Source organism: Gorilla gorilla, chromosome 17 (assembly GCF_029281585.2).
Source record: "Gorilla gorilla gorilla isolate KB3781 chromosome 17, NHGRI_mGorGor1-v2.1_pri, whole genome shotgun sequence".
In the NCBI taxonomy this organism is placed as follows: domain Eukaryota; kingdom Metazoa; phylum Chordata; class Mammalia; order Primates; family Hominidae; genus Gorilla; species Gorilla gorilla.
Window position 1 is genome coordinate 101,162,408 of NC_073241.2, and position 72,089 is coordinate 101,234,496.

The 72,089-nt window shown below is 35.2% G+C and overlaps 1 long non-coding RNA gene across 1 annotated transcript; it reads left to right on the forward strand.

Moving 5' to 3' along the window:
- Positions 1–10,203: 10,203 nt before the first annotated feature.
- Positions 10,204–56,333, forward strand: LOC109023986 (uncharacterized). Its single transcript, XR_008673497.2, has 3 exons — positions 10,204–10,337; positions 13,916–13,993; positions 56,296–56,333. It is a non-coding gene; the product is annotated as an uncharacterized lncRNA (long non-coding RNA).
- Positions 56,334–72,089: the final 15,756 nt, after the last annotated feature.

Genomic DNA, 72,089 nt, shown 5'->3' on the forward strand with positions numbered 1-72,089 from the left:
AATATAAGAAAACTCTTTTGTATTATTCTGCATATGCATTGATTGTCAATACAGATGTAGAGCCTCTTTTTCTCAAAGAACATGATTCCATGAATGTGAGATTATTTTAATCATGAGGACACTAACTCCAGTCTACAGGTGTCAGTACATATCCATATCTAGACATCTATACCAATATCTATATCTAATCTATAGGTATCTATTTATATCTAAGATTTCAATGACAAGATACTACTAATTCCTGGGTAGTTTTTGGTAACTTTAGCTTTCTTGAGCAAGTCTAGCATTATGCAGCTGTTGTGTGACGCTTCACCTGAACAAAATAGAGCACACTCTTTTGTGAAATGCCAGGGTTTGAATCATGATGTACTCTCCAACATTTATTTTGAAATTAATTCCCAATACAACAGTATTAAGAGGCATGGCCTTGGGAGGTGATTGAGTCATGAAGGCTCCACCCTCATGAACAGAATTAGCACCTTCATAAAAGGGCTTGAGGTTGAAGGGAGCTCTCTCTTGCCCTTCAGATCCTTGGACCATGTGAAGACACAGCACTCCTCCTCTACAGAGGATGCCGAAACAAAAAGCCAGCTTGAAAGCAGAGAGGGGACCTCGCCAGACACTACTCCAGACATAAACATTCAACATATTAGGAGATAAGGATTGAGTTACATATCATTTCTTCCCAAAGAGGTTTTGTTAACTCCAAGAGTAGGTATCGTATTCCATTATTTTCTTTCATAGGCCTTTTTAAAAATTATCATTAACAAGGCCGAGGCAGGCGGATCACGAGGTCAGGAGGTCAAGACCATCTTGGCTAACACGGTGAAACCCCGTCTCTACTAAAAATACAAAAAATTAGCCGGGCGTGGTGGCGGGCGCCTGTAGTCCCAGCTACTCGGGAGGCTGAGGCAGGAAAATGGCGTGAACCCGCGAGGCGGAGCTTGCAGTGAGCCGAGATTGCGCCACTGCACTCCAGCCTGGGCGACAGAGCGAGACTCCGTTTCAAAAAAAAAAAAAAAATCATTAACAGCAAATTACATCTCCATTTATTTTTGTGTTTCTGATTTTTGCTACTCTCCTCTATTAGGAAGTAAGCTCAATAAAAGCCTATGAATTTTTTTTTCTCTGCACAGATCTGAACAATGAAAACAAAATTGAGTTAGTATATATTGAATCTCAGATGGTGCAGCGGATTAAAGCATCAGTTTACACTCATCCCAGTACTGGAAAGCAGAATGGAATTTTAAAATGACATGACCACGGTGACGATGATGGACGGTTGAAGAACAGCCACCAGATGTTGATGCATCCCTGTGCTGTGGCAACTCCTTAGCCAAAGGAGAGATTTTAGTTTGACATTGTTATTGATAAAATAGACGATTTAAAAAATTCTTGAACGTCATAAGGAGAGTAAAGGATACTACTGAACCCTGAGATATTTAAACTTTAAGCAAGCAAAGAAATGAAAAGAGGAAAGGTAAAGAAAACGAAGAAGGTAAAGGGGAAAAGGAAAGTGAGAAAAAGACGTCAATACAACTGAACTAAATGCAAAAAAAGAAACTGAATGGCAAAAACAGAGATCTGTTCATTGTGTAGTAGATGAAATAAGACATCTTTTAAGAATGATTTACATTATGGTCTCTCAACATAGGTCGCCTCAAAAAATATACTACATAGGAGTTTAAAGGTCCCACAATTTTATGCATGAAGCAGGTCTAAAATCTCCAGCATTTTATTTATGAATGTCTTTACTTTGTTAACTCATCAAATCTCTTGTTAATATGGAATATCTCCTTTTGTAAAAAATAAATTTTATTTTGGTTAAGAGAGGATTATTTGTTCTTCCAGCTGTCATACCCAAATTGCTCACTGAAATATCCCTGCGAAAGCTCCTCAGTCCCTGTGCTACTGTGGGTAATTGGCAATAACGTCTAAAAATCCACTGGAAAAATATTTTGACTGTTCATCAAGTATTCCAATGAACTGAGATTATGTTATGTCATTGTGAATTCAATTATTAATTGATCAATCACTACACTCTAAAATAACTGATGGTTTAGGATTTTTCTGTGCCTCCAAGGAAATGAAATGCAAATCCATGTCAGTCATCTGTTAACAAAGGCTCCTTTAAGGAAGCCACTGGAATACAAATGGGAAGCCCTGCAGCAGTTTTGGTCAACTCTAACTTACTGTCTTTTATTTTATTTTTTCTTACTAACCTTTTATTTAAGGTGCCTATTTGATTTTCCTCTGACTTTTCTACCTTAAAAAGGAAATTTGCTTCAGAGGTAATATATCAAAGCACTTAACACTGATACAAATTAGAGTTCTGTCTATTTCTTTTTTTATACACGTTTCTAGTAGATATAGGTTTTGAGAAGCCTGAGGATAGAAAAAGCACTAAATTCTCAGCTATTTGAGACTTCAATGGGAGAAGAGTTTATCCCCTCAAGATCTTTTCTTTTTTAAATCACAGAGAGGCATAGTCTTTCCCTGAAAATCTTAAACAAAAAGATTTTTCTTCCCTCCTAGTAACCCTGTTACTGAAATTTTATTTTATGTCAATATTTTGGCAACACAACCCAACGTTTAAAATGCATTAATTTTTTATATAATCTATACCATGTGGAATGACACTTCCTTACACTAACATTAGAGCCTGTGTTAGCACACTTGTTCTGGAACACGCATTGTCCCTTCTTTTCATCATTGCTAAAATGAGAAGGAGGACAGCAGGAAGAACATTCCCATTCATGCATTAAAATACTGACTTCCTCTTCACCTTGTCAAGCAAGGGGCCAGATTTTGAGATTAAAAAAACAATGGAAAGCATCAAACCTGGGCAATTGATGAGCTAGCAGTCTACTGGGGAAGACTCACTAAAGGTTATTTGCATGAATTATTAAGTGCTGTGGTGCACACAATGGGAATTAGACTGTGATATTTATGTATCTTCTACTAACAAGCTTTCCCATTTCTTGAGAAAGGGCATTGTCCACTTCTTGCTTATTGTACACCATCACCCCACTCCAAGTATGACTTAATGTAGTTAATGTAGTGATTTACATAAAGGAAGGTATTATCCCAAACTTTTGTTAGGACTGGAATCACCTGAGGCAAATATAAATATGAACTCCCTCAGTTGACAGTTGTCTGGTATAGTGATTAAAATCTTTGATCTGGTATCAGAGTGCTTGGGTTCAATTCTCAGCCCTATTGCTTACTAGTTGAGTGAACTTGAGTAAATTATTTAATTTCTCTGTAACTCAGTTCTTTCATCTTAGAGTGGAAAAAATGTGTTCATAGTATTGCTAGCAAGATTAAATGAGTTTTATATGAAGAATTCTTAAAGTTATGTTAGACCCATGGCAAACATTCTCCACTGCTGCTAGGTTTTACTAGGGATGCCCTGAATCATAATGAACAAATATCATATCATCAGAGAACCATTCTAAGGTGCCGACACTCTTTATTTTTTTACTGTAAATTGTTTTTCTTCGTAGATAGTTCACCTGACATGTTATTTATTTGTTTAATTTTTTACATCTTTCTCACCCTCAGTATAAGGATTTTTAGAAAATGATGAATTTTGTCTCACTGTAATATTTCTTGAACTTAGAACAGTGCCTAAGTGAACACACATGAAAGATGTGTGATTTATTTTATTTGACTAAATTAAAAATAAATTGTTGAACAAAGAATACACTTCATACTAGCTTAAATATTAGGTTGGTGCAAAAGTAATTGCGGTTTTTGCCACTGAAAGAAATGCCAACAATTGAACTAACTTTTGCACCAACCTACAAGCAAATATTTAAAAAACAAAAATTGTTCCTTAAAAGGTAATAAGACATGACCCGCACTGCCTTACATTCCCCACTGTTTGACTGTAACTTACAGGATCTTCTTCCTGCCGCCAGGCTCCTGGCGTCCCTAACACCAACACTTCTAGAATCCAGATGGCCTAACCACAATTGTCCCTCTCCTCAATTTTCTTAGAATATTTACTTTAGAAAACTTTTATTTTCTGTACCTCTTTGAAATGGTAGTTTTTAAAAAGCCTCTTTCAGGTTTTAAAACCCAACTTTATTTTTTAAGGACCTGGGAGCCATGCCTTTGAAATGCAATCATCAAGGAAGATAGCGCCTCCCTGGTCTTGTCTCCATGGGAGGGGAGGAGCCTAACTTCCTGGGGCCCTTGCTCCAAGGTCTAAAACTACCTCCCACCCTGAAGATGACTGCTCCTTTGTGGTAGTCCAACTGGTAAGCACAGATGGGCTAAGTTCCCCACACCCAGCTCTTAAAAATCCTCTAGCTCTTTGTTTTCGTACAATTGATAGGCATGGCCCCTCTTTGCTATTGCAATAGCCTTGAATAAAGCCATCCAGCCAATGCTTTGCCAACAGAAACCTTTATGACTCAAGTTGTGTGGAGAATTCAGAAAGGACTCTTTGAGAGACAGTTCACATCAAAGTTTTGTGGTGTTTGAGAGATGGATTACTAGTAATTAGTCAGTAGCTTTATTTTTAATTTTTTTCAGTTTGAAGATAAGGTAATTATACGTTGCTGAGCAGCTCTTGTTCTGAATGTGGTGCTCCAGACTGGTAATTCTTTTGGTTTGTTTTGTTTAATCCTGACTGATTTAATGAAAAGTTATGAGGTAGGCTGCCCCAGGGTTGGTTCAGTGTCTCAGTCACGTAAACAAGGACTCAGATCTTTAAAATCTGCATTCTACTAACCTCCACATCCCAGCTTTTGGCTTCTATGCCCACACTTGTTTCTGACATTCACGGGAGGGCTGCTCAGCTCTAGACACCAGATTCAACGTCCGCAGCCAGAGGGTGAGGTGTCGGTAGGAATGAGGAAGAAGAACTTTTTCCTCACGTGACTATTTCACTCATCTCCTGCCCCTCAGGGAGGACTTTCTCAGAAGCCTCCAGGAGATAACCTTTTATATTTTATTGATCAGAGCTTGGTCACATGTTCATCAGTAGACAAGTCACTGGTAGAGGGCATGAGATTTTTGTGTATTGCTTTGAGTATGGCTGGACACATTGTTAACACAAGCAAAGGTGGCATTCTGTTATCAAGAAAATGGAAAAAACACTGGGCAGGCACATCCCACTCATTTAGAAATTCTTATTCAGCTCTGTAATGCCAAAGACAGCACCTCAGCCAGGTAATTCCTGATACAGAGAAGAAATGTTCAACCTCATTTTAGCAACATATTTTCTATTACTATACAGGTAAATCTCTTCCCAATGCCTAACTGAAAAAAAAATTGCAACAGAGCACAATTATATGGACACAATCCCCATTCTTCTAATCTCTGAGTCATCTTTGACCCTTTCTTTCCTAATACCTCATATACAATTACCAAGTCTTGTAGGTTCTACTCTAAGTATCACTGATATTTTGTAAACATTACTTATCTGTGGATCCAGGAAAAGTTAATGAACTCCAAAACTCAACTGTCTATACCTCTTTGACATTTATTTAAATCTAGTATCTACTTATCTAATTTAAGGTCATTTTTCAAACTTGAGGTCTCTCCCCATCACTCACTGAGAAACACTGTTAACATCAATGTCTACACTTTTCTTTCTACTCAGTTATTTTTTCATTCCATGAGAGTTAACATTCATGCCCATGACTATTGTAAAGGCTTGACCTCTCAATTTCTTGGCATCCTCATCTCCTATGACCTGTATTCGAACTGAAACAAATTCACATATTACCTTGCCCAGAAATTTGCAACTTGCAGGTCTTGTAACATTTAGAAACATTCTCAAATATATATTCTCTATCTATGCTTTTATATTCACAGTGTCTCACTATATGTAATCTAATGATGACTATTCTATAAACTCACTAAAACAAGCCCTTCTTGTCTAATGGATGCTTTCTTTCTATATTAGCTACTTCTTTTTATTCCATGTACCTATACAATTTCATTTCTTTAATACAACATTTAATCAGATTCTCTCAAATTCCCTGTGTTCCCCTAACATCATGCTGCTTTGATCATGTCTACACGAAGTCCAACTGCCTGCTCTTTCCGTGTCTATAAGATTTCAAAAGCGTGCTGCAGAAGACAAGTTTTATAACTGTGCTAAATATATCAACTATTAATCCAGTTTCCAGTTCACCCTCACTCTCAGCTGATTAATTCAAAAATCACATCAGATGAAATAGAGGCTGCAGCAGCTCAATTCTGGAACTTTTTTTTTTTAATCACCCAACATAAAGCTTCCCAACATGATGTCTATTCTTTCCTTTTGTCCTCTGGTTCATATGGATGAGGTGTGTCTGTGGAGAACCAGTTTTTTGAATGTGTTATTTCTTAAAAGCATGTAGAATGTGGAGTTAGCATTGCTTTTGAATCTTGACTTTGCCAAGTCTGCCTGATGTTAAGAAATAATAATTGTTCAATGCCTCTGCTTTCTCACCTCTAATTGTGGATAAGTGAGAAATACCAGTGCTCTTGCCATGTCACCCTTTCCTGAAGTGACAACCCTTTGACAACTCCTTCTGGTAAAAACAAATACATTCCAGGTGTCTTTCTCTTTCCTAATTCTGTCTATCTTTCCCAGACATAGTTTGACTATGATTGCTATAATTCCTTTTCAGTTTAAGGGAAGTTGAACTCTTTCCCATATAATCTTAATGCCAATTTCTGAACTATTGATTTGTACTTTTGGCTACAACGGCTTATGTGGTTTTGTAACAAAAAACAGTGATCCTGTTTCTTTGTTGTTTTACACTACTGCTGTTTTACAATTGAAACAGTTTTAAAACGTGCTGTCCCTTAATCACTGAAGCACATTTTTTTTTCTAAAACTTGACATAGCTTGTAAACTGCTTCCCACATGAGACAGGTTCAAATAGATATTTATTCAAATAAAATATAAATAAATCAATCTTATTTCAAAAAATTTAAGTTAAAAAAGGCAAGTGGCAAAACCACTCTCATCATGTCAAATGATATGTAGGAAATTTAGTTTCTCATAACATTGGAGCTTATCTCAGTTACTTCAGTATGATAGGAAAAATATTTTGAACAGAAAATTCCTGCTGGGTTGCTTTTGAAGAAGGATGGACTCTCCTACCATTGTTGCTGTAGTCCCATTTATGGGCTATCCCATGAATTTGTAAGATACATGTTTTATGTGATAACGATGCTATTTAAAGTAAAAGTAATTTCATTCCTCTTCTTCTTGATTCCATTTTTATGGATTCTTTTAATTTAAATCTAATCACATTAGTATTCTATTCTTCTACATCCATTTGAAACTTTCTCGAACTACAGCTAATTTACTTCTGAAAATTTACTTAATGATTAAAGTGAAAGTGATCCAGGAAGGGGAATAAGGACAACAGAAAGTAGTGAACCCTTTCTCATTCCATCACTTATCATGGCATGAGCCTCAGAGACCAGAGAGAATGAGACTGTCCTTCACATCTTTGAGAGGCTGCTTTTCTCTGAGGATGTTCAGGGCCCTTTTCCAATGAACTATTTTTTTTTTATGGGAAGACTTTACCCATTTTTTCATCCAAAATATTTCACTCACTGTCGAGGATTTACCTATGGGTTTTAGGTATATGCAATTCATCAGTTTGAATCCACACTTCATTGCATGCTTCTCACAGATTATTCCTGGGTGCCTTGATGAAGACTAGGTTATGGCAGCATTCCACCTCTCTTTGGGCAGTGTGTGAACAATATTCTCAAGTTGTGTCACATTTTCCTTCAGTGGAATATATAATTAAAACTCTCCTTTAAACCCTAGTTTAGAATAACTGGCTCTGGTTTGTGTTAATTAAGCATTTCAAAGACTCAAGGCACTGATGGTTTGAAATCTGTGTAGGTGCTGGAAGAACAATGTGGCTTAACTCCAAAATAAAAGTCAAAACTCTTGGACCATTATCAGTAGGACACAACCTGTGCCTGTAAGTTGTAGAATGCATATGCCAATATTTTTAAGAGTTTTATTACTCAACACTAAACTATTCTGTTTGTCATAGTTTTCTGACACATTTGCAAATAAAGCTAGAACAATTGGCCATTTTCCCAGGTCAGGTTTTACAACTTGGCGCAGTAGAATTAACTTCCCAGGCCATTTTCCCTTGTGATAAGCTAAATGCAAGTTGTTCAGAGGGTCTGGTAAACTCTGGTAAATATACCATTTCTCTCTTCTGATGGGTTCAGCCTCATTTATAAATACCTCTGTAATAGTTTGCTTCTGAAAAAAGATACATATTTTACATATTATGTAGTATATTATAAGGTACTTACTAAGAAGTCAGAACTAAGATTGTAAGGACTTTATAGAAATTTACTAACTTAAGCCTCATAATCAGCCTACATGTTAAAAACTATCAATTTGTTTTCTTTTCATATGCATGAAATTAAAACCCAGAAATGTTTCTTACTTTCCTTTGGGGACACAGATTATTAATAGCGTCTCCAAAACTAATAGCTGGTGGTCTTTAATCCAGTACTGTCAGTGAATTATTAGAGTCATCTTAAAAGACCTGCTACCCCACTTATAAAAGATGCTTTGTCATATGGTATTTCAAGTATAGATTTTAATTTAAATATTGTCATCTCAACCTAAGCAGTTTGTCAATTATGGTTCAACTGTCAACCATCTGTATTGACCTCAAAAATGTCACGTTTATAATTAATAGTCACCAGAGATAAGTTCAGATTTAATTGTGGGTCTCCACAATCTACATTACTGTCACCCATCCTCTGTTTCAGAGAGCTAAGTATTCATTTTAAGAAGACATTTCTCTCTTATACTTTTAAAACCTGTAATACAGATATTAAAAGCATGATTCTATCACCTTATCAGATACTATCTTATTTCATCAATCCAGGTTTAAAGCCAACTAGACTGTAGCAGTGCATGGCATGATATCACAACATGTAAAATTATAGCACCTAAGTTAATGTACGTACCATATAATAAAGGAAAATAATAATATATAGAACATGACTTGTCTATATGTCTCCTTATAGATATGTATCATTTTAATTTTATTAAATAATTTAAAATTAAGTACTTAGAGAGAATTTGTATTATTCTATTTTAATATATTGTATGTTAACTATTGGATTCAACAAATATTTACCAAGAAATTTAAGGCACTATGTTCAGAACTGAATACCCAGTGCACCCATGAAATTTATGCTACTAGGGAAAACAGATATTACTAAAAAATGTAAAAACTCATACTTAAATATAAAAAAGAGAAATACACGGAAATATCCATTTCTACTGGGGGAATAGGCAGGGTTTTTTAGAAATCTTCCCTGAGTTGAAACATCAGTGAAGAAGAGTAATTACTGGGTGTGATGGGAGTTTCATTGGAGAAAGAATTCTGAGCAGAAGAGGCATCATATATGAAGGCTCTGAACCAAGGCGACAATTAAGAAATGGAAATAAATAAATAAATATATGTATACACACATATGTATATATACACACTTCACATGTAAAATAAATTCAATAAGCATAAAGCTAAATTTTTGACACTAAAATCTTCAGCTAATAATTATGGCAAGTAAACAGAAATGTTAAGTTTTTCATATATAGTCAACATAAGAGGTGAGATAGATCTTAGTTATTAATCGGACAATGTAGGCACACATAATTTCTCATCTTGTTAAAACATAGTTTCATTGCCCTGATCAGTTTGGTGAAGATGAAACTCATTTTTCTAGCAGCAAAAATGAGATTTTTGCTGTCTTCTCCATAAGCCTTAGTATGAAGTATTTGGCAGTCAATATGAGAGTGTTAACACTAATTCCTTGAACATCTATGCCAAAAGCGATTACCAGTGTTTCATCTTCCATTCTCAGGTCTGGTCCTCATCAAGAACCCAGTGTTCCCACCCGAGATGGAGACGTGAATAATCTTCCTAAGCCTAATCCTGCCAGAAGCGTGAAGCAAGGGGGAATTTGGAAGGCTGAACAGGAAAGAGTGGAAGTTTAGTTTACTGCTCTCCAAAATAGAAGCTCTTTTCCCTGAGATAGAAGCAAGATGCAAGAGAAAGGGTCAGAGAAACTGGACTCAATTTTAATTCAGCCTGTATGCTGAAATAACCCTATCTCTACTAAATGCCAAATCTTCACATTCTCTTGGCCAACAAAGTGACTCCAGTGTTGCCATGGCAACCGTCTGTGGGTAGGCATGAAGGACAGCACCTCACCTTAGCTGCAGCAGCCCACACACACAGCTCACTTTCTGCCTGGACTCCTCTGCCTGCAGCTGGTATTGGGCCTGTTGGAATTTGCGCATCCATTTCATCGTGGGCCAATGTGAAATGGTGAGGGAATTGAACAGCGTCACGAGAATCCGTGGATGAGTACCTATTCTTTCCCATCTGGAGTATATTCTTTTATTTATTTATTTATTTATTTATTTATTTATTTATTTATTTAGAGATTGAGTCTCACTCTGTCCCCCAGGCTGGAGTGCAGTGGCACGATCTCCGCTCACTGCAACCTCTGCCTCCTGGGTTCAAGCAATCCTCGTGCCTCTGCCGCCCGAGTAGCTGTGGTTACAGGCTCGTGCCAACACACCTAGCTGATTTTTTTTTTTTTTTTTTTTTTGAGACGGAGTCTCGCTCTGTCGCCCAGGCTGGAGTGCAGTGGCGCGATCTCCGCTCACTGCAAGCTCTGCCCCCCGGGTTCATGCCATTCTCCTGCCTCAGCCTCCTGAGTAGCTGGGACTACAGGCGCCCGCCACCACGCCCAGCTAGTTTTTTGTATTTTTAGTAGAGACTGGGTTTCACCGTGTTAGCCAGGATGGTCTCGATCTCCTGACCTCGTGATCCGCCCTCCTTGGCCTCCTAAAGTGCTGGGATTACAGCCGTGAACCACCACGCCCTGCCTGGAGTATATTCTATACAGCATCTCAGAGGGCTTCCAGAGGGAGTGCAGTCCACTTGTCCACAGAGATGCTCATTTTGTCCTATTATGATAAACCCCAGGAGAAATGACTCCAAAAAAGATATCTTTCTCTTTTCCATAACATTCTTCCTAGATTCACATACCTTTTCCCGATAGCATTTCTTAAAATAAAGCCCCTGCACACATGTGAAGAAAGCACTCAGTATGTAACATGAAGATCATTCAGGATTGAATACATTATCATTAGTATTATCATTAATATGTCCTAGAAAAAATGGTAAATTCTTTGTAAGAAATCTGAACTTGATACAGTCTTACACAGAGAAATAAATAGATATTAACAAAAAAGATCTGTTTAGTAGGTGACCATTATCATGCACCATAATAATTTTTCAACTAATTCAGAAACTTCACGATCACATCACTATTATATGATATAAATGTAATTTATGTCTCCAAATCCCAATTAGTTCTTTCTGAATATATACAAACCCAATAAATCCATTGATAATTTTATAGAAAACTGGGATTCAGAACTATTACTATTAAAAGATGCAAAAATACAATGTGCTAGGTTTCTCTTACCGCAAACCTTTGCTTTTTCATCCATTCAATTTAATCCACCACGAGTCTTTACATCAGGTCAACACTTGAATCCAAGATCACAAAGTAACTAGTTCTAATCCTCAAAGTATGAGCCCTGTTTCAAGGAAGTCACACATGGAAATGGGGAAAAACAAAAAACAAAAAACCCATAAATAATAGAGCAAAAATCAGCAGAAAAGCAGACAAAAATTGTTGAATACAGATGAAAACGACCAAATACCTAGCTATAATTTACTATCATCTTCCTCATAAATACAAATTCAAAATTGATAGCATAATCTTCTCAAATTTTATTTACAATCTGGTGTATATCATCACATTAAATTATCTCTAAAGTAAAAGTATATGATTCTCAACCTAGAGTATTTTCTAGTAGCAGCACACTGCTGCTGTAATAAATACGTACCTATTTTGTGATTATTAGTTTAATGCGTGTGTCTTCAACTAGGGTGTGCTTTGTGAGGTCAAGGTTTATGTTGATTTTGTTCACCATTAAATCTTCAGAATATATATGATTTAACAGACAATGTGATGGTTAATACTGTCAACTTGATTGGATTGAAGGATACGAAGTATTGAACCTGTGTGTGTCTGTATGGGTGTTGCCAAAAGACATTAACATTTGAGTCAGTGGGCTGGGGATGGCAGATCCACCTTTAATCTGGTGGCATAAATCTAATCAGCTTCTAGCAAATGTAAAGCAGGCAGAAAAACGTTAAAAGGCGAGATTGGCCTAGCCTCCCAGCCTACATCTTTCTCCTGTGCTGGAGGCTTCCAGCTCTCAAACATTGGACTCAGTTCTTCAGTTTTGGGACTAGGACTTGCTCTTCTTGCTCCTCCGCATGAAGACAGCCTACCGTGGGACCTTGTGATCGTGTAAGTTAATACTTAATAAACTCTCTCTCTCTATATATATATCCTGTCAGTTCTGTCCCTCTAAGAGAACCCTCGTACAGTCAGTAAATGTATGTTTACAGAAGGAATGTGTGTTAGCATCGCCAGTAAATCTTACATTGTTTCAACAGTTTATGATAGAAGAATAATAATTTTTGGCTGTCTTTATAAATTGAAATCCAGAAATTAAAATTTTAGCACTAAAATTAGGCCAATCGACTTAAGACCCAACTTTATGAAATTTTGTTTCAAGAAATCATTTTTTTTTCTGCTCATGGCACGTCTTACATTAGCATTACCAGTATTTCAGAATAAATTTTAAACTATATTTTTCTCAATTAAGTTTTAAAAATATACACACATATACAAACACACATTCCTGGATTTTCAGCTTGGGGGTTGTAACATGTGATTATATAAAACTGAGTTTTTATCACCAAAGTAAGTTAAATTTGAAATAAATTTATGAAGAAACTCTCATATATAAACCACCATTAATTAGACAAAACTAAGTATGTCAGTTCCAGATGCCTAGTTAATTACTTGATTTTTGGATCCCAAAAAGTATTGGACACTTGTATAAGAAGCAGAAAAAACATATGGAGGAAACCTTAGAGATCATGTGCTGGCAACGTTTTTTCCCAATGCAATTTTCATAATTATTTCTAAGGAAACACCATTTGACTAACTGTTACTTGGTAAAATTATAATGTATAGGGGAAAGATGGATTCTGGATGCCGACTGATCTGGCTTTGAAATTATTTTCCTATCTAACATTACATTAGACAAATAACGTTTGTCTCATTAGGCATCAATTGCCAATACGTTATATGAAAATAATATTCTCTAAGCTATTGAAAATCTAATGATAACAATATATGAGTAGGTTCTAGCATATTCTGTCGTATACAATAGATGGTCAACAAATACCATTCATTTATTTAATACTACAGCAGTGGTTCTCAAAGTGTTGTGTGGGGATGCCTGATGATCCATGCCCTCTTTTAAAGGATTGTACTACTTTCATACTAACCTGCTTGCTATGTGAATTTTTCTACTCTCTTTTTTCCACAGGCACAGTGGAGTTTCTTTGAGGCTACATGGTGAGAGAAGATGTCACCGCTCTGACTGACATACATAATGATGTGTGTGTGTGTGTGTGTGTGTGTGTGTGTGTGTGTGTGTGTAGTTTTAATTTCAAGTATGGGAAATATAAAGAGATATAATATTTTAAAAACCAATGGTTTGGTGGCTATCAATATTCTTTAAGACTGCAAAAGTGTTCAGAGACAGAATTTTGAGACTAGAACACTGTATCAGAATTTTGAGACTGAAACAGTGTCCTGTACATTCAGAGTTGAAGACACTCCCGTGAGCACTAGATATGAATGTGGGTGGATAGTCCATGACAGCAAATGGCCCTGCCTTTATTACCTGACTCACTTGTACCACAATAGCCCCAACATCACTCACTCCTTATTTATTCTTTAGGGAACTATTTGAACTCTTTCAGAAGACGGACTCCTCGATAAAGCAGTAGTACTCCTGTTTCCAACGTTTCACATTATTGTAAGTTGCATTACAGTGAACAGAATTTTATTGAAGCACAAGGGCTATATTTCAGGTTCTACTGAGTGTATCATTTTGTTTTGTCAGACACTTTTATGGGTAATTATGGATGAAAATTTATAAAAAATCTAAAAGTCATCATTGACTCTTTTCTCGCTTAACCTGCGTAATCAATTGGTCGAGTCCTATTGATTTTTCTCCTCAATAGCTCTCCAATTTCTCTTCTTCTCTGTATCTCCACCGCATTAATATAGTTCAAGCAACCATCACTCTCCCCTAATTCATTAGAGCAGCATTCTACCTGTCACCAATCCACTGGGATGAATTCAAAGGAACTCATCTTAGTATTTCATTTCAACAATTGTCTTCTTGAAATATTGTTAAAAATATTGTCATTTTTTGCTTTGCCCCCACTCCTGGGTGGGCCAAACTCTCAATGAATCATGACATTGAACCCTGCTTGGAATGGGTTGTTCAGCAGTGCATAGAAGGTGCCTGACAGCTGTGTGCATCAATCCAGATCCTTTCAGTCTGTGCCTTGCACCGAGTCTGCATACATCTAGATAAAATGAATCTGTCAGCCTACTTTGACAATAAAATGATGGGGATATGAAAAGCTGAATTAAATCTAAGACCAGGTGAATTCTGAGAGAAGTCAGGATAGAGAATAGCCATCATAGAGATAGGAAATCTTAGACTATTACAATTCTGAATTCTAATAAATGTAGCTAAAAAACATCAGATTAAAAGCGTTTATTTGTCAGGTATGTGTCTTGGAACTAAAGGTATTTTCCATGTTAAATATAATTAAATGATCTACAGAATAAAAGAATGTCTCAAAAATATTTATCAATATTTCCTATCAGAGAAATGTTACTTATAAATATTTATTATATTTTGGATAATAAATGAGTATGAATAAAAGGTGACTTAAGGAGTATGTTTCTCTCTATCAAATTAATAATGTGTAAATTATATAAGCAATTGTTTAAAAATATATTTTTTCAATGGATAAATAAAATATATTTTTTTTCAATGGATAAATAAAATATTTTAAAAGGTAAATTAGTAACTTACACAAATAATCATACTGATTAGTGTAAGCATTCATTAGAAAAATTACTTCTGAGGCTTTCATAAAAAAAATACTGTGTTATTCAACATACCTTTACATACCATTTATTATTAGTGTCAATGATATAACTTTCAATTAGACCTAGCCATGTTCTTGAAGGACTTCATGGTCCCTTAGCAGAACACGAGGCAATAATGATCACTTTCTGGGAAAAACTACACTAGGAAAATGTGAGATTCTGATGCACTAAGCTATCCTAGCTTTTGGGATATGCACTGTCTAGCATTATCAGCATTGTTGGTGAGATCTCACTAACATGCAAACGTGTGAAAAGTAAAATCACATTTTGTCCTAGTAGAGATACAAATTGGATTTTTTTTCCCCAGTAAGTAATCTGAATGAAATATTTCTGAAATTAAAACCTCAAATGTAAAGGAGGATAAATGGGTCTTATTTTATTTTATTTATTTATTTTTTTGTAGCAAGTTTGGAACAGAGCAATTAGTTTATGGCTTAAGACTGTATAACATCTTGAAGGACTGATTTTTAGTAAATGTACATGATATAGGACTGTATACAACTCTTCGAAATACAAATATTTCAACACTGTAAATTAAATAAAACCTGCAACAATTGATAAGAAAAAGTCTCATTTTAAAAATTCCAGGTTGCTTATCAAAGCAAGATGCTATACTCTTTTTTTGGAGCCTCTTCAATTCTAAGGAGTCCTAGGGTCACTTAATGGAACTCTACACTTAGCAAGTTGTTAAAATTTCTTCTTCCTTAGTAACTGAGCAGCAAATGTTCTACTTGGTTTGATCTGAGCAGCATAAATAAATATAAAAAATGAGAGGGAACAAATCTTTAAAAGATCTAATAATATAAAAATATGGTTATGCTGTACGAAAGTTTTCTAGTTCTTTAGTGATATGTTTTACTCCTATTGTAATCAAGTTATGAATCATACATCTAACTAGATCTATGTAAACTGGTAAACATAATAAATGGTTTTACCTTGAACTTATTAGACAATGTCCTAGTGATTTTCTAACGATACATATTGTAACAAAATTCCTATAGAAAGACATACCCTTGATGTTCATCAAAAATGCTTTGGTTCTGTAATGTCAAAGCAGATTACCTTCCCAACATAAATATTATTTTCACAATGCTTCTAAAAGGTACAGAACATGTCTATAAGGGATAAAGAATGAGGAGGTTATTTGCAGTAAATCACTCATTTTAGTGCCAATTTAAGTAAACTTCAAGGAGGAAAGACGAATTCACACTGCAGTTACCTTTTTTATCTTGGACCTCATGTTTTTCATTTTATTTTCTATTTTGTAAGATAATTAGTTCTCATCCTACTCTAAATGCGGAGGGAGGGAGCTAATAAATAGATCCTGAAGAACAAGAGGACCAGTAATGGGAAGTGTTATGCCGCTTGCCTGTTTCCGAAGTACTGTTTTATTTTATTTATTCTTTCAGTCCCTGTTTTTCTGACTTTTTTTATTTTATTTATTCTTTCAATCCCTGTTTTTCTGACACTTTTTACATCAAGAAAATACCATGACTAATACTGAGAAATTGGAAGAAATTTTTTTAAGGACAGTGAAGTATGACGCATAATAAATGTCAGAAAACTGTGGAGCTGTAAACGAATCAATGCAATATTCTGGATATGTCTACACTCTTAATTGCTGCTGAAAAATTCTTATTAATAAGGGTGCAACTTACCCAATCACGTGCTGCAACTGAAATTTCAACAATTAAGGCCACTTTTTTGGTTATCAGAATAATAAACTCAGATGGAGATACTATATTAACATAGCTTTAGTCAGGCATGGTGGCTCCTGCCTCTAATCTCAGCAATTTGGGAGACTGAGGAGGGCAGATGGTTTGAGGTCAGGAGTTCAAGACTAGACTGGCCAAGATGGTGAAACCCCGTCTCTACTAAATACACAAAAAATTAGCCAGGCATGGTGGCAAGCACCCGTAATCCCAGCTACTCTAGAGGCTGAGGCAGGAGAATTGCTTGAGTCAGGGAGGTGGAGGTTGCAGTGAGCTGAGATTGCGCCACTGCATTCCAGCCTGAGAGACCGACTGAGACTCTGTCTCAAAACAAACAAACAAACAAAAACAAAGAAAACCCCAATAAACATAGCCTCTACTGTTAGCCTAAGTTTTTTTAAAAAACTGTGATTGCTGTCACTGGGGAGTAACCCATGTCCCAAGAAAATTATATGTGTATAATGCTGATAAGTATCATTGAACTACAAAAGGAATTTTGAGAAAATAAGGTATGATGAGGGAGAGGGCACTTCAGAGAACCCAGAAGATGAAAACATTGTCAAGACAAATCTCTACAAATGATTTTACCCAGAGCTAATTCTACATCTCAGAAAGACAACAACGGTTTGAATAAAAAGCAATATTATATATAATTTAAAAGCTCTTAGTTCCTTGGAATGGATCTACATTCAATCTCTTGGAATTTGTAAGTCATAATGCACTATATATAGTATTGGCTACCATTGCAAAGATTAATCATAATTTTATAACTTTTCAGTATATAATTAAAATATAAATACATCTTCCAAAATTTCTAATTGAGCCTTTTATTATCTATTTTCAAAAACATCTGCATATTATTATTAAATGTAGCAAAATAATGTAAATTGTTATCATGACATTTGATACCTTCCATGATCTGGTCTTTGCCCACGTTTTAAACTTTCACATGCTGCTGCCCACATAGAGGTTTCCCCTCTCTCTATTCAGGACAATCTAAATAATTCCATTTCTAAGGTATGGCAGTTTGTTTCATTGCTATAAAAATCTAGTCAAGGTATTACCTCTTCTTAAAATCTCTCCTGTATTCTGGCTGCCACAAAATACCTCATTATCTTTAAAGTGTTAGCAGGTTTCTTTGCTGTAAATCCTATTCTGACCCTGATGCATGAACTGACCATTATCTTTAATTAATCCTCTCCCTATCCCTGACACATATCATGGTGAGTACCACATTCAATTTCACTTCATTGCTTAAATGTTGGTCTCTTCTTAATAAACTGCAACTAAGGCAGGGATAATATCAAATTCAACTGTGTAAATCCAGTGTATAGTGCCCTGTCTCATAGAAATGAAGTCCTCAAGAGATGTCGCATGAGTTGAAAATAATAGGTAAGATACTAAATAGGATGACAATAGATACGACAGTGAGTGGTTGAGAGCTGGAACTCTAGATTTAGAGCTATGAATCCAAGTGTGTGTGCCCTTAGAGAGTTAAATACTATTTCAAACATTGGGCAATATAGGTAGTGAGATAGTGCATGCAAAATAGTTTTCAGGGAAAATAGCTTAAGGTAAGTCTTAAGTAATATTATATGACTATGATGAATTAACAGTATAATTATCTGCACTATTTCTATAAACTAGTGGTCATAAATTACAACCAAGGGCTAAGAATGTATGATCTCTTTCAAATTCTTGATTCATGTTGCAAATAGCAATTATCTGACAGCTGCATTGAATGTTGCCATCAAAGCCACTGCTAAGACTCAGGGATGAGTTACCTTATCCTTAGCCACTTAATCAAAATTCAGACATGGGAGACAGCATGTGTTGGGCATTACTATGACCCGCCTGCCTCCCGCCTCCCATCTATCATTTATTTTCCTGGAAATTGAGCAAGGGAAGGATCCGGCACTTTTGTGATTCCATAGAGGAAGGATAGCAAATGGGATAAATAGTCACCAAATACAACACAGAACCAGAAAGAAACAACTTCCCTCAGATGAAACTTGATACCTTTGTGAAATATGAGTACTGTATACGCTAGACAACACATAAAGGCAAATATCTACTATATTGACTAAATAAGGAAGTCTCATGGAGAATTTTTATCCTATTATTTTAAAATATAAATAAATTAGAAATTTTATGATAGTTTTAAAAATATCTATTTTTATACACATATTTATTGACTATGTAAGACATTTTATTGGGAATATATGAATTTTTTTTTTTTGAGATGGAGTCTCGCACTGTTGGCTGGGCTAGAGTGCAGTGGCACAATCTCAGCTCGCTGCAACCTCAGCCTCCCAGGTTCAAGCGATTCTCCTGCCTCAGCTTCCCTAGTAGCTGGGATTACAGGCACCCGCCACCACACCCAGCTAATTTTTTGTACTTTTAGTAGAGACGGGGTTTCATCATGTTAGCCAGGCTGGTCTCGAACTCCTGACCTTGTGATTCGCCCGCCTCGGCCTCCCAAAGTGCTGGGATTACAGGTGTGAGCCACCGCGCCTGACTAAAAAATATTTTATGTTTATTTACACAATGTAGCAAAATGGAAGCATGGCTTTATATAAATATTAAGGAAATGAACAGTTAAAATTTAGGAAGTAGAGAAGGTTAACTTAGAGATAAGATTCTGTAGAATAAACTGGTATAAATCAATCTGAATTTGTTATTCTGGCCTGTCAAAATAAAGAGATAATTAAAAATCATCGTAAGAATTTCATGTGACTAACGTAAGTATATATTTTCATCGAAATAAGAAACCGTATGTTTGAGGAATAAACTCAATCTGACATTCCAAGAACCAGGAATTTCAAGCCTCAGGCTTTTCTGTAAGAGACAGTCCGTTCCACCTGTAAGAGAGTGTTAATCAGGGAAAGGAAAGCAGCCAAAGAGAGATAACATTTACAAGTACAATTTCATACATTAGGAAGTTTCCTCTTGGCCTTTTCAAACATATGGATGTAAAAAGGGATGATACAATTTTAGTCATTCAACTAATCTTAGATATAAGATAGTATCTCAACAACACATTTGCTTTACCATTAAGCTTTTCCTAAAATTTATTTTGCTTAGCGTAGAAAAATGTCTTAGACTTTTCCCCAATAGCATCAAATGATGCTCTCTAAATATCCAAACAAGGAGAAACTGGCTAAATAATTTATGGGACATTAAAAAACTAGAAAATTACTATGGATATAGGTTTAGAAACTAGTTACATGAATATATGCTAACCTTAAAATATTTAACATAAACATTACAGAATTATATATATATAATATTTATAATCCATAATATGTATTATGCATTGAAGATATATACTTGAGCTTACATATTTTTAACTGCTCACAATTATCTGAAAGATCATGTATTGTCTTAAGGCAAGAGAATAAAACTCAATTTTATTAAAAAGGTAAGTTTCTAAGCAAGTTAAAACATATGAATTAATTTTATACTATGATGGTCTAAGCTTGTTTAACACATGAAAAATATATACAAGTTTTAAATAGATTGCTTCTCTTAACATTGGGACTCTTATAACTATTATTACAAATGAAGTGTTTTGATTTTAAATTATTTTCACCATATCTAAGTAAACCAAACTTTAAGCACAGTCTTCTGAACAATTTCTTTAAGCAAATCTCATGAGGAATTATTAGCCAGAACTTCATATATGAGTTTATTTTCCTTATAAAACAAAACAATCAGTAAAATCTTAGTGAATTAAAGTAAGCTAATTTATATAGAATTATTTTACAGAATTCCATTTTAATTTTTAGATTTAAGCATACTAACCCTCAAATTGAAAGGACTGCTAGTTTGTAAAATACTGTAAAATGGCACCATTATTGCAAACACTATTTTCTGTAGACATTATTTTCCGCTCAGAAATGTTTTTAAACATTAGCTTAAAGTTTACAGTGCCCAAAGCACAAATATATATGTTCATAGGCAAATATTTTTTCAAGATGAGTAGCTTTTGTTATAAAAAAATTTAAGTTAGTTCTATATTTTTCAGCCTCTAAATTTTATTGAATTTCCTCAAGTACCTGGACCATGATTTTAGACTTTAGCTAGCCTACTGTGGGATCTAGAAAAATTACTTAACCTTGATAAAAATCAGTTTCCTCCCTCTAACATGGGAGTAACAAACTGATATGCAAAAGACCTATGGGGATTAAATTAGTTGAATACATGCAAAAAGTGTTTATCAGATTGGCCAGAAGATTGTTAGGATCCAGAAAGTAAATTGGCTGTTGATAATGTCATTATCATGATCATCATTATTATTTAGGAGACGCTACAATTACTCAATCTAATTCTCATCTGTAAATATGAGTTTTGAGTAAGGTATACTTGGTATCTTTTCCTACAATAAGCTGTCTACAATTTAATGTTAATTACATTTTCTGCAATAGAAAACATTTTCTGAATATTAAAGGAAAAGAGTGTGTATTCAATCACACTCAAAACAGTGGAAGGTGGGCAGCTATTTTCAGAGGCTGAGCAGGCTTTATGCCTAAGCTCTGAATCTAAAAGAGAACAAAAATATCTTTTTCTTTGTAAATGAATATTTCTCTAGTCTTTGATAAAGAAAAGTACAATTAAGCCTTATTTAAAAGTTAATTTTCATGATGGAAACAATGAAAGTTAAAGACTCTCACCTCATTACTGTTGAAAAGAAGAAACTCATAAACATAACATTTAATTCAGTGTAATAAAATCGGAAGGGATCTTTTCTTCAAGACTGAGAAAAGTCACCAATATCTACCGAAAAGATGGAGTACTTCCATTAAATCTATTTGTTTCAATAAGAGGAGATTATACAGTGACCTTTTCTGTAGCTGCCTTGGTTTCTCCATTTTTAATCATTATGCAAGATTCGGTAGAAATTCTTGCTGACAGTTTGCTCCTCAGGGTGCAATTAAGAGAGCAGTGAATTCACTGGAAACTGATAATCATTTCACTTTACTGCTGAAAATGACAGGAGAGAGGCCCACATACTCGCACTGTCAAAGAACTCTTCCAATGTTAAATAACACAAGAATCCAGAAAGTTGTTCTTAAGGAAAATTGCATATTGCAAAGAAAGTACTAAAAAATACATCACAAATAGAATGACTGTTAATAGTTATAATTAATGTTATATTATATTATACAAAATATAGAGCCATAGTCCTATATTTATTATTTTGTATATTTGTATAAATTTGTTCCTGGAAAATCCGCTATATTGGTTTTTGTCTACCTTGCTCTATTTTATACTTCAGATATAGTTTTTCTAAGGATTTCATTATTCATAGCTGAAAAACCAATAACTGCACTAATATGTTTAACCAAAGCAAATTAATATGAACAAAACCATTACAGTGATTATTTATGGAGTATTTGCATATGTTTTCAAAAAAATATTTCAGAGTAAGATGTAATCTTAAAGGCTTTATTTTTTTTTACTCAGCCCGTTTTTTATTGGACATTATTATACTTTTTGTGCTGTAAGAATATTTATAACAATCTGAGGTGAATGACTTTGAGCTAAAACCTTAGATACATATCTGATTTTATCCTTTACCAAAAATTTCTAAAAATATATAACTGATCAAAGGGCAAGGAGACTTTCGCAAGGTTTTCAGCAATATTGCGATATTGTTAGCACCAGTTTGCACCACCATGAACATTATGCAGGCATGCCTTTATTATTTTTGAATTACATATATTTAATGTGCACAACATGAAGTTTTGATACACATATACATAGTGAAATTTTAGATCATGCAAAAGAAAAATCCATCAGCTCACATAGTAACTGTGTGTGTGTAGGTGGGGGTGTGAAAGTGAATGTGTGTGGTTAAGAGCACCTAAAATCTTCTCTTAGCAAATCTCAGGTGTACAATATTTTAAACGGTAGTCTTTATTTATAGATTAAATCTTCAGACTTATCCAACCCACATGACTGCAACTTTTACCTTGTGACTTACATCTCCACATATTCCTAATTCCCTTCCCTCCTTGCCCCTGTTAACTATTGTTTCATTCTCTGTCTCTATGTATTAAACCTTTTTTTTGTTTGTTTTAGATTCCACATATAAGTGGCATCATGCAGTATTTTTCTTTCTATTTCTGGCTTGTTTAACTTAGCATAATGTCCTTCGGTTTCATCCATGATTTTGTAAATGGCAGAATTGTTTTCTTTTTTGTCTGAATAGTATTCAGTGTTTGTGTGTGTATATGTGTGTGTAAATATATACACCACATTTTCTTTATCCATTTCTCTGCCTAGAGATATTCAGGCTGTTTTCATATCTCGGAAATTTTGAATAATGCTGCAATGAATATGAAAGTGACGTTTTCTCTTCAACACATTGATTTAATATCTTTTGAATATATACTCAGTAGTAGGATTGCTGGATCATTGGAGTTCTGTTTTTTAATTTTTTGAGGAATTTTTATCCTGTTTTCCGCAATGGCTATTGCAAGGTACATTTCCATAACAGTGTAGGGGTTCCCTTTCCTCCTCATTCTCACCAATACTTGTTATCACTTTCTTCTTCATATAAAATGTTATTTATTCCGAGTGTGTGCCACCAGAGGCTGTAAGAAACAACCACCTCCACCCCTAAATCTTGGTAGCTGAACAAAGCAAAGATTGCTGTTTATCTTATATTGATGTCCAATGAAGGATACAAATGGGATTCTTTCCATCCTGTGGTTTCTTTGTCCATTAAGTCCCCAGATTTCCCTATTAGCTCTTCTGCATCAGAGAGGAGAAATGGGGTGAGAAAAGAGGACTGTGCAATGAGCAGTTTAGAGGCCAGGCTTGGAGACTGCACATGCCTTTCTCCTTGCATCCAGAAATCAGATCTCCAGCTCCACTTAATAATCATCAGTGAAATACATGGGATTGACCTTTTCCCAGAAAGAAGATAATGAACACAGTTGTTAGTGAATATTAGTGTGATATGGCTTGGCTGTGTCCTCACCCAACTCATCTTGAACTGTAGTTCCCATAAGCCCTACGTGTCATTGGAGGGACTGGTGGAAGATAATTAATCATGAGAGTGGTTCCCCCATGCTATTCTCGAGATAGTAAGTTCTCATGAGATCTGATGGCTTTATAAGGGGCATCCCCATTTTCTCAGTTCTCATTCTTCTCTCTACTGCTGCCATGTGAAGAAGGACATGTTCACATCTGCTTTCACCATGATTATAGATTTCCTGAGGCCTCCCCAGGGATGCTGAACTATTAGTCAATTAAATCTCTTTCGTTTATAAATTTCCCAGTGCCCAAGGCCATGGGAGCCCACCTCTTGCATCAGTGTGACCTGGATGTGTGACATGGAGTCAAAGGAGATCATTTTGGAACTTTAAGGTTCCAAACGGCCCTTTTGGATTTTAGACTTGAATAGGGCCTGTAGTCTCTTGTTTTGGCAAATTTTTCCCATTGGGAGTATTTGCCCAATGCCTGTTCCCCTACTGTATCTAGGAAGTAACTAACTTGCTTTTGATTTTGTGGGCTCATAGGCGGAAGGGACTTGGCTTGTCCGACCTTGGACTTGGACTTTTGAGTTAATGCTGAAATGAGTTGAGACTTTAAAGGACTGTTGAAAAGGTATGATTGTGTTTTAAAATGTGAGGACATGAGATTTTGGTGGGCCTAGGGGTGCAATGATACGGTTTGGCTGGTCCTTACCTAAATTACATTTTATTTCATTTTTTATTTTTATTTTTTCAAGATGGAGTCTTACTCTGTCACCCAGGCTGGAATGCAGTGGTACAATCTTGGCTCACTACAACCTCTGCCTCCTGGGTTCAAGCAATTCTGCCTCAGCCTCCCGAGTAGGTGAGATTACAGCCATGTGCCATCATGCCCAGCTAATTTTTGTATTCTTAGTAGAGACAGGGTTTCACCATGTTGACCAGGCTGGTCTCGAACATGTGACCTCATGATCCACCCTCCTCAGTCTCCCAAAGTGCTGGGATTACAGGCGTGAGCCACCATGCCCGACCTCCAAATTACATTGTAAATTATAGTTCCCATAATCCCCATGTGCTGTGGGAGGAGCCTGGTGGGGGGTAATTGAATCTTGGGGGTGGTTTCCCCCATGCTATTCCCATGATAGTGAGTGAGTTCTCATGAGATCTGATGATTTTATGAAGGGCTTCCCCCTTCAATTGGTTCTCATTCTCTCTCCTGCCACCATGCAAAGAAGGGCGTGTTTGCTTTCACTTCTGCCATGAGTGTAAGGTTCCTGAGGCCTCCCCATCCATGCTGAACTATGAGTCAACTAAACCTCTTTCCTTTATAAATTACCCAGTCTCAGGCATGTCTTTATTAGTAGTTTGAGAATTGACTAATACTGCATATTGGTACCACAGAGAGTGGGGTGCTGATATAAAGATACTCGAAAATGTGGAAGCAACATTAGAACTGGGTAACATGAGAGGTTGGAACAGTTTGGGGGCTCAGAATAAGATGGGAAAATGTGGGAAAGTGTGGAACTTCCTAGACTTGGAGGGCTCAGAAAACAGGAAGATGTAGGGAGGTTTGGAACTTCCTGGAGACTTGTCAAATGGCTTTGACCAAAATGCTGATAGTGATATGGATAATAAAGCCCAGGCTGAGGTGGTCTCAGATGGAGATGAAGAACTTGTTGGGAACTGGAGTATAGGTTACTCTCACTATGCAAAGAGACTGGCAGTATTTTATCCCTGCCCTAGAGATCCCTGGAACTTTGAACTTGACAGAGTTGATCTGGGTACCTGGTAGAAGAAATTTCTAAGTGGCAAAGCATTCAAGAGGAAGCAGAGCATAAAAGTTTGGAAAATTTGCAGCCTGATGATGCGATAGAAGAGAAAAACCCATTTTCTGAGGAGAAATTCAAGCCCACTGCAGAAATTTTCATAAGTAATGAGGAGCCAAATGTTAGCCACCAAGACAATAAGAAATATGTCTCTAGGGCATGTCAGAGACCTTCGCAGCAACCCCTCCCATCACAGGCCTGGAGTCCTAGAAGGAAAGATGTTTTCATGACCTGGGCCCAAGGCCCCCCAACTCTGTGCAGCCTCAGGACATGGTGCCCTGTGTCCCAGCTACTTCAGCCTCAGCCATGGTAAAAGGGGTCAATATCCAGGCTTGGGCCATTGCTTCACAGGGTGTAAGCCCCAAGCCTCGGCAGCTCCCATATGGTGTTGGCCCTGTGGGTGCAAAGAAGACAAGAATTGAGGTTTAGGAACCTCTGCCTAGGTTGCAGAGGATGTATGGAAATACCTGGATGTCCAGGCAGAAGTTTGCTGCAGGGATGGGGCACTCATGGAAAACCTCTGCTAGGGTAGCATGGAAGGGAAATGTGGGGTTGGAGCCCCCACACAGAGTATTCACAAGGGCACTTTATAGTGGAGCTGTAAGAAGAGGGTCACCATCCTTCAGACCCCAGAATGGTAGCTCCACTGACAGCTTACACCATGTGCCTGGAAAAGCCGCAGGCACTCAATGCCATTTCATGAAAGCAATCAGAAAGGGCGCTATACCCTGCAAAGCGACACGGGGAGCTGCTCAAGGCTGTGGAACCCCACCTCTTACATCAGTGTGACCCGGATGTGAGACATGGATGCAAAGGAGATCATTTTGGAACTTCAACGTTTAATGAATACCCTATTGGATTTCAGACTTGCATGGGGCCTGTAGCCTCTTTGTTTTGGCCAATTTCTCTCATTTGCAGTGGGTGTATTTGCCCAGTGCCTGTTCCCCATTGTATCTAGGAAGTAACTAACTTGCTTTTGATTTTGCAGGCTCATAAGCAGAAGGGACTTGCCTTGTCTCAGATGAAACCTTGGACTTGGACTTTTGCGTTAATGCTGAAATGAGTTGAGACTTTAAAGGACTGTTGGAAAGGCATGATTGTGTTTGAAATGTGAGGACATGATATCTGAGAGGCACCAGGGGTGGAATGATGTGGTTTGGCTGTGTCCCCACACAAACCACATTTTGAATTATAGTTCCCATAATTCCCATATGTTGTGGGTGGGACCCAGTGGGAGGTAATTGAATCATGGGGGCCATTTCCTTCATGTGATTCCTGTGATGGTTTTATAATGGGCTTCCCCCTTTGCTTGGTTTTCATACTTCTCGCTCCTGCCATGTTGTCAAGAAGGACGTGTTTGCTTTCCCTTCTGCCATGAGTGTACGTTTCCTGAGGCCTCCCCAGCCATGAACTGTGAGTTAATTAACCCTCTTTCCTTTATAAATTGCTTAGTCTAAGGTATGTCTTCATCAGCAGTGTGATAACAGACTAATACATAGTGTTCTCTCTACGAATAAATTTCTTTTTTTTTTTGGTAGATTTCAACTTGAGTTACATATCTTCTTTGAAGAAGATATTTATCATTGGATCTTTTTTGAAAAATATGATCACTATGGTCACATCCTTAAACTACTAAAAAGGGACAAAATATGAAATAAAATATATGCACAAATTACATACATTTGTATGTGTGTATATATATATTAAAATATATATATTTCAGGTTCCTAAAAGTTTAGAGCTTTCCTCTGAACTCCCAAATTTTATATATAATTTCCTATTGATGTAGTCACTTTCATGTCCATTCTTTTGGAAGCTTGACACTATGCCTTCCTTAATATCCTACTTCTATAAGCACACTTGGTAAATACAGGCAGAAAAGAATTCCTGCCTGTGACATATATCATCAATCAGCGTGCATTGCCTTCAAATAAAACCAGCATTTGACTCTTCTCATTGATACCTTTCTGGCACATTTTACTGTCATGGCTACTAGCTGGTAAAAAATAACCTCCCAACTGTTCTCTTATTTGATTCTTCATAATTTTAGTTTACTCACAAAGCATCCAGAGTGGTCTTATAAAAAATTAAGTCACTGTGACACTTCTATGATCAAAACCCCACCATATCTTTTCATCTCACTACGAGTAAAAGTCAAATCCCTTAAACTGATCTTCAAAATCCCACTTGATCCACCTCAGACAGTTCTTCTCTGACCCCTGACTTTGTTACCTGTTCTTCCCACCCTTTCTCAGTCAGCTTCACCCACACTGTGCTCCACATGGGCTCGTCCTGCAGAGTATGCTTCTGCTCCACTCGCTCACCTCCCTCAAGACTTCACTCCAAAACTGCTATCTTGGGTCCCCTTTGACTCATCTACTTAATTTTTAATACCACAACCCCTAACTCCTGGCATGCCTCAGCCCCATCTCCATTTTATTTTTCTGTGGAGCTCTTAACCCAGAAACTTGCTACCACTAGTTTGAAGTACTATTTGCAGACTTTCAGTATTCCTGGTGTGAAGATATATATCCCTGTTTATTCCTAGGTGCTTGACAGTCTCCCGTGATTGGAGAATGCATCTCTGCCTCCCATTTGGTCCTGTGGCCTCACTAGTCCAGTGTAGTTTAAGAGAAGGTGACATACATTACATTTAAGTAGAAACAATAAGAACAATGATCTGCCTTCACTATTAAAATTTTTTCTGCCATGAGAACCCTTTCCTCCAATTAAAGAAACACTCCCTTATATTAGTACCTGCAGTTAGTTCGTAACTACATGTAACCAAGGAAATATAATTTTGTTTTGTCAGCCACTCAGACTTCTTCTTCCTCTTTTTGGTTTTGTTGTTCTTGTTGTTTCTGAAATATGTGCCAAAGCAAGATAATATACTTAAAACAACCCCCATTTTAATTACTTTGTAAATTGTCTAAATCTGCACTAGAATGTATGTTTCATAATAGCAGTAATTTTGTGGATTTTGTATTCTGATTTACCACTGAGGGTACTCAGTGCCTCGAGAGTAATCACTGTTATAAAGTGAGGTCATCTCAATAAATACTTGTTTAAAGAATGAATATCTAGGATGGAGTCTCTCCCCATTTATTTTTATTTTTTTAATTTTAATTTTATTTTTGAGGCAGATTCTCACTCTGTTGCCTAGACTGGAGTGCAGTGGCACAGTCTTGGTTCACTGCAACCTCCGCCTCCCAGGTTCAAGAGATTCTCCTCCCACAGCCTCCCAAGTGGCTAGGATTACAGGCATGTTCCATCACACCTAATTTTTGTATTTTTAGTAGAGAACGTGTTTTGCCATGTTGGTCAGGCTGGTCTCGAACTCCTGGCCTCAAGTAATCCACCCACCTCAGCCTACCAAAGTGCTGGGATTGCAGGTGTGAGTGACTGCTCCCAGCCCCACCCCATTTATTGAGGGGAGGGACTACATTAGAACTGTCCAAGCATTGAAATTAATCTGATCCCAAGTTCACTCAAGTTCACCCAAAAATAGAGTTAAATTTTATATACTATTTCTTCAAAATCTGCTTCTGAGATGTCTTTCAGCCCCTCATAGATATATTAATTCATTTGATAATTTTAATTTCCAGATGATTACTTGTGTGCTAAGCAACAACAGCAAAAATCTGAATGGATTTTAATCCTTCATATAAAAAGTCTTTAGACAAGAAACTTTTGGCCTAAATAATAAATTTAGAATAGAGGGTACCCTCTAGAGATTCCTAAAACTTAGTATCATAAAAAAAAACATGTAGGTAATAAGGTTCCATTTTGTAATTTTGGTTTCTGATTTAAAAAAAAGCTTTTTGTTATTATGGACAAGTCCTATTTAATTCCCTAATATATAAATTGAGTGGTCACTTTACATCAGTACATTTCAAACTTGTTTTAAATGCACCAGAATGTTCTATTCCAAATAGACCATTAGTAAGTAACAAATATATAGAATGAAGAGTGTAAGGTATTGTATTTTCCATTCATTCCCTTGGAGGAGATTGTCATGTATGCTACCAGAAATGCTGAAATTAGTGATTGGTAAGATTCCTTTGGCTTGTAATGTTCTATGATTCCATAAGACTATGCTCTTTTTAGAAAATCATGAGGCTTTTATTGCCAAGAGGTGCTATGGAAACCTGGTTATTATTTCTAAATTGTTGAAATGAAAAAGATCTTTGAGGAATCTTGTTGTTCTATGAGAAGCATCTTGCGCTGTTATGTAAGAATACAATTGTTGAAAGTGATAAATATTCCCAAACATTCTTTGGAGAAATCTAGAGTTCTAGGAGATCAATCTTCAAACTCTTCATCTTATAAAATTATTTTTGTTGTATATGAGGTTAGAAAAGCAACATTTTAGAATGTTGCTATAAACATTACATAAAGATACGACATATTTTAACATGTTTTTAAAATGGAAGCAGGAGAGAATCAGCTCTGTGTGGACTCTCGGGTGTGGTCATCACATAGAACTGCTTGTGCTTTCCATTCGTGGTTTCCTTTATTAGGATGATGACAATTCTTTTTACCTTTTGAGGTTTGCTGTTTTTGTTGTTGTTTTGTTTTGTTTGTGATTCGATAGATTAGAACATAGATTTCTCATAGATGCTGTATATGTTTTGAATAAATAATGATAGCCAATACGAAAACGTCACACACAATGCCCATGTAATTGACAGCAAAAACCTAATACCCCTGAGAAAGAGAAACTGGTGAGATCTGAAAGGAAAATGGATGTGAATGCTGCGTGGATGAACCCACAGAGAAACACTTCCAGTGCTCCTACGTGGTTGTTTCCAAAGACAAGTGCTAGGAATAGAGCAAGGGAAAGAGAGAATTTGCAGATTGGACAGAAAAGTTATCATATGAACTCTCACTTCCTAAAAGAAAATTGTAGATAAATTTAGTGATTTATTTTATGCTCCCTCACGTGAATTTAAGCTATTTGTGATTCTCCCCCATCATCCTGAGTACTGTGTCCTCATATTATAAAACAATATTTATAAAACAGTATTTATTCAGTAAATCCTTATGGAGGAGCTATGTGAATTGATCAGTTAAAGAGGAGTACCATGGAAGATTAAATCAGCAGGGAATAAGCCAGCTAGGACTCATGTTAGAAGTATAGAATGAACTTCCAAAATTTATTGAAATAATGATGTGAAATTAAAAGGATATAATTAAATTTTTCTCAAAACACTTCCGGATTACTTTGTAGAGGCAGGATTTAAAAAATATTTTGAATAACTGAAGGAATATTAAACAACTGTATACAACATGACTCACTTTGGCAGTATAAATTGGGAAAATTTTCTGAAAGTAATATAAATGACTGAGAAGTGATAGCAAATTAGTTAATCATTAAAAGGAAGGTGCTATAATAAACCCAATAAAAATGAAAGAAATGCCAAAAAGGTACGCAAGTAGAAAATTAAATATAACTAATTAATTAATTCAATTGTAAAAATAGATTAAGTACCGGAGATAATTTTTATTACTGTGAAATTTTTTAGGCAGCAGACTGAGCTCTTCAGGGAATGGCTGTAGATTTTTGAACTCTGAATCATTTAATGAGTAAATTGAACACTTAACAACACCCTAAAAGGAACATTCCTTTATTAGGAACAGCACTGAGTAGATAAGCTAATATAACTTCCATTCCTAATGTTTCTTATGTTATCAATTTTTGGCTAGAAAAACTATGTAGATCTAATAGTCTCCTGATTGCTACACGGGTACCTGGAATACATTAACTTGAAAAATTGGTGTTGTCAACCAAAATAGATAAAATATTTGTCAAAAAATATAGATAAAATATTACATTAAATATTACATCTCATATTATAGTAAAATATAATCTCTAGGTTGTAGCGGAAATAAATTTATATAAGTGCTAATATAAACTTTTTTGATCAGATTTTATTTTTCTTGAGTGACACAAATATTCAATTAAATTTTTGTGACTTAATTTGATTAATAACAACTAGCAGAATTAAAATCAGAAGAAAAGCTAATTTACAAATTAAAAACAATAGAAAAATTTTGTACTTAAAATTGTATTTCATATATATATAGAGAGAGAGACTCTATATTTTAACATAAGTTAGTTTGAATCATGCTTAAAACAGAGATGATATATCATTTGCTTTATAATGTCAGAGATTTTCTGTGAGGTAAATGAATATATTTCAGAATTACTAAAATGTGGAATTTTCTAGAAATGTTTCAAAAGATTGACTTGAAAATTTTTGGTTCAAATTATAGCTCACATAATTTTTAATTGCATAATGTAAGGCAAATCATTACCTCTTTCAGCTTGGGTTTCCTATTTGGCGGGAAAATGAATAATGTTTTCCTGTATGATATGACAATTAAAGCCAAGGGAAATACCTTAAAAATAATAAACAGTTAACAAACACAAGGAATACCTTAAAGAAAAACAATGCTGTGTTATTGATGAAATAACACTAAATTCTAGTTTGTGGTCTGATATATTCATATGCAGCAAGTGATTATCAACCATTAGCACATGATAATACATAAAGTCTTATTATCAAGAATTCCTTTATATTTCATACACAAAGTCTCAAAATAGTACACTGAAAAGCCACAGAGTGTCTAGGAAAGACAAATTTTAATTGTCTCTATGAAAGACAGACAAATTTTGTTCGCTCTGTATATTAGTCCATTCACCCCATCATAAAGAAATACCTGAGACTGTGTAATTTAAAAAGGAAAGAGGTTTAATTGTCTCACAGTTCCACATGGCAGGGGAGGCCTCAGGAAATTTACAATGATGGCAGAAGGGGAAGCAGGCATGTCTTACATGGCAGCAGACAAGAGAGAGTGTGTGTGAGCACAGAAAAAAACTACCATTTATAAAACCATCATATCTTGTGAAAATTTACTTACTATGACGAGAACACCATGGAGTACATGGCCCCCATAATCCAGTCACTTTTCTACAGGTCTCTCACTCAACCCCTGTGGATTACAATTCAAGATGAGATTTGAGTGGGGACACAAAGCCTAACCATATCACTCTGTAAGGAATAAAACTGAGGAAAATTAAAGATCATATTTATAATAATTTTACTTTGAAAATATTTTGTTTTTTTTTTGTTTACACTCTCTCTGGAATTTAGAGCTGAGAAATAATGGAATGTTATATATTTTTATTTTTTAAAAAAATCAGCTAGTTTGTATAGTCTAAAAATGTATAAAATGTTTTCTCACTAAGGATAAATTTCTATACTTAAATTTATATATGTAAATAAATATATAGATACATATACAGGTAGAGTTGCATTAAAGCTCAATTTTGATGGATGTGCTGATTATTTTTATTTAGCTCAAAGTAATTCAATTCGCTAATTGGCATTAGCTTTATTTCTTAAATTTAATAAAATATTAATGCATTGTATAATTAATTTTAATACATATCATCTTCCATAAAATGCAAGCAAATCAAATTCAGCAATGTATAAAACATTAATATACAATAATCAAATAGGGTTTATTCCTATTTGAAAATACACAGTCAGAGGAGACAAAAGAAAAGGAATTTTTAAAATGAAGCACACCTGCAGGATCTAGAAAATAGCCTCAAAAGGGCAAATCTAAGAGTTATTGGCCATAAAGAGGAGGCACAGAAAGAGATAGGGACAGAAAGTTTATTCAAGGGGACAACAGAACTTCCCAAACCTAGAGAAAGATATCAACATCAAAGTACAAGAAGGTTATACAATACCAAGCAGATTTAACCCAAAGAAGATTACCAGAAAGCATTTAAAAATCAAACTCTCAAAGATCAAAGATAAAGAACGGATCCTAAAGGCAACAAGAAAAAAGAAACAATATACAATTGTGCTCCAGTATGTCTGGCAGCAGACTTGTTAGTGGAAATCTTACAGGCCAGGAGAGAGTGGCACAACATAGTAAAAGTGCTGAAGGAAAAAAAATACCTTAGAATAGTATATCCAGCAAAAATATCCCTTAAACAAGTTTGTTTTGTTTTCCAAGACAAAAGCTGAGAGATTTCATTAACACCAGACTTGGAGAAATGTTAAAGAAAATAATTCAATCAGAGAAAAAGGATGTTAATGAGCAATACCTAATCACTTAAAAGTACAAAGTTCACTGGTAATAAACACACAGAAAATCACATAATATTATAACTCTGTAACTGTGGTGTATAAACTACTTGTATGCTAAGTAGAAAGACTAAACCATTAAACAAAAATAGTAGCTACATCAAGTTTGCAAGACATATATAGTATGATCAGATATAAATAGAAACAAAAAAATGTTAAAAAGCAGGGGACATAGTTAAGATATAGATATTTTTATTAGTTTTCTTTCTGCTTATTTGTTGGTTTATTCAGTGTTCAGTTGTTATCAGCTTGAACAATTTGTTATAAGAGAGTATTTCCAAATCTCGTGTTCACCTCAAACCAAAAATGGTTTGAGTGAATGAATACACAAAAAGCAAAAAGAAACTAAACAATATCACCAGAGAAAACCACCTCCAGTAAAAGAAAGAAAGAGAGAAGAAAAGACCATGAAACAACCAGAAAATAAATAACAAAATGACAGAAGTAAATCATTACTTAGCAACAGTAACATTGTATGTAAATGGACTAAACTCTCCAATCAAAAGGCACAGAGTGGCTGAATGGATAAAGAAAAAACAGCCCATTGATCTGTTGCCTACATGAAACACACCTCAGCTATAAAGACACACAAATAGTGAAAATAAAGGGAGATATTCCATGCCAATGGAAACCAAAAAAACAGCAGGAGTCACTCTACTTGTATTAGAAAAAATAGATTTCAATGCAAAAATTCTGAGAAGTGACAATGAAGGTGACTAACAATAAAGGGGCGAATACAATAAAAGAATATAACAATTTGAAATATATATGCACCCAACACTGGAGCACACAGATATATAAAGGAAACATTATTAGAGCTAAAGAGAGAGGTAGACTCCAGTATAATAATAATTGGAGACATAAACACTCACTTTTAGCATTGGCCAGATATTACTCACAGAATATCAACAAAGAAACATTGGACTTTATCTTTGCTATAGACAAATAGATCTAATATAAATATACAGATTTCATCCAGTGGCTACAGAATACACATTCTTGTTTTCAGCACATAAATAATTCCCAAGGATATATCATTTGTTAGGTCACTGTATTAGTCTGTTTTCACATGGCTAATAAAGACATACCTTAGACTGGGTAATTTATAAAGGAAAGCAGTTTAATTGGCTCACAGTTCCACATGGCTGGGGAAGCCTCACAATCATGGCTAAAGGTAAATGAGGAGTAAAGTCATGTCTAACATGATGGTGACAGGCAAGAGAGTTTGTATAAGGGAACTCCCATTTATAAAACCATCAGATCTCATGAAACTTATTCACTACCATGAGAACAGTAGGGTGGAACCAGCCCCATGATTCAATTATCTCCATCTGGCCCTGCCCTTGACACTTCAGGATTATTACAATTGAAGGTGAGATATGGGTGGGGACACAGCCAAACTATATCATTCCCATCCTGGCCCCTCACAAATCGAATGTCCTCACATTTTAAAACCAATCATGCCTTCCAAACAGTCTCCTAAAGTCTTATTTCAGCATTAACTTAGAAGTCCACAGTCCAATGTCTCTTTTGAGACAAGGCAAGTCCCTTCCACCTATGAGCCTGTGAAATTAAAAGCAAGTTAGTTACTTTCTAGATATATTGGGGGCTATAGGCATTGGGTAAATATACCCATTCCAAATGGGAGAAATTGGCAAAAATGAAGGAGCTACAGGCCCCATGCAAGTCCAAAATCCAGTAGGACAGTCATTAAGCCATAAAGTGATAAAATGATTGTCTTTGACTCCATGTCTTACATCCAGGTTACAGGGACGCAAAAGGTGGGCTTCCATGGCCTTGGGCAGCTCCACCTCTGTGGCTTTGCAGTGTATACCCCAACTCCTGGCTGCTTTCACAGGCTGGCTTTGAGTGTCTGTGGCATTTCCAGGTGCACAGTGCAAGCTGTCAGTGGATCTACCATTCCGGAATCTGGAGGATGATGGCCCTCTTCTAACAGCTTCATTAGGCAGTGCCCTGGTGGGGACACTTTGTGGGGGTTCACACCCTACATTTTCCTTCCACACCATCCTAGCACAGGTTCTCTAAGAGTGCTCTGCCACTGCAGCCAACTTTTGCTTGGACATGCAGGTGTTTTGATACATTCTCTGAAATCTAGGTAGAGGTTCCAAACCCTGAATTTTTGGCTTCTCTGCACTGACAGGCCCAAAACCACATGTAAGCCACCAGGCTTGGGGCTGGCACCCTCCAAAGCCATGACTCAAGCTGTACCCTGGAAACTTTTAGACATGGCTGGAGTAACTGGAACAAAGGGCACCAAGTCCCTAGGCTGCACACAGAAAGGGGACCCTGGGCCTGGCACACAAAACCATTTTTTCCTCCCTGGCCTCTGGGCCTGTGATGGGAGGGGCTGACAGGAAGTTCTCTGACATGCCCTGGAGACATTTTCCCCATTGTCTTGTTGATTAATATTCAGCTCCTTGTTACTTATGCAAATTTTTGAACCATGCTTGAATTTCTACTTAGAAAATGGGTTTTTCTTTTCTTTCACATCATCAGGCTGCCAATTTTCCAAAATTTTATGCTCTTCTTCCTCTTGAACCCTTTCCCACTTAGAAATTTCTTCTGCCAGATACGCTAAATCATCTTTCTCAAGTTCAAAATTCCATAGATCTCTAGGTCAGGGACAAAATGCTGCCAGCCTCTGTGCTAAAGCATAACAAGAGTCACCTTTGCTCCTGTTCCCCATAAGTTCCTCATCTCCATCTGAAACTACCTCAGCCTGGATTTTATTGTCTATAATACCACAGCATTTTGGTCAAAGCCATTCAACAAGTCTCTGGGAAGTTCCAAACTTTCCCACATCTTTGTGTCTTCTGAGCCCTCCAAGTCTCTAGGAAGTTTTAAACTTTACCACATTTTCCTATCTTATTCAGAGTCCTCCAAACTGTTCCAACTTCTGCCTGTTACTCAGTTCCAAAGTCGCTTCCACTTTCTCAGCACCCTTCTTAGCAGCAGCACCCAATGCCTGGTACCTATTTACTGTATAGTCAGTTCTCACACTGCTAATAAAAATGTATCAAAGACTGGGTAATTTGAAAAGAAAAAAAGGTTTAATTCACTCACGTTTTCACATGGCTGAGAAGACCTCACAATAGTGGCTAAAGGTAAATGAGGAGCAAAGTCTTGTCTTATATGGTAGGAGGCAAGAGAGCTTGTGCAGGGAAACTTTCGTTTATAAAACCATTAGATCTTCTGAGACTTATTCACTACCAGGAGAACAGTATGGAGGCAACTGTACCCATGGTTCAATTATTTCCACCTGGCTCCACCCTTAACATGTGGGAATTATTGCAACTCAAGGTGAAATTTAAGCGGGGACACAGAGCCAAATTATATCAGTCACAAAACAAGTCTGAAAATGTTAAAAGAAAAAAAAACTGATATAACATCAAGCATCTTCTCTAACCACAATGTAATAAAACTAGAAATCAATAAGAAGAATAATTTTAGAAGCTGAAACAAGAAAAAAGTAGTTGAAAAATCTTCTCTTCAAGAGTGAAAGCAATCAATAGTACCAGACTGAAACATGACTAAGCAATTGGGATTACTGAAGACATAATGTAAAATAACTATGAATAATATATTGAAGGCTGTAGTTGAAAAAGTGGGCATAGTGAATAACCAGATAGCTAACTTTATCAGAAATATGGAAATTATCAGAAATTATCAAATAAGAATGCTAGAAATGAAAACCATAGTAAAGGATATGGAAAACATTGACAACATGTTAATCAACATATTTTTAACAGTTTAGAAAATAATCATTTAACTTGAAAAGAGGCCAATTCAAAGTGTTTTATTTGCACACACATAAAAGTTAAAGAGAAAAATGAATCAAATGCACACAGAAAACAGAGCACACAAGATCAAAGGTTACAATTTACATGTAATTGAAAGTCTAGAAGTTCAAGAACTAAAATTTGGCAGAAATATATGTGAAGAAGTAATGGCCAAGATGTATGTTAATAAATGTGAAGAAATAATGGTCATCTGAAAAACAGATACCAAGTCACACATTTCTGAAGTTCAGAAAACAACAAATTTTATAATTAAAAACAAAGTCTTGAAAGCAATCAGAGAAATGAAAAGCTTATAGAAAAATAAATATATGAATTAGAGCAGATATCTCATCTAAAACTAAGTATTAAAAATCTTACATACCATTAAGAGTTAAAGATAAATTAATATCATAAATAATAAATTAATAATATTAGCCAACCAGGAAACAAATTTAGGACATCTGTAATGATTTCAGAAATTACCTAATCAATTATTTTAAAATGGCCATAAATTCTTGTTTTCCAGAAATAAATATTTTTAATATAATGCAGAGAACATAAAATGGCCTTATAAACCAGAATTTGATCTACCATATTGTAGGAGTGTATTAATCTGTTTTCATGCTGCTGATAAAGACATACCTGGGACTGGGTAATTTACAAAAGACAGATTTAAATGCATTCACAGTTCCACGTAGCTGGGGAAGCCTCATGATCATGGCAGAAGGCAAGTAGGAGCAAGTCACATCTTACGTGGATGGCAGCAGGCAAAAAGAGAGCTTGTGCAGAGAAACTCCCACTTTTAACACCATCAGATCTCATGAGACCCATTCACTATCATGAGAACAGCATGGGAAAGACTCGCCCCCATGAGTCAATCATCTCCCACTGGGTCCCTTCCACAACACCTGGGAAATATGGGAGCTACAAGATGAGATTTGGGTGGGGACACAGAGCCAAACCATATCAAGGAGCTTTCACAAATTTCACATTATAAATCACCATAAACCATTTATATGGATATTATGCTTCTGAAAGCATGTTTATCTAGTCTTTTTTTGAGTCAATACTTTGCATTCCACTTTTGTATGTATATGCTCTCAAAGAAACCTATTAGATACCTTTCCTGTCTATATTTACATTCTTTTCAAATTAAAAAAATTATTAAGTTACAATTTATATACAGAATTACACACATATAAAATATATCATTTGATGAGTTTTGATAAAACTATATACTCAGATGCATATTCATTAATATGGAGAACTTTTACACTGCTCAGGAAATCCCCTTGAATCCTCTCTATTCAATTCTTGAAATTCCTTGCCCCAGGGAACCACTGATCTGATTTTGTTCACTGTAGATTTGTACTGGTTGTTCTAGAATGTCATATAAATGCAATCATACACTATATTGTTGGTTTTTATGGGTTCTGTCACGCAGCATATGTTTTCGTAATTAATACATATTGCTGTGCTTCTTCCTTTGTATTGCTGTGTATTTTTACTCAGTGTAAGTATTTACTCAGGCTATTCTCTAAATATACAACTCTTTATAAGTACAGTGGTTCTGTGTAGTGTAAGACAGTAGTACAAGTTTATTTTGCTCTATATGGCCATCCAGTTGTTCTAATATCATTTGCCAAAAAATGACTACATTTTCTTCTATTGAATTACTTTAGTACCATTGTCAAGAATCTACTGACCACATCTGTGTTTCTCTTTGTCTGCTTACTCCAATACCATATTGTGGTAATCAGTGAAGCTGTATGTAAAGACTTAAAAGCAGGTAGTATATGTTCTTCAAATTTTATCATCCTTTTCAAAATTATTTTGGCTAATCTAGGATCTTTGCAATTCCATACATATTTTAGAATTAGCTTATCATTTTCTACAAAAATGATAAGCATTTTTTGCATTTTGATTGATTGGGACTAATTTAAAAAAAATTGGGGAACAATAGGCACCCAAAAATGTTTAGTCTTCAAATCTAACAAAATATGTCCTGTGATTCTTTAAGGTTTTACATTTATAAATTTATGTTGTGTGCTTTTCAGTGTATTTTACAAATCTGTATTTAATTTACATGAAATATTATATGGTTTAATGTTATTGTACTTTTATTTGAATTTTCTATGTTTGCAGCTAGTATATAATAAATGTGTGTCTTTAAATTATGTTAAATTTACTTAAAAATTCTATGCATTAGTTGGTGATCATTTGGGATTTTCTACATACATGTTGTGTGCACATAGAGACAGTTTTCCCTTCCATTTAAGTTTTTATGCCGATTATTTCATTTTTCTGCTGTACAGCACTGGCTAGGGTTTTTAATACAATATTGAAGAAAAACGTGAGTGCAGGAAACCTTTTCTGTCGTCAGTCCAATTGCAGAGAACAGGAAAGCATTCAGTCTTTAACAATTAATGATGTTAACTATAGTTGCTGATAGTCAACAATCATTTATAGCTGTCAAAATTTGCTAAATATTTTCTGTGCATTTATTATAAAATTACATAATATTCTCAGTTATTCTGGCAAATTTTTACGGCTACATTGTATTCCATGGGGTATATGTACCATATTTTCTTTATCTAATCCACCATTGATAGCCACATCAGTTGATTCTGTGTCTTTGCTATGATGAACAGTGTTGTGATGAACAAATGAGTGCACGTGTTTTTTTGGTAGAATAATTTATCTTCTTTTGGATATATATACAGTAATGGGATTGCTGGGTCAAATGATAGTTCTTTGAGAAATCTCCAAATTGCTTTCTACAGAAGCTGAACTAATTTATATTCCCACTAACAGTGTAGAAGGGTTTCCTTTTCTTCACAGCCTCACCAGCATTTGTTTTTGTTTTTGTTTTTTGACTTTTTAATAATAGTTATTCTGATTGGCATGCATGATATCTCTTTGTGGTCCTGATTTGCATTTTTCTGATTATTAGTGATGTTGGCCATTTTCTCTTATGTTTCTTGGCCACTTGTATGCCTTCATTTGCGAGGTGTTTATTGATGTCTTTTGCAGACCTTTTAATGGGGTTGTTTTTTGCTTATTGAATTAAATTCTTTGCAAATTCTGGATATGAGACACTTGTCAGATGCATAGCTTGTGAATATATTCTCCCATTTTACATTGCCTGTTTACTCTGTTGACAGTTTCTTCTCCTGTGCAAAAGTTTAATTAGGTCCCACTTGCAAACTTCTATTTTTGTTGCAATTGATTTTGAGGACTTAGTCATAAACTATTTTCCAAAGCCAATGTCCAGAAGAGTGTATCTTATGTTTTCTTTTAGGATTCTGTTTGATGTTTTGAGTTTAAATCTTTAATCCACCTTGTGTTAATTTTTATATATGGTGAAACGTAGGTACTGAGTTTTATTATTCTGCATATGGCTAGCCAGCTATCCCAGCATCATTTATTCAACAGGGAATAATTTCTCCATTGCTTTTTTTTTTGTTGACTGTCAAAGACCAGATGGGTGTAGGTATGTGGCTTTATTTCTGAATTCTCTATTCTGTTCCATTGTTCTATGTATTTGTTCTTGTAACAGTACCATGCTCTTTTGGTTACTGTAGCCATATAGTAGAAGGTGGGTAATATGATGCCTCCACCTTTGTGGTTTTTGCTTAGGATTGCTTTGGCTATTTGGGCTCATTTTTGGCTCTATATGAATTTTAGAATAGCGTTTTTTCTATTCTAAAATGTGAAAAATGATATTGATAGTTTGAATAGCATTGAATCTGTAGATTCAATGGCAGTATGGCCATTTTAACAATATTATTTCTTCCAATAAATAAGCATGGAATATGTTTCTATTTGTTTGTGTCACTTATAATTTCTTTCATCAGTGTTTTGTAGTTCTTCTTGTGAAGATGTTTTACTGCTTGGTTAGCTATGTACCTAGGTAATTTATTTTATTTTAATTTTGTCACTATTGTAAATGAGATTCTATTCTTGATTTGGTTCTCAGCATGAAGATTACTGGTGTACAGAAATGCTACTGATTTTTGTACTTTGATATTGTTTCTTGAAACTTAACTAGCGTCGTTTATTGGTTCCAGGAGGCTTCTGGCAGAGTCCTTAGGGTTTTTTACGTATAGAAGCATATCATATGTTAAGAGAAATAATTTGACATCTTCTTTCCCTATTCAGATGACTTTTGTTTCTTTCTCTTTCCAGATTGCTCTAAGACCTCCAGTATTATGTTGAAACAGAGTGGTGACGGTAGGCATCCTTGTCTTTTTTCAGTTGTCAATGGTAATGCTTCCAGCTTTTGCACACACAGTTTGCTGTTGGTTGTGTATTTGCCATAGATGGCTTTCATTATTTTGGAGTATGTTCCATTGATGCCCAGTTTCTTGAGGGTTTTTTTCATGAAGGAATGCTGGATTTTATTGAAGACTTTTCCTGTGTCTATTGAGATGATGATTTAATATTTGTTTTTAAGTCTGTTTATGTGGTAAGTGGCATTTATTAACTTTTGTACGTTGAACCAACCCTGCATCACAGAAATAAAGCCAACTTAATTGTGGTGAATTAACTTTTTGACTTGCTGCTGGATTCAGTTTGCTAGTACTTTGTTGAGAATTTTTCATCTATGTTCATTAGGGATATTGGCCTTTAGTTTTCTTTTCATTGTGTGTTGGCCAGATTTTGGTATTAGGGTGATGCTGGCTTTACAGAATTAGTTAAGGAGGAGACCCTCTTGTTGTTTTTTGAAATAGTTTCAATAGAATTGGTACCAGCTCTTCTTTGCCCATTTGGTAGAATTTGACTGTAAATCCGTCTGGTACAGTGCTTTATATGGTTGGTAGGTTTTTTTTTTTTTTTTAACTGATTTCATTTTAGAACTTGATATTGATCTGTCCAGGGTTTTAATTTTTTTCCTGATTCAATCTCAGGAGACTGTATTTCCAGGAATCTATCCACATTTTCTTAATTTTTAGTTTATGTGCATAGTGGTATTCATAATAGTCTTCGAGGATATTTTGTATTTCTGTGTTATCAGTTACAATTTCACCTTTGTCATTTCCGAATGTCCATATTTTGATCCTCTCTCTTGTTTTCTTTGATAATCTAGCTCAGAGGTCCCCAACCAGGTAAGAATCAGGCTGCACAGCTCGGGGTGAGTGTGGGGGCAAGTGAGCATCAACCACCTGAGCTCTTCCTCCTGTCAGATCAGCAGCAGCATTAGATTCTCATAGGATCGCGAACCCTACTGTGAACTGCGCAACTGAGGGATCTAGGTTGCGCAATCCTTATGAGAATCTAACTAATGCCTGATGATCTGATGTGGAACAGTTTCATCCCAAACCCTACCCACTTTCTCTCCAATCCTTGGAAAAATTTTCTTTCACAAAACCGATCCTTTGTGCCAAAAAGGTAGGGGACCACTGATCTAGCTAGCACTCTATCAATCTGCTTGTTTATCCTTTCAATTAACAAACTCGTGGTTTCATTGTTTCTTTGTATGGATTTTTGGGTCATGATTTTATTGAGTACAGCTCTGATTTTAGTTGTTTCTGTTCTTCTGTTAACTTTAGGGTTAGTTTGTTCCTGTTTCTCTAGTTCAACCAGGTGTGATGTTAGATTGTTAGTTTGAGATCTTTCTAAGTAGGTGTTTAGCACAATAAGCTTTCCTATTAACACTGATTTTGCTACATCTCAGATATTTTGGTATGTTGTGTCTCTGTGTTCATTCATTTCAAGGAATGTTTTGATTTCTACCTTAATTTCTTTGCTTCCTTTGCAAAGTCATTCATGAGAAAGTTGTTTAATTTTCATGTAATCATGTGGTTCTCAGAGATATTTTTAATATTGAATTCTATTTTTATTCCACTGTGGTCTGAGTCTATGAGTGGAATGATTTTGATTTTTTAAAAATTTATCAAGACTTGCTTTATGGCTGAGCTTGTGGTCTATCTTAGGGTATGTTCTGTGTACACATGGGAAGAATGTATATTCTGTGGTTGCTGGGTGGAGTATTCCGCATATATCTATTAGTTCCACCTGGTCAAGTGTTGAATTTAAGTCCTGAATTTCTTTTTTATTTTTATGTAGTCTCTGTTTTTGAAAGACATTTGTATCTATGTTCAAGAGGCCTATTGTCTGTCATTTCTTAGTGGCTTTTGTCATTTCTTAGTGTTTCTTTTTTTTTTTTTTTTTGCTGTTTTGGTATTAATATCTTAGTTTATAAAGTAAGTTGAAAAGAATTTGCTCGTATTTTCCCTAAAATTTCTGTAAGATTGTTATTATATCTTTATTACATGTTAAATAGGATTCATCAATAAAACCATCTGGTGCTGGAGGTTTTATTGGGAAGGGAAGAGGAAGGTTTTATTTATAAACGTAGTTACTCTAATAAAAGAAAGCTGTTTATATTTGCAATATGTCCTTGAGTCTAATTTGTTAAGTTATATCTTTCAAAGAATTTGTTCACCTCACTAAAATTGTCAAATTCAACGATATGAAGTTAGTCATATTTTGTCATCATTTTATGAGTGCTTACAAATCAATACTAAAAAGTTATTTCATTACTGATAATGGTATTGTTTTTCTTTTTCTCTTCATCATTTTACATATATCTTTTTCAGTTTTAATATTCTCAAAGAACCATTGTTGGGTGTTATTAATTTCTGTAACTTTTTCAACTTTTATTTTAGATTCTGGGGGTACAATTGCAGGTTTGTTACAAAGGTATACTGCATGATGCTGAGGTTTGGAGGATGTTTAAACCCATCACCCATCAAGTGGTGTATTTTTCTGTTTAATGCTTTTTGTTATCTTTATTATTTCTTGGCTTCATCTAACTAGATTCAGTTGGCTGTTCTCTATAATCCTACGATAAAGTCTCAGATAATTGATTTTAAGGATCTCTTTCATCTGAAGATAAGTCTTGCAAGTCTTAAATTTCTCTAAGAGCACTGCACTACCTGCATTCCATGAATTTTGATAGACTGAATTTTAAAATAATCATTCAATAAAAATATTTTCTAAAATTTTTGGTTATTTGTTTAGACACACATGTTATTTAAAATCGGATCGTCTCATTTCCATATACATTCTATATGTACTTTGGACATTTGTTTTTTCTCTGGACAGCTACCCTCTAGTATTGGTGGTGTCTACGTGTTTCCTGTCTGCTTACATAATCAGTTGAAACTAGCTCTCCTTCTTTGCCAGAATATTGAACTATATTATCTTACTCATGTGGCAACATGAATTACATTAGAAAGGAGAAACACTTTCCTCAAATGTCTTTGTTTTTAGTCCATTTAAAGCTGTTTTGACTAGAATGCATTTCAGTATCTTGAAGAAATATAAAAAATTATAAACACCAACTAACAAAGCCACAACTGACCTGCAAATCAAAATTATAGTCTAAAGTCTATAAGTGTATGCAATCCTATAAGTAAGTCCTAGTAAAACCAATTCTATACATTTGCAGTCACTAAAACAGACTGAAGGTATTGGTAAGGTTTACGTTGAGCTTTACTGATGAAAGTTTTTGTGTTTGTGTTACCTTGTGTGATTTTCACAATAATATTGCAAAGTTTTTATTAATATGATGCTCACATTGCATATTTTTATTTCTGAGTCACAGAAACAAAAAAGCCTTTAGTGCTCAGACAAGTTTAGAAATAAATTTTGAATTCAGTTTTGTATCCTATATTTTTTATGTCAATTTGTAATCATTCGGTACAAAGTTTTTCTCCTAAAATATATTGCCCATTTTACACGACAGACTTGGGATAAAAGTAACCTCTTCTACACTAAATTTGGTAAAAAATATCACACACTTATCTATGTAAGTTTATAAAATTTGTACCTTTTCAGAATTACTGTTCTTGACTTACCATCGGAGAGGTTAAATAATGAATAGCGAATTGTTTTCCCTAACTCTAAATATAATCTCAGCATAATGAAAATTTCAATTTGCTGTTCATCAATAACCTGATATGATATAAAATTTCTTCCAAAGAGCTCTGTTAACTGAGTTTTGCAATAAATGTGATATTAATCACAGGTTTCAAACATGTCATGCTTTCAATTTCCTGATAATCTTCAACATGCTTGTACTCCATTTTAATGTTTCAAAGGGAGAATTTAATGACAATTAGTTTTCAATGACAGCCGGTAACTCTGCATGAAGGCATGAAGGTGTGTACTGCCTCTCTTTTTTTAAAGAAAGCATCCACTGATCTCATATGTTTTGATTCTGCCAGGAACATTTCTTTTATGGCTGTCCTAAAAATAGAGAAAATCTGACCCAACACTAATGTCCCATTCTATTTTCAGTGAGTGACTTTGGTTTGTTTTCTTGATTGATTTGACTGGGGCACGAAATGTTAGCCTATTTACACTCGTTACGAAGAAAGAGGGTGAAGGGTATCACAAACCCACAAGGGGACAGCACTGGTGATTGTGAAAAGATACACAAAGAAGAATACGATGGCTTTCCCCTTTCCATCTGTGTATCAGTGTAGAGAGGCACGCTCTTGAACGGTTGCTGCTGCTCAAATTGTAATGGAGCGTTGTGGAGTAGCACTCCTTGGTCGTTATGAGAACACAGTTCCGAAATAGTAAAACTGTTTTGGATCGTGGGGCTTGCTTTTTGTTTTTTTGTTTTGTTGTTTTGTTTCTTGACTGTGAAATTTTTTCCAATATGATAAAGAGAAAATACAAGAAAAACATTTTTTTTCTCTTACTTTTACTTGGGAGTCATAGGTTACTTATTCCTCAATCTGGCAAAAATCATTTAAGAGCTATTTGTTTGTTATTAGGTGTTCATATCATCAAATCCGTTTTACAGTAATTTATCATTAAAGTACCTAAACTATAAAACAGACTTGATGCCATAAACATCTAATAATAACATATTTTTGGTTAGCTTCTTTTATCCCCAACACAGTCCATTCAGGAAGCAGATATGAGCAATCATAATTACCACCCCAACTCCAGAATGCTTAGGAAAGCCTTCCTCCCAAACACATTATTCTATGTAAGACAAAGTCCACAAATAAAGTTCTCTTTAACTTGTACACCAGATGGAAATCGCTGGCAAAATGATCTGAAAAATATGTTTATGTCAATAAAGTGTTATAGTGTGTGATTTAGTGAAGACTTTTCAATATATTACAAATAAAATATATATTATATTTTATGAATAATTTTTCCACTTGAATGAAAATAACAAGAAGTTACCTTGGATTTCTGTAAATCATCTAAAATTAAAATCAATGTGTAGCAAACACATGCATACTCTTTAATTAATCAGATTACGTAGTCGAAATGATGAACAATTGTTCTAGGGTCTTTTAAGATAAATAACCCTATAAACTCTTCAATAAAAGTTTTATTATTTTTTGTAAATTAAATATAGGGTTGAAAGAGATGATGTAAGACTGTGTAAAATTAAATTTCCAGTGCATGATTTTTGAAAATGATAAGTAAAATATAGTATAATTTCTGGTTAATAATATTTAATTTTTAAGGGCATAGGCATAGCTCACTCATGTAAGAAGTGCCATGTATGTAATCTATTCCCCAGAAATGAAAATGCAAGGAACGAAGAAGGGAAGGAGAGAAAGTTGGAGGAGGAGGAATGCATGGAAGAAGGGAAGAAGAAAAGAAGAAAAATACCTTCTCACTCCCACTTCTGCAAACTCCACTCCAAGCAATAGTAGTGGAGTAACAACTCAGCTGAAAAGTAGTAGAAAGCAAGACTAAAATTGTAACATATACAGCAATAACACTGACATCTGGCTGTCTTAGCCCAAGTATGAAATTATAGAACTTAGCAGACATGTTTAAATCTTACATTCTTACATACTTTTTCCAGAAATTAAAAGGATAATATTATTTGTGTTAGCTTACATGGGATACACATAAAATTAGATATTAGGTTATTAGTGACAATTAATTGAATTGTTTAAAATAAACTTCTGATCCATAAATATTCCCATTAGATTGCTGAATTTTGATGTCTACCCTTTATGAAGTAAATGTATATATTATCCACTTCCTGCAGGTGCTCTATCATAATTACTTGCAAAATCAGTTTCTATTCATTGAATTTTTAATTCCAAGTCTTCAAAAATGTTGCAAAGATAACTCAATTATTGAGACATTTGTTCCATGGAATCAAACAACTCAGAACCTACATTTTAAGTGCTTAAAATCTGAATGGATACAGACAACTGTACATATAAATTGATATCTAGTAGAGTGTGTTAGAAAGAGTAAATAAGAAATATATCTAACTAGAAGTAGTTTTTATATAAGAGGATACTGTTCAAATTCATAGAGCTGGGGTGAAAAGTAAACAGCAAGACAGACATTACTGATTGAGTAGTTTGAGCTAAGTCACAGAGACTATAAAACATAAGGCATATTTTAATAAATGCAAACAGTTAATTTACATTTTTATATATGATATGGAAAGGATGATATAAAATATGTGAAAAAACTCAAAGAATGTAGCCAAATAAGAAAGTCGTGGAGGTTTAAATAGCAGGCTTTTGGCTGTGCGCGGTGGTTCATGCCTGTAACCCCCGCACTTTTGGAGGTTGAGGCTGGCGGATCACCTGAGGTCAGGAGTTCGAGATCAGCTTGGCTAGTACAGTGAAACCCTGTCTCTACTAAAAATACAAAAATTAGCTGGGCGTGGCAGCACGAGTCTGTAATCTTAGCTACTCTGCAGTCTGTGGCAGGAGAATTGCTTGAACCCCAGTGGTAGAGGTTGCAGTGATTCGAGGTCGCACCACTGCACTCCAGCCTGGGTGACAGAGCAAAACTCTGTCTCAAAATAAATATATAAATAAAAATTTAAAAAGAAAATAGCATGCTTTATAATCAGGGCATTTTTCTACCCCAAATTAGACTCTAGAGATATGACAGCAGACCAGGGTTGTTTGTAAGACTTTTCAGGAGTACAAATAAAAACTTAGAATAATTTTCAAGCTTAGAGGGAAACTTTTATAAACATAAATGTGCATACACCCATGTATTTTAAAAATTTGCACACAGTAGATAAGTAAATACAAATAAACCTGTAGAATCCAACATCAAGATACCTTCCACTAGAAGTGGGTTGAAATGTGTCTTTCCTCACGCCATTTTTTTTTTTCTTTCCCTTCATTTTTTCCAGCCAGTCCTGACCTTGAATCTCACCTAATCTTTTGGACTGATCATTACATACCCTGGTTTCTGCTTTCTTTCTTACTGATGAGCAAAATGATTGTATTTTCCACCTTTAGCTTTGAAGACTGACTCTTTTTCTTAAGTATTGGCTCTCTACCAATTCCTGGTTTTATTTTGGTATTTTTAAAATAATTACTCTATGACAATAATTACTGTAATGATGTCTGAGCTATTAATAAAGAAATGTTCCCTGCAGTTTTATGATACAGTTGCAAGACCATGAGCTACAAAATTTCTAAGTACTAGTTCTAAATTATAGTTCTGCCATTAACTAGCTAGCAACCTTATTTACAAAATGATTGTAATAAGGCAACCTATTAGGGTTCTATGGGCATTATGTCATATATGACACAATTTTCACAACAGTTTTTGCCATTAAAAAAACACACACAGATTATACAAACACAACCTAGATGTTCAAGTGAACAGTCCACATGCTTTGTTCCACCCATAACAACTCCTCCTCCTTTTACTGGTCTCATGGTCTCTCTTCTCCCGTGTTGAAACATGCCCTTATCTATGGATCTGAAATTAACACCAATTTCATTAATTAAAACATGGCATTTCCTTATTTACATGTTTTGTAACAATTTAAATTAACAACTTTTAGATATAAATAAAAATATGAGAGACATATTTTTAGGCATAAACCTAATACTTTTTCCCTGATACTACAGTAACAAGTGTTTATCTTCCATATATTGATATAAAGCATTAAATGTATCAATACTTTATCTGGAGAAGGTTCATCCTAGATTTAAAATACATTCATTTTGAAACAATCCCCTATTACATATTCTTAATAAAAACTGTCCATGTTTGCTTGGTTTATAACTTTGTGTTCCCTCTCTCATACAACTTTTGGAAGCACTATTACAACCAATATTCAATATCTCTCATGGCTGTTCCCATCCCTCCAAAACACAGCCATTTCTCCTTGTTTTTTGTGGATATTTTTGTCTGGTTTTTTTTGTTGTTGTTGTTGCTTAGTTTTAGCAGCAGAAATTTAGCCTTTCTCTCACCCTCACGGTCTCACACTTTCTGGGACCACTTATGTGAATGCTTTGGCAAAATTGTGCTCACAGCACCAATTTCTTTCTTTTTTTTTTTTTTTTTGAGACGGAGTCTCGCTCTATCGCCCAGGCTGGAGTGCAGTGGCTCGATCTGGGCTCACTGCAAGCTCCGCCTCCCGGGTTCACACCATTCTCCTGCCTCAGCCTCCCGCGTAGCTGGGACTACAGGCGCCCGCCACCACGCCCGGCTAATTTTTTGTATTTTTTAGTAGAGACGGGGTTTCACTGTCACAGCACCAATTTCTGTTCCACCTAGTATGGTCGTGTAAGTCATCACTGAATGACAACCATAGGAATACATCTTTTCCAAGGAAAGATTTTCTCAGTTCCACTAGAGCCTTATTTTCTGTCAACTCCATCCATCAGTGGAGAGAGACTAGTCCCCTATTCACAACAGCATAGCCAGTTAATAATAAGCCTGTTAATGACTTGAGACAAACACAGTTCCACCCTTTGCAGTTGAGCGTGTTACTTACTTAATTCAAGCATTTTCTCATAAATAAAATTATACCAGTACAAGTGGGCATTATGAGGGAAAAAACATGCTGGAGGTATTCTAGTATCTGAAAATAGACTGTAGATATTTAATCTTGTTACCATTATCAGAGTCACAATAGGTAGAAGGGCAATTGCAGATGCAGTTTTGCATAGAAAGTGTTTTTCCTTCCCTGCTTCCTTCCGTCCCTTCCTTCCTTCCTTCCTTTACTCCTCCCTCCCTCCCTTCCTTCTTCCCTTCCTTTTCCTTCCTTTCCCTTCCCTTCCCTTCTCCTTCCTTCCTTCCTTTTTTTTTCTTTTTCTAAGCATTTTTCTTCAGTAAACCCTGATTAAAACATAGGGTAGTGTAATTCGTATTACGCTTTCACTTGATCAGGAATACATTGTCTGTCTTTGGAGATTCTGTTCATAAGCGAGTACTTCTAACTTGTAAGTGAAAGTGCAATCAAAGGTCTACAGATTTCCTTACATAGCAATTTTGAGCCTAAGCAAGTCATAAATTGGAGCTGTCTATATCCCTGTGAGAAAAACAGGGACTACAGTTACTTTCTTCATTTATTGATGAAGTGATTGTCATAAACAGGGTCTTCACTTTTTTTATTCACATACTTTATGCATTATTTTGATGTAAGCATTTGAATTTCCTGCCCCGGAGAAAACATTTTAGTGCTTTATATCAATATATGGAAGGGAAATATTTACTCTGCTATGCATTTTTGTTTTATGTATCCCTCAGCACACGAAAAATACTTTTTACGATGTTTTTCCATTAATGTGTTTGTTTTAGGAAAGATGAAGTTCAGCAACCATTTTTCTTTCCGCTTTGATTCATACATTCTCTAAGGCTCTTGCTTCTTAATGCAAGGTGTATTGATATACTGATTTAATACAGCAACATCCTTTATTGAGATATATCTCTGTAATGCCATTGGGAGCAATGAACCAGCTAAGACACTTGCAATATTAAAATCAATTAAAATTTAAAAAATGTTAAATTGCATTGTTATGATGGAATCAATTTGAAAAACTGGCTATTGAGCAATTAAGGAAGAAAAAATACACTGGGATTTCATGTTTCTCTTCCCTTTTTAGCCCAGAATATGGTTTTTGTATAAGTACTACAAATGTCTTCTATTAAAGGCTGAAGTACACTTTTCTCCAAAAGTGATGGCTTAACCTTCCATACCTATGTTTAATTATACTTTTTAAGACTTTCAAATTTTAAATTGTCTAAGCCCTTGTTGCTAATTTTATATCTTAGAGAGGCACATTGACATTTGAGGGCACTAGGGTACAATGTAATGCATTAGTACAAGAGGAAAGGACAAATGCTATGCTCTAAATTATTGATAAAGATTTTAAAGGTGAAAGAGATGCGGCATAATGGGAAGAACTCCTATTTCCTTCTCTTTTCCTTCAGAAACTTCAGGTATTTTAAAATGTTAACATTTCTCCGTAATAACTCCAAGTCATCATTAGTGTGAGTAGTAGATATGTACTAATTACATAATGGGATTTAAATAAATTATTTATGGGTGACTAGTATTACACTGAAGGTGAAGGTGGGTGAATTTTTTTTTAATGCTACTTAAAAACAGAGTACTTAAAAACACATGGAAAAGCAAGAGTACCTAGAATATTTACAAGCATAAAAGTGTGTGGGGTGGAGGCCTATACAAACTGTAAAACGGTAATTGAGTGTCTGTGTGCTGGGCTGTTAGCAAAGTCATTGAAAGGAATTTAGACCTCACCTAGAATTTCAGTCTTGTGTATTATTTAAATAATGAGATGACAACATAGATGTAGAATGGTCCTCAGTGCTCTGCCATTATTGAAACATAGAATATGGTTTGCCTGTAAATTGTTAAAATTAAATGGAGGATGCACCATTTATGAGAAGAGTTCCTAGTCAGTAAATTCCAGACACAGTCACGAGAATCCCCCACATGCTCCGTATAGCTGAATTTTTTTTTCTTCTCTTTGTTGCAACTATAATCTGACGATGGGTACCTTCTCTTGAGGTTAGAGTTAAGCATCTAGACGGCATTGGACCTTAAAATCTTCAGTCTACTTTATAAAAAAACACATATGGAGGACGGAGAGTGCTACTTATTCTATGTTTACTGCAACTAAATTGGGAAAGATAATTTGAAGCAGTGCACGATGCAGATAGGAATATGCCGGTGCAGTGATTTCACCAGCAGTTTAGAAACTTTTCACTAGGATGACAGAAGTGTGGGAAAAAATGGAAAATAGGGATCTAGTAGAAAAAAATTGGCTCTAAGTAATTATTGATAGATCAATGGAAGGGAGAGGAAAAAGCATGTGATGAAGGATCTAGGAATTTCAGATATGTAAAGGATAAAGGACAATGTCAATGATGGTTATAAGACAGTTCATAAGTATCGACTGCTGTGATGTGGACACTTAGGAGCTTAGTACCAAGACGTACAACTGATAACAAGATAAATATTAGCAGATGTCCTGAAGAGCATTTAAAAATATAGAGGTACATCTAGAAACACACAAAATGAGAAGGAGCAGTGTATTCACTGATTTGAAGTTTATAGTCAAAAGGTAAAATGTGTCCAATTGATTCAGGATAAATGAATAGCCAAATAGTTAAGCACTATGTTTGGAGAATTAAAAACAATCAGATATTGGGAAAATTTAGAAGTATTACCAAAGAAGAATTAATATGGATTATTCCAGAACAATAGAATGTGTGAAAGAAATTATGAGAAAAGAAATTTTTAAAAGGCACATGGGGGAGAATAAACAAGTCAGGTCAAAAGCTGCAGTACCATTGACGGTTTAGGTCCTGAGAAAAACACTCATTCTTTCTTAAAAAATAGAGAAGTTGGGGATGCTTTCCAAGACAGTGAAAACTACTTACCTGTCAGCTGCATGCTTGAATACTCTTAGATTAGGGGACGCAGTTATTTTTGTTTGTTTTCTATTTCTAATTTTCCCCTCTCCTTACAAATGCAAATATAGCTCTAAGTCTACAAAATGCAAAAGGCTTCGAAAAATGAACTGAAACCTGATTGTGTAAAACCAGCATTAAAATTTAACATGCAAAAATTTATAAGGGTATTTAAAAGTCAATCTGTTTCATGAGGATACAGATTAACGACAACAATATCTCTCGCTTTCACACAGATAAGCTATTATATACTTTTATCTTTAGACTAATTATTTTTGATTGCGATTTTAGTACAGTTTTCTTCACATGCCTTTTCATATTTACTTCATCCTGTCTTTTGCTAAGTGAATTCACTTTTATATTATGTAAATTATAGTGGGACCGTGTGTTGTTTCCTGTTCCAGGACAATGAAATTTCTTTTTTTTCTCACTTTGAGTTTATTTCAGTTTTGTACTAACACCTTGTTTTGTACCAGTTTTCATGCACTTATCATATATTCTAGGATCTTTGAAGAGCAACACAAATAAGTGTAAATATTTGAAGGAGTAGAGACAATATACATCATTTTCCACATAGTTTTTCTGAGCAAACTTTTAGATCAAATGTGGTTTCTCCTGAAAATCTTAAGTCACAAATATTATTTCACCTATTAGTCATTCCTACAGTAGTATAATATTTGAAATGAGCTTTAAAAATACTCTAAATACTAATAAAATTAAAACAATGTCGAAATCACTTTGTGTGAACAAATTCACTAAATCAAGATGAAATGTTTGTTTCCAAGTGAGAAGAAAGTTTGTAAACTTGAGAGAGAAAAATCTCTTATTCTAGCCCCACATACAAAAAATTTTTATTTATCTTCTTTACTCTTATATAAAATCTTCTGTCTATAGCTACAACTACAACTTTCCATGTATACAGATGTGGTAATGGGTACCTATACAGAGAAATATACATAGATACATACATGAATATATATATATGTCTACATATATATATTTATTAAAAATTAGGTACTTTTATTAAATAATTTTATTATACAAAACTAGTGAATATAGGCAAATATGTTCTTTTCTGTTTCCTTCTTGAAATATAACCAAATATGTCCATATTGCAACATTTTATAACAGGTATATGATAATATAAAAATATATAAAATTTTTAAAAAAGAAAAGCAGTCTATGGTATGATTGAAATAATATTGTCGGTATAATATGGGATATTCTTATTGACTTAGTGACTAAGGACTAATGATGATCATGCAAAATTTTTGTAAAAAAGAATAGGTCATAAACAGAGCTCAAAATAGGTATTAGACATCTAATTTTACTATGTAAATGAGCTGCATTTTTGCACTCACAGAGATGTCTAACATACGAGTAGAAAGGTTCCCTGAATCTGTCCTACACATGTCTGAATCTTCAAATAAAATTATTTATTTAAAGATGTTCTTTCTTTGTCCTCTGTGTTTTTAAAAAATCTATTATTAAGAAATGTCTTTTCAGGCTAAAACAAAACGCATTGTGTTGAAATTTTGGTCAGGATTGAAAGATTTTTCTAAATTGGTTTTAGAAGAATTTGTTTCCTTAAATATTGAGTCTTTTAGTACAAAAACTTTAAGTTTCTCTTGATTTATCTCCCTTATTGTATTTCCTATTACTTAGTAAAGCTTTGTAGAGTATTTCAGCTAGCACTTGTACATTTGTGACAGAGTAAATAGTTTCACATTACTATTCAGATATGCAAAGAAAATAAAGAAAATATAGAATGCTTATATTTTAGTGACTAAGTTATCCTTGCCCATAACCTCCTACACCCTAAACTGAGACAAGTCTTAAATTGTCCATTGTATTTCTTTTTAAAATGATTGTTTTTTATGACGAACATATCATATTGTCAATTATGCTTCACTTAAACGAAATATCTATACGTATCTGATTTTGCGCACCTCCATTGTTCCAGTATAAAATGTTCAGTCTTCTGTATTATTTTGTCCTCTTCTTCCTCTGCTCTGTGATGGCATCAGGATGTGGGTTATGGTATGACACTAACCAAACAATGAGGTTACCAGGGAGCAGAGGCACAAAGCTGCTTGTTGTCTCCTGGACTCTTGTTGGTTTCCACTGTGTGCAGCATGTTCTGGTTTCTGGACTTTCACTGGGGTGCTGCTGTTCCCTTCTGGCCTCTTCAGCCATGTGGTTTTTGCATCGTGGTTGAACACGGCATTCAGTCATTGCCCCTAGTTACCAATCTCCTGCTCACTGGTGCTCTTCTTATAGACAGTAGGATTTGTCCTACTTATGATGCCTGCCAGCAACTCTGCTTCCTCTCACAGAGCTCAGCGACCCCCTACATCTGATGAAACATGGTAAACTACATATCTAAGTAGCTTAACCACCTCCAAGTAGGATAAAGAGATCCACGTCCAGATATATCATAGTACAAATGTTTACAGCCAGAGACAAGGAGAAAATGTGAAGGCAGCCAAAAGATAAATAACAGGCCATGTAAATGGGAACCCCAGTAAGAATAATAGATAATTTTATATCAGAAATAAAGGTGGACAAAAGGCAATGACATCCAGCAAAACTACCTTTCAAAAATGAAGACAAAATAAAGACATTCCAAGATAAACAAAACTAGGAAAAATTATTGCAGCAGACCTGCCTTAAAGAAAACTTCAGGCCGAAAGCCAGGAAACTAAACAATAATTCACATACACATGGAAAACAAACCAGGACAATGAACCCCAGTAAAAGTAATTACGTGATGATAAAAGCATAAAATGCACATATCTTCTCCTTCATTCTCTTATTTTAAAAGCAAATGCATAAAATAATATATAAAATTATACTATTGGGCCTGTAACACAGAAATGTGTCTTAATCTGATCTATACCATGCTAAAAAATCATAGATTGAGTAGCTTATAAACAACAAAGATTTATTTCTTACAGGTATGGAGGCCGTAAAGTCCACAATCAAATAACTGGCCGATTTGGTGCCTGGTGAGTGCCTGATCCCCAGTACATAGACTAATCTTTTTGCTATGTGCGCATATGGTGAAAGAGGTCAAAAAGCTCCTATGGGTCTCTGTTTTACAAATGTATTAATTTCATTTATGAGGGCAGAGCCCTCATGACCTAATCAATCCACCAAAGGTTTCATCTCCAAATTCCCTCACACTGGGGTTTAGGTTTCAACATCCGTATTTTGAAACGACACAAACATTCAGTTTATAGAATAATGTAGTATATTTGACAATAACAGCACAAAGTGAAAGGAAAAGGGGTATTGAAATACTAAATAAAGCTACGTGGTACACTGAATCAACAGAACTAAAGAAGGGAACTAGCAATGGCAAAAATTATCGAGATATAGTATTATTTGGCCACCATTATTAAAATTGAAAAACATTTGAATCTTCCATCAGTTTTCTTAATGATTAATAAAATATAGATAGGACTTCTTATCATGGAGACTTCAGTTGATTAAATTCAATTTTATGAGTAGTTGAAAAGGAAGAAAGACAGGTAGATAACAAATAGATAAATACAAAATAGATGGATAGTAAGAAAAATGTTTTTCCTAATTTTCAAATCTAGCATTTTTTTTTTTTGAGACAGGGTCTCACTCTGTTGCCCAGGCTGGAGTGCAGCAGCATGATCATATCAAACTTAGCATTTTAAAAATCCAGATATTGATTTTGTCCTAAGTAGTTTGTTGTCCTGTTGATAATACAGTTGTTTTTGTTTGCTTTTTTAAAAAGGCAAATATTGAACAACTACTCTGTTCATGGCCATATGCACGGTTTTGGAGATTAGAAGTGAATAGGATATTGACACACAACATAGAACTGAATTTTATCGTTGGTCTGAAGGTAGACTTTGGTAATAGTAATAAAGGCATAAGTAGTGCTAAATTTACTCAGAACTCATTTTGATTCTGCTTCAAAGAATGAATGATAAAAATTATTCCCACTTTTGATATTTAATTGTCCCTGTGAAACCTGACCAACCGAAAAACACAAGAGTCGCTCAAAAAGTAAACATCGGCCACTAAAAATGGGGATATTTTTGAGGAACAGAGCTTATAAAAGAATAATCTTTCTTTACCCTTTCATGAATCTTTCAGTCAAACAAATAAAAGTTCAAGCTAAAAAAATCCCCAAAGCTTTACTATGTGAGCAGCGTGCAAGAGTGTCAATTCGAAGTCTCCATTCCACAGTTCTCCAGCTCTATCATGAGGGGAGCAAAGGCTACATTATATCTTTATTTTTTATTTTATTTTACATTTTTTGGGACCAAGACTCGCCCTGTGTCACCCAAACTAGAGTGCAGTGGCACGATCTCAGCTCACTGCAACCTCCTCCTCCCAGGTTCAAGAGATTCTTGTGTCTCAGCCTCCTGAGTAGCTGGGATTACAGGCGCACACCATCATGCCCGCCTAATTTTTGTACTTTTATTAGAGACAGGATCTCAACATGTTGGCCAGGCTGGTCTCGAACTCCTGACCTCAGGTTATCCTGCCTGACACAGCCTCCCAAAGTGCTGGGATTACAGGCGTGAGCCACTGTGCCCGGCCTATATCTTTCTTTCTTTATCTGCTACATCTGTTTACTTACAAGATCTGTTTGTACAGGTGCAATGTCCTATTTATCTTTCTCATCTAACCGTATTAGAGATATGACTTAGTCTATGCATTTACTTCAATGCCTGTCCAAGGGAGAAAGGACAGAAGGGTAGGGGAGATGATAGAAAAGTGGCTGAAATATGCATACGTCAGCTCCTTATATATTGTGCCCTCATTCTTGAAGCCCAAGGAAAAGAATAATCTATTATGCATAAATTTCATTAATTACAACCTTATCACTCAACATAAAAGTCATTGCACTTTTACTCAACATAAAAGTAACATAAATGTTTTACTTTTACTTAATATTAAGTAACTTCACTTCTCTTATTTTATTTCACATTCTACAAGTATCCTGAGTTGCTGCTTTTTTTTTCTTCTTTTTTGCTTTGTTACCCAGGCTGGAGTGCAATGACTTGATCACAGCTCACTACGACCTCGATCTCCAGGCTCAAGAGAGTCTCCCACCTTAGCCTCACCTGTAGCTAAGACTACAGGTGCACCCCACCATGCCCAGATAATTTTTAAATTTTTTTTGTAGCCAGCGAGATCTCACTGTGTTGCCCAAGCTGGTCTTGAACTCCTGGCTCAAGTGATCCTCCCTCCTCATCCTCCCCCAGCGCTGAGACTGCAGGTATGAGCCACTGTGCCTGGCCGTAACCCTTCAGAGGAAACTTTTTGTGTAAAACTGAAAAGAAAGAAAAACGTTAAATAAATAAAACTGATGAAATCCCCTTGTTTCAAGCATACTACTCATTAATGCCAAACAATGTCTATTACTTAATCAGCCACCAAAACTGTTAAGAAACAATTCTTTAGATTAATTTTCTTCTCCACTCCTAAAGTAAATACAATCTCTTGAACCATTGTTATGTTTGTCAAAATGGAAATAGCATATAACGGCTCAAAAGCTAAGGCTTTACAAAACTATGCATTAACAAGTGATTGGATGATTATAACTGTTTGTAGTGAAGTAAACAATCTATTATAAAATCATCAACATATAACAAAGCTGTTTCAAAATGCCAAAGAAAGTGTTTAGTTTAAGATAAGAAAATTTAGAATTTAATTCAAAGCTTCATAGTTCCTTGGGGTTTTCATTATTTCATTATTCATTATTTATTTAATCATTATACCCTAATGGCTTTATACATTAGAGCAGTTTCCAAATCTCTAATTCCTCTAGGTTTTTTAGCACTTGTTTTTGGTACAAGCCAACTCCAAAATTACTTTATACGGAAATAATTGACAAGGACTTTATTTTTAAAATTGATGAAAGAGAACTTCTATTGTAAGATGGCCATGTTTAGCTGGGTGCCAGATTTTTTTTCCCCTTCACACTTAATGCAGCCTGACATTCCAAATGACTCAATATTAAATCAATTGGTTAACAAATAGTAGTAATTCACTTATAAAATTCAGCAACTATTTACATGATTCCCTCTGAGTTTCTCAGGAACACTTTCTCTCACCTCTCCCGTATCTTAGAACAGGTTATTTATATCCAGAAAACACTGTACTCATTTCAAATTCTCAGTCTTTGTCATGATGTACCCAGCAGCCTTTTCTGCAGGAGGGCAGGAACCATGCCTGTCTTGTTTACCTCCATATATGTGGCAAAGGATGGGCTCTGTATCTCCATAAGTATTTATTAGATGACTAAACCTATGAACAAATATATTTAACTATCTTAGAAAGTATTGTGGTGAAAATAAAAGAACCTTATTAGCTATATTAAAGGATACACATCGTCCTGAGTGCTTGTCCTGCCATAACAGCATCTTCTTTCCAGGGTTGTCTCACAATCTCTAAAAGAAAAAGTCCGTCGTCCCTGATTCTTTGTTATCAGTTTTTGCCTCCCAAGACCTCATTTTTAATGATTTAATTGTTTTACATTGTTGGCTACTATGAAAAAGTGGTATCTAAAATAAACAGTTCTATTATGATTATTATTGTTATTATTACAACTATTATTTTGAGACAGAATCTCGCTCTGATGCCCAGGCTAGAGTGCAGAGGCATAAGATTTGCTCGCTGCAGCCTCAACCTCCTAGACTCAAGTGATCCTCCCTCGTCAGGCTCCCGAGTAGCTGGGACTATAGGTGTGCACCACCATGCCCAGCTAATTTTTGTAGTTTTAGCAGAGAGGGGGTCTCACCATGTTGGCCAGGCTGGTCTGGAACACCTGGCCTCCTCAAGTGATCTGTTCTCTTCGGCCTCCCAAAGCGATGAGACTACAAACATGAGCCACCACGTCCTGCCGAAACAGTTCTACTTTTTTGTTTGTCTGTATGTTTGTTTTGTTTTGTTTTTTTACTAAAGAGCTATATATTCACATCATCCTGGTACAAAGCAAAATGTACTCTGGCTAACCTGAACATTTCTAAACTAATATTGTGCCTTCCTCTAAACTCATTTACCATGCTCCATCCACGCTGAACTTCTCTTCTTCCTAGCACGATGCCCCAGTTGTTTTAGTCTTAGGGCACTTGCTCTTGCTTTTTCCTCTAGCAGAAATTATCTTTCCCCTGTCTCCTGCCTCTTTTCTTTTTGTCATTGAAACTTAATTATAAACCTTTCAGTGGAGGCTTTTCCTCATTTTGCAATACCTCCACTTCTCTTTCCACCACATCCCTACATTCTGATATTCTGCACGTCATACTATCGTTTTCCTCTCTGAGGTTTCATGTCGGTAAGTTTTCACTGACAACCTTGCCTATATCATTTGGAGTCTCTTCTCCTCATCCTAAAAGAGAGAATGGATGCTTTTCACCAGTTTCAACAAAATTTACTAAGGGAATGAAAAAATGAATGGAGACGAGGCTGGATGAATTAACAAATGTCAGCCTGAGTAAGCTTGTAACTTAACTTCCAAACAAGAACATTGTAGATAATGAAATGGAAGTATTATTTAATCATTTCACTATGTCAAAAGGCACAAAATTGGGACTGCCTTGGGCTAACCCGATGGCCCTCGGAAAACTAGTAAATAGGATAACTTCACTTGTCAGCTCTAGAAACTTTGAACTCTTGATGTGAAGAGTCCATTTTTACACCATTCATAAAACATTAAATTCAACTTTAAGCATTTGATAAAAGTAGACTATTTTTTAAAGGGCTCAGTCACATATATTCAAAGATAGATTTTTTTTGAAATCTGAATTAAGACAGAAACCAATTCAAGACATGCAAACCTATCAGGGTTATCAGTTAAGGCATAGAACATAGAGATTAAACAAACTAGGTGTCGTACATATACAGTTACTATATTTAGTTAAAACATTGTACTTGTTCCTAAGCTTTTTTGTCAGATTATTTCACAGTTCCAACAGCATCACGTGGTATTAAACTCATACTTCTAAAATGAATCCAGAGTTAATTTCACTGATACCATAACCTCAGAAGGAAAATTGTTTTAAAATAATTGAAAATTATTGAACACTGTCAATAAATGAGAGCAGGCAATTTAATGCCAGGATACTCAAACATCAAAGAGAAGAACAAAAGGAAAAAAAGAAAAGAAACCCAGAGACGTTTATAACTATAGGTGCTGAATTGGCAGCATCTGTTTCTGCCAGTTGCTCATCACTGACCAATGTACAAGACAAAATTGGAAACACAATTGATATTGATAGGTGCTAGTCGCTGAAGGGGAATTGTGCTGCTTGAAGTAAATGATAAAGAAATTGAGGGCACAGCCCTAAAAGTATTACATCATCACCTTCTGTAGTGCTATATACAGTTTTACAGAAGAGTTGTCCTTTGACTTAGTGTGGTTTAGTACCTTTCACATATGACTGAATGGAAATAATAGATTTTTCATTTTCAATTTACAAGTATCGGGATGGCATACACTTCAAAGAAAAAAAAAATTCAGAAATATCATTCAACAGATAGGCTACCTATAAGTTAAAAGAGATGGTAATTATGACAAGAAAAATGTAGTCTGATTGAAAGATATAGGAGTGGTGTGAAGATGTCCACCCTAGAAGCACTTAAGGCCAGAGGGATAAACTTGCCCACAATGGTAATCAGATGTCCCAGGAATCAAGAGCCAGGTGCTGTTTGGGCACTGAGAAGATACGAAATGGTGAAAAGACAAAACAGACAAATAACTTCTGTGTTCAAATAGAATAATAAAATAAGTAAATAATTAAAATAAAGAATGTGTCCTGCACACAAATAAGGGGTGGGGCAATAAACATTTTAAAAAGAGCGGTCAGGAATAGACTCAGTACAAAGCAGATATATGAACAAAATTCTCACCTAAAGAGATAAGGAAAACAACCAGGCAGAGAGTTGAGGCTTTCTAGGCAAAGGGAACAAGAAGTAACAAATCCATGTGGCAGATACAATCAAGTACTAGGTGAAATCAAGAAGCTGCCAGCCTGGGGACAGAGAAGTGAAGGAGAACGTGTGCATTCTTTTTCACACTGCTATGAATATACTACCTGAAACTGGTAATTTATAAAGGAAAGAGGTTTAATTGACTCACAGTTCTGCATGGCTGGGGAGGCCTCAGGAAACTTACAATCATGGTGGGAGGGGAATCAGGCATGTCTTACATGGCAGCTGGTGAAAGAGTGTGAACATGCAGGAAAAACTACCACCTATAAAACTGTCAGATCTCATGAGAATTCACTAACTATCATGAGAACAGCATGGGGGAAACTGCCCCATAATCCAATCACTCCCCTCTCTCGACACATGGAGATTACAATTGGAGATGAGATTTGAGTGGGGACACAGAACCAAACCACATCAGAGAGAAACGAAGTACTTGGTGAGGGCTTCAAGAAATTTCAGAAACTGGATTTGGCACTACATTGGAGTATTCTAACCAGAGTCCTGACAAAAGGTTATGTGCTTTAATTCAAAATATTCCTCAGTGCTGTGTTAAAAATTAAACATACAATGTATGTTTTAAATAAGAAAAAACCAGAAACCACTAGAAAGTTTTTGGATTATCCAGGAAAAGTGGAAATTTGCCTCACTAGATGATCTTGTTATACCAACCTTATTCTATGTGGTGATTTTTATACATTGCTGTCTCCTCTTTGTTAACATTTTCTCTTGGAATGGTTGGATCTCTGGTCATTAATGAGATAGTATAATATTTATAGTTTCTTGTACTGCTTTCTTCTGGCTTTTCTATTATTATACAAGACATATAAAATTAGTTTCAGATTTTTTCTTTTTTTATCCTCTGAAATAATTTATTAAAAATTGGAGTTACTTTCTCAATTCTTTTTGCTAAAAGTCACTTCTGAAATCATCTGAATTTTTTATCTTCTTTGTGGAAATATTTTAAAGGCTTGAAAACAATTTTCTATTTCATCCTGAGCCAGTTTTAGTAGGTTATAGTTTATAACATTTTAAGCATTTTATCTTATTTTAAATTTATTCACCCATTTTTATAGCATTCTTTCCATATATTTGATCTGTTTTACTTATAATCGTCCCTCTTTCCTACCTAATATTTTCTGTTTATGTAAACATTTCTGTCTTATCAAAATTTTATCTTGCCTATTTTATCCATTTACAAGCTTTTATTCTGTTGACCACTTTTTTACATATTTTCATATATAAATACATGTTTTACCTTAGTTTATCAATTTAATTTATCGTTTAATGTTGCTATTTTCTTTTTTTCAAAATTATGTTAGATCTTTAGCTTACTAATATTTGGCCATGTTATTAAATAATCAAAAAATAATTTACTTCTATTTCCATATTCACTGCATCCCACAGATTCAGATAATGCAATTCTACTTTCTACTGATTTCTAGTAGGACTCATTAAATATTTGAAATTAAAAAATAACCTGTAGACTGTGTGTGATGATTCACACTTGTAATTCTAGCACTTTGAGAGGCCGAGATGAGTGGACTGCTTGAATCCAGGCATTTGAGACAAACCCCATCTCTATCAATAAATAAATAAATAAGTAAATAAATAAATAAATAAATAATAACCTAGTTTGTCTCATCCTAAAGTATTCCAGATTATATAGGTTAATACAAACAAAAATTACAAAGTTTACAATGAGATACAACTATACATCTATACAAATGGCTTTTTAAAAAGAAAGAGACTATTGACATTATCAAGTTTTGGTGGGAACCCAAGAAACTGGAAGTTCATACATCCTCGTGAAGAATAATAACTTTACAGTAACTTCAGAAAGAAATTTGGCAGTTTATAACATAATCATACATGTGCCCTGTGATCCAGCCATTCTACTCCTAGATAGTAGTTATGTATTAATTGGATATAATTATAGAAATTTTAAATAATTATTAATCATAGAAATAAAAGCATATGTTCACACCAAAATATTCAGTGGATTTTTTGTTTTTGTTTTTTGAGATGTAGTCTCACTCTATCACCCAGGCTGGAGTGCAATGGCGCGATCTCAGCTCACTGCAACCTCCACCTTCTGGGTTCAAGCAATTCTCCTGCCTCAGCCTCCCCAGTGGCTGGGGTTACAGACACCCACCACCACACCCAGCTAATTTTTGTACTTTAGTAGAGATGGGGTTTATCATATTGGCCAGGCTGGTCTCCAACTCCTGACCTCAAGTGATCCACCCACCTTGGCCTCCTAAAATGCTGGGATTACAGGCGTGAGCCACTGTGCCCTGCCTTCTAGTGAATTTTATAGCAGCATCATTCATCACCAGAAATTAGAAACAACAAAGACCTTTTGAAGGTGAATGGATAAGCAATCTGCAGTTTATGACACAATAAAATATGACTCAGCAATAAAATGCAATTAAACTGAATATTCAGACAACAAAATGATAAACAATTTTACTTTTGCTGGTAAAGTAGCAAATTCAAAAGTCTAGACACTAAATAATTGTATTTATATGTCACTCTGGAAAGTCAAAATTATGGAAACAGAAAATGTCCATGCAAACTGTGAGACAGTATTGTTGGAGTGCATGCTTCAGTTTGTTTTAGTTTTACAGTAACGTATTAGTCAGGGTTCTCCAGAGGGACAGAACTGATAGGACATACCTATATATGAAAGGAATTTTATTAAGGAGGATTGGCTCACACGATCACAAGGCAAAGTCCCTTGTTTGGTCATCTGCAAGCTATTATCTATCACAGGACATAGAAAGAAGCCTGAAAAGGAGGGAAGCCAACACTGCTGCCCTCAGTCTGTGGCCAAAGGCACAAGAGCCTACGGCAATCCACTGATGTAAATCCAAGTGTCCAAAGGCTGAAGATCTGGAATCTGATGTTTAAGGGCAGGAGGAGCAGAAGGAAGCATTCGGCATGGGAGGAAGATGAAATCCAGAAGACTCAGCAAGCCAGCTTGTACTACCATCTTCTACCTGCTTTGTTCTAGCCAAGCTGGCAGCCAATGGTGCCTGCCCACATTGAGGGCTGCTCTTCCTCTCCCTGTCCACTGACTCAAATGTCAATATCCTCTGGCAACACCCTCACAGACACACCCAGAAACAATTCTTCACCAGCTATCTAGGTATCCTTCAATCCAATCAAGTTGACACCTAATATTAACCATCACAAGTAACTAATTACCTCTTTTTACATGTTACCTCTACTATCCATGATAATTATTTTCCCTAAACATTGATTTGGTCTGGTACTGGAAATATTACATCAGCTATCTTTTGGTTTGAGTAAGCACCACAGGGATCTAATATATATCTAATATATCCACCAGTGTACTGTTGAGGTCACATGATCCAAGGTGAAGAAAAAGAAACGAAACTCTCTTAAAGGGTTCAGGAGATTGAAACCCAATACTCACACATAAATTGAAACCCAACACTCACACATAAATTGAGGTCACGTGATCCAAGGTGAAGAAAAAAGAAACAAAACTTTCTTTAAGGATTCAGGGGATTGAAACTCAACACTCACATATAAATTAGTATCTGCTCATGTTTGCTAGACTGGAAACAGTAAACAATCCTGGTGCATTGGGTAGAAGACTACTCAAGAAGTTCCTCCCTCAGTGGTGGAGTACTACACTAAGTACTGCTGAAGAGATTAAGTTAATCATTTGGATTTAGAATGAATCTACTCTGTTTCTAAAGTTTAAATTCATAGCACTATGGAAATTCTCAAATTCAAAGACTACTACAGCTAGAATCCCTTCTCTAAATCACATTCACTTAGAGGGGGTTGGGGGAAGGGACCACCTTGAGATGTACAGAAGATTTTTTTTTTTTCCTTTGGAGACAGATTCTTGCTCTGTAGCTCAGGCTGGAGTGCAGTGGCACCATCTCAGCTCACTGCAACATTCGACTCCCTGATTCAAATAATTCTTGTGCCTCAGCCTTCTGAGTAGCTGGGACCACAGGCATGTGCCAGCACACCCAGCTAAGTTTTTGTATTTTTGTTATAGACGGGGTTTTGGCATGTTGCTTAGACTTGTCTGGAACTCCTGAGCTTAGGCAATCCTCCCACGTCACCTCCCAAAGTGCTGGGATTACAGGCATGAGCCACTGCACCCGGCCGAGATGTACAAGAGACATCCAGTGACTCTCACAAGTGAGTTGCAGCCCACACAGCAGCCACTGAGTTCTTGTAATTTAAACATGTCCCAGAACAGGTAACAGAATCTCATTGAATGCGGCATTTTGGTTATTACTTATTTGTCAAAGCTTTCTCAGTAAATCCAGAAATTTAAATTTCTCAAAAACTGTCTTTTCATATCTCATATCATCCCCAAATGCTTTAAAGTTGTATGTGGTGGAGTGTAAGAATTGAGGAGGAATCAATATATAGCCTTTTGTTTTCAGGAATTTTATGTGTATTGTATAGTCTTCCATGCTGTACATATAAATATTACTTTTATCTGATCATTAAAATTATTATTTGTTGGTTATAATTCACTAGGTGAAAGTGACTCTCCTCAAACCTGTAAATGTTATTTAGTTTTACTCTGTTTTTTATTGCTCGAAAGATACATTATTGGTGAACCTATTAAAAACAACAGATCAAGAGAATGATGGTGACTAAACAATGAATATAGGCAGGAGAGTAAACAACGTCAGAAGGGATTTTTTTTTAATATTATAAGATCAAAAAGTAGATGACAAGATACTTAAATGTTTAATGTAAAAACTCTCTTAGGCAGTAGAATCCCATGGGCATTCACATGACAACAGAGTAAATAGAAAAGTTAGACTAGGAGAAAAAAGCAACTTTCCTAAAAAAATTTAAAAAAATACAAAAAAAATGGAAAGAATACTACTAATGTATTATCACTGTGAGAAGCTGTATTTTGGGTAACTTCTGAGTTTATGATATTCCTCTTGACTTGGTTTTGTAAAATAACGGTGAATATGTAATATTATATCAAAGTGTAAAAAAAGTTTTTAAATCATTTACGTCATAATCGGAGAACTCTGATGGTTTCTGGCAATCAGACTGCATCTCCCTAGCACATTTATTTACCCATATAAAGTAGAAGTAGAGATCGATTCCGAGGAGGGTAAGCACTGTGTTGCATGAGATGAGGCCTCTGAAAAATCATAAAGAAAGCTATACTTGAGCAAGCAGAAATGAATCATTTGTTCAAGCACAGACGTTTTCAAGGGACTTTGGGAGAATAAGATTTTTAAAGTGCATTTAATCACAACTCAGCGTTCTACCTTTTTTCTATTAGGTCCATCATCTTTAGATGGGGAATTACTGAGGATATGAATCCAGATTAATTCTTCAACATTTGCAATGGTCTCAAATCTGATCCTCAGTATGGTCAGCCCTTAATTGAAGGAGATGAGAGTATCTGTAAGGTTTTCAGATTTTTCATGCTTTGTTACAAAATGGTAATTAGCCAGACTTTTTTCTTTCAGTGTATCGCAGGTGTGTAGGAATAACATAATTGATGTCAATAGGCCTTATAACTACAAAGAATATTGCTATAACTTCTAAGTCCACTGTGCCTATCAAATGACAAGGTTAACACAGAGCCACTGCATCCTCCTCCACCTGGTTTCTATTCTTATTCGCCGCAGCTTTTGCTCTATCCCACCAGGATCTTGAAGCATAAGCCACGAATATAATTTTTCTTCCATCTAGGGAAATGGGTTGGCGATTTAGAATCCCGCAATAGTTATTCACTGGCGATTGGCAACCCTCTGGAGGATATAAACTTTCAGGCAGTTCAGCTTTTTTTTGCTCCTGTGGGTGAACCAGCTTGAAAAGACAGTATTGTAAAGAAAGTTGCAAGTGGAAGAAAGCTGCAGAGACTGAGAGATTGATATGGAAGCTTGCGAAAGGTATCCAAAGGGACCTAGCTGCAATCCTAACACTGCTAGGCTGCAGAGTCATTGTATCACATCGTATCACAGGTGTCGCCATGAAATGATTTATTGTTGAATATTCTTAACATATTTTTCCACAATTGGAGAGAAAAGGGAAGAACAAACACTCAATTAAACTTCCTATTGGAATTGGCATATATTTTTCTTTAACTTTCACAAATCAAAGCAAATTGCATGTCATTAGCTAATACTAAACAGCTAAGAGAAACAACATCTACATGTAAAGAGAGTAAATTGATAAAATCATTATGCCATAAAATCGGTGGAAAGGCCATGAGATCTAATATATGTTACAAACTTCATATGCTTTTTTAAAACATTTATTGAGGTATAATTGATATACAACAAACTGCACATATTTAAAGGGTACAGTTTGATAAGTTTTGACACACGTATAAATCCATAATGCATCATCACGATAATAAAGGTGTACATCAGCCCTCCAATTTTTTGGCTCTTTTATAATTCAAGGGTATAAAGTGCTTCCACTCATCCACCACTTACACTATGGCCCCAGAAAACCCAGGTCTGATACATATATCAGATATCTATATCTATATATATCATCTATCTATCTATCTATCTATCTATCTATCTATCTATCTATCTATCTATCTATATCACCTATATATGTATCATCTATATATATATATACACACACACACATAGGTAGATAGATACAAGATTCTAGATTTGTATTAAAAAAGAATTATTCAGTATAAATTATTTTTGAGAGTGGGAGGAACTTGTCTCTTCATACAGTATAATTACTTTAGAATTCGTTAATATTTCACTGTTTTTAACTATGTGTTCTTACAATTTCTGAGTAGTCTTCTACTGTGTGGATGTGGTACAGAGTAATTAGTAATCCACCTACTGACCAACATATGGATGTTTCCAGTTTTTTTGGCTGCTACAAATAAATTAGTAGCAAACATTTAAGTTTAAGGTTTTTTATAGACATATATTATCTTTTCCTTTGGTAAATAAGGAGAGTTGAAATGGCCAGATCACAGGTAATACATGTGCTTAATTTTTAAGCAATTGCCAAATTGCTTTCCAAAGAGGCATATAATTTAATTCTCCACGAGCAAGTGATTTCAGTCCCTCTACTTCTTTCTCAAAACTTGATACAATTTTTATTTTTACTTTTAGCCATTTCAATATGTTTGAAGTATTACTATATTGTGGTTATAACTTTTATTTCTCTTATGACTAATGATTTTAATTATCAACTCATGCTTACCTATCATTCATTTGTTCATTTGTTTTCTTTGTTGAAGCAACCGCTCAAATTTTTGGTTCATATTTAATTTGATTTTTATTTTGTTATTGATTTTCACACATATATATATTCAAGGTACATGTTCTTTATATCTTTTTATGCTCATAGTGTATTTCAAGAAGCAGAAGCTTCTCATTTTGAAAACATCCAATGTATCAATTTGTATTTACTGTTGTATCAAAAATATTTGACTCTAAATCTGTAATCTATTTCAAGTGAATTTTTGTATATGAGCCGAGATATAAAATGAAGGTCCTTTTATATGAACATGGATACTCAATTATCCCAGAAGAATTGGTTAAAAAGATAAATTTTCTCCACTGCATTTATTTTTACACTTGATCTTAGCCAAAAGGCCGAGAAGCGATCCACTGCATTTATTTTTTAAATGAATTATCCATTTAAGTGTTAGTCTATTTTTGAAATACAATTTCAACATTTATTTTAAAGGGTACACATGCAGATGTGTGACATCGGTATATTGCATCACATGAGGTTTGGGCTACAAATGATCCTTTCATCCTGGCTGCAAGCATAGTACCCAATAAATGGTTTTCAGCTCATGGCCCTCTCCCTCCTGCACAGTACTCCCTAATGTTTATTGTTCCCATCTTTATATTTATATATGTGTGTATACAGTATTTAGCTCCCACTTATGAGTGAGAACATTCAGTATTTGATTTTCTGTTCTTGCATTAATTCACTTAAGGTAATGACCTCCAGCTGCATCCACATTACTGCAAAGGTCATGATTTCCTTGTTTTAAATGGCTGCATAGTATTCCATGGTGTACATATACCACATTTTCTTTATCCAATCCACTGTTGACAGGCACCTAGGTGGCTTCCGTGTCTTTGCTATTGTGAATAGCGCTGTGATGAACATGCCAGCACATGTGTCTTTTTGATAGAACAATTTGTTTTCTTATGAATATATTCCCAGTAGTGGGATTGCTGGGTCGAATGGCAGTTCTGTTTTAAGTTCTTCGAGAAATCTACAAACCGCTTACACAGCGGTCAAACTAGTTTCATTCCCACCAACAGTGTGTAAGTGTTTCCATTTCTTCATGGTCTTCCCAACACCTGTTATTATTTGACTTTTTAATCATAGCCATTGTGCATGAACCTGGGAGGCGGAGCTTGCAGTGAGCTGGGATCCCGCCACTGCACTCCAGCCTGGGCAACACAGCTTGACTCCATCTCAAAAAAAAAAAATAATAATAATAGCCATTCTGACTGGTATGAGATGGAATCTCATTGTGGTTCTGATTTGCATTTCCATGACATTAGTGATGTTGCGCATTTTTACAGGTTTGTTGACCGATTGTCTTCTTTTGAGACATGTCCATTCACGTCCTTTTTGCTTTTTAAATTGGTTTATTTATTGTGTATTGATTTATTTAAGTTCCTTGTAGATTCTGGATATTAGACCTTTATCAGATACTTAGTTCTCAAATATATTCTTCCATTCTGTGGGTTTTCTGTTTGCTCTGTTGATAGTTTCGTTTGATGTGCCCCAGCTCTTTAGTTTAGCTAGGTCTCACTTGTCAGTTTTTGTTTTCATTGCAATTGTTTTGGGGACTTAGTGATAAATTTCTTGCCAAGGCCAATATCAAAAAGCTTTTCCTTGGTTTTCTTCTAGGATTCTTATAGTTTGAGGTATTATATTTAAATATTTAATTCATAGTGAGTTAACATGTACATAATGTGACAGGTAGGGGTCCAGTTTCATTCCTCTGCATATGCCTAGCCAGCTAACCCAGTACCAGTCGTTGAATAGCGGATCCTTTCTCCATTGCTTAATTTTGTTGACTTTGCCAAAGATCACATGGATATGTGTGTATAGGTTTATTTCTGCATTATTTATTTTCCATTGGTCTATCTCTGTTTTTGTATGAGTATCATGCTGCTTTGGTTACTGCAGCATAGTTCAAAGTCAGATAATGTGAAGTCTCCAGATTTTCAAAGAACAATGATGTTTTCTTTCTGCTTAAGTTTGCTTTGGCTATTTGGGCTCTTTTTTAGTTCCATATGATTTTTAGAATAGATTTTTCTAATTCTGTGAAAAATGACATGGTGTTTTCATAGGGATAGTGTTGACTCTGTAAATTGCTTTGGGCAGTATGGACATTTTAAAACAGTATTGATTCTACGAATCCATGAGTATAGACTATTTTTCCATTTACGTATGTCCTCTGTAATTTATTTCAGCAGTGTTTTGTGATTCCTCTTGTAGATAACTTTTCCCATCTTGTTCAGCCATAGTCCTAGGTGTTCCATTTTTTTTTTTTTTTTTGTGGCTACTGCAACTAGGATTGTGTTCTTGATTTGTTTCTCAGCTAGAATGTTGTTGGTGTATAGAAATGCTACTGATTTTTGTACATTGATTTTGTGTCCTGAAACTTGACTGAATTTGTTTATAAATTCCAGGAGCTTTTTGACAGAGTATTTAAGGTTTTCTATAAATGGAATTATATCATCAGCAAAGACAGATAGTTGTGTTCTTCTGTTCCTATTTGGAT